Source organism: Vicugna pacos, chromosome 11, assembly GCF_048564905.1.
Source record: "Vicugna pacos chromosome 11, VicPac4, whole genome shotgun sequence".
NCBI classification, from domain to species: Eukaryota; Metazoa; Chordata; class Mammalia; order Artiodactyla; family Camelidae; genus Vicugna; species Vicugna pacos.
Window position 1 is genome coordinate 15,294,031 of NC_132997.1, and position 72,089 is coordinate 15,366,119.

The 72,089-nt window shown below is 42.2% G+C and overlaps 1 long non-coding RNA gene and 1 other non-coding gene across 4 annotated transcripts; one reads left to right on the top strand and one right to left on the bottom strand.

Moving 5' to 3' along the window:
* Positions 1-19,211: 19,211 nt before the first annotated feature.
* On the bottom strand, positions 19,212-19,339 carry LOC116280000 (small nucleolar RNA SNORA25). The gene has a single exon (XR_004189313.1). It is a non-coding gene; the product is annotated as a small nucleolar RNA SNORA25 (small nucleolar RNA).
* Positions 19,340-26,983: 7,644 nt separating this feature from the next.
* LOC140699676 (uncharacterized) lies at positions 26,984-46,844 on the top strand. Of its 3 annotated transcripts, XR_012077924.1 has the most exons (4): positions 32,416-32,463; positions 37,131-37,299; positions 44,796-45,050; positions 45,409-46,844. It is a non-coding gene; the product is annotated as an uncharacterized lncRNA (long non-coding RNA). The 3 variants fall into 3 exon arrangements; XR_012077926.1 differs by lacking the exons at positions 32,416-32,463; positions 37,131-37,299 and adding an exon at positions 26,984-27,041; XR_012077925.1 differs by lacking the exons at positions 32,416-32,463; positions 37,131-37,299 and adding an exon at positions 44,067-44,120.
* Positions 46,845-72,089: the final 25,245 nt, after the last annotated feature.

Below are 72,089 nucleotides of genomic sequence, written 5' to 3' on the forward strand. Positions count from 1 at the left end.
GGCCATTCTTCCTGATGTGAGGTGATACCTCATGTAGTTTCTATTTGCATTTCTGATCACTAGTAATGTTGAGCATCTTTTCATGTGCCTGTTGGCCATCTGTCTGTCTTCTTAGAGAAATGTCTCTTTAAGTCTTCTGCCCATTTTTTGATTGGGTTGGTTGTTTTCTTTTATATTAAGTTGTATGAGCTATTTGTATATTTTGGAACTTAATGCCTTGTCAGTATCATCATTTTCAAATGTTTTTTCCCATTCTGTAGATTGTCTTTTTATTTTGTTTATGGAATCCTTTGCTCTACAGAAGCTTTTAAACTTAATCAGGTCCCAGTTGCTTATTTTTGCTTTTATTTCCATTACACTATGGAGCTGTTGGAAAAAATGTTGACACAATCCATAAATTTCAGTGCCTTGGCTTTTGCCTCTGGATACAAAAAAAGAAAAGGTCCTGACTGAGGACCATCACCAGGACACAGCCAGAAAGAACCAAATGTACAGCTGAGAGAATAGAACCAAATCCCGGGAAGAAGTACAAACATTTGAGACCCAAGCTAGACTTGGATCCTGCCCCAAATGCCAGAAATATGATCTGTGGCACACTGTATAATGAATAACTTGCTCAGTTCCTTATATGACTCTTCCTTCATAATCTGAATTTTGTGTATGCACGAAAATGTTCTTCGGTGACCCCCACATCTCACTTCTACCTTCCACAGGAGAGCCAGGTGGCTTTATTCTCCCAGTTGTGTCCCAGGGAAAGATAGACACTCCCAGAAAACTCCCAAGGACTGAACCTGATTTTTAATCTGGACATGGCTAGGTCTGGAGGGAGCAGAAGCAGGAACTGACAAGCCTTCCAGAACTGCGACCTCCCAGACTGGTCACACATGCATCCATGTACATGCGACCTTCCTCACACTCAGAGGGGAGACATAGTGGCAGATGATGACCCTTCCCAGGAGCTACCCATTCTCAAGCTTCAATCAGTTCAAGTTGCACCACTGGTAGCCACATTAAAGACTTTATTAAGGTTTTTGTTTAGTTTAGTTTTGATTGTTTGTTTGTTTTTAGCTTTTCCTCTACTGTTTTCTATTAAATCTTCCAAAGCAGAAGGTTACTTCTGAAGAAAAATGAAGAAATTAGTTTTATATCAGCCGACTAAAGAGTGACTGAACTGTGCTGGCATATATGTCCACAAGCAGATTTGGAAAAAGTCATAGATTTATTTAAATAAAATGAAATATATTTTTAATTCTCATACAATTCTGTCATTCTTTCATTTGCATTTATACTGCGTCTATTATGTAATGATAATTATACTTGGGGTACAGCAATAACAAATTGATTAAAAAAATCATGGAACTTCCAATTCAGTTAAGAATTAAACAATTCACAAAAGACTGTACTTTACATAGGAAATGTAATAAAATCTTGAAGGGAATGAAATAGGGATGTGGAGCAGCAAGGAGGCCTGTAGGGCTGGAGTAGCGTGAGGCCCCGCCAGGCTGTAGAGTTAGATCAGAGAGGTAACCACCTAACAGATGATGTAGGACTCAAAATGCTGTGTGCATTTTGGCTTGATCTCTGAGAAGTGGAAAGCTATGGGCAGAGTGAGTTGAGGAGTGACCTGACTGGATCCCCTGGTGCTGGGTGGTAAACAGCCTGAAGGAGTGAGGGCAGGGGAAGGAGCATGGTTAGTGGCAACCACAGCCATCCTGTCAAGTGGTGGTGGTAACTCTGAGCAGGTAGAATGAAGGAGATGAATGAGGGACATCTTCTGAAACTGGGGATGGAGTTCAGTGATGGCAAGGAGATGAGGTGGAGATAGGGGAGAAGTCAAGAAAGACCATGAAACTGGGGCTTCAGCACCTGTCAGGATGGAGTTACTGTCACAAAAAGAAGGGGAGACAGAGGGAGAGCAGGTTCAGGGGAGAAGTTTAATCTGTTTTTGGCATGCTAGGTGTTCACATGGAGATATTGTGGTGACAGCTGGAATAGAATAAATCTGGACTGTATGGAAATGTTTGGAATGAAGAAATTAATTTCAAGTCATGACAGTCTAGATGTCATGGATGCCACAAGTCTGGATGAGGTCAGCAAGGAGATGAGTTGCTGAGAAAGAAAACTGGTCCAAGAACTACTTCCTGGGTAAAAACTAATCCTAAAGTGTATAAAGAAAAGTAGAAACCATCAGTAGAGTCACAGAATGAAAGGCCAGTGAGTTCTAAAAATACAGAAAACAGCCACAAAAACAATTATAATAATGGTAGAATGTATTGAACTGGAATCCACATGATGGAAGCATTTCAAAGAAAGAGAGAGATTGACTGTGTCAAATGAAGACAATAAAGAAAAGTGAAGATTGAGAAATCTTTATTTTTCTGTGATAGAATTTTCCTAAAATGGGATTGTGAGGGAGACACAGTTCAGCACATTTGCACACATAAGAACCAAAGGATTGTGTATTTAAATGCTTGAACTTCTGGCAAGTAAATTATACCTCAAGAAATCTTGCAAAATAAAGGAGCATTTAACACATATCTACCTAATATAGCTACTCCCAGGTATTCATCACACAGAGTAAATGAAAACAAATATTTAAAAACAGACACATGTATAATAATGAAAAAATATTTATTCATAACCACACTCGAACTAACCCAAATAACTATTATTAAGAGAATGGATAAATATTTTGTGATATATTCTTACAAGGACAATTTTTTTTAGCCCTACAAACAGAATGAATGGAATATTCAAATAAAAACAAGTAATTCTGAAAAACATTATCTAGATCCAAAGAGACAGACATCAATGTGTATATTGTGATTTCTTTCATTTTTATCAAGTTCAGCCACCATCCAACTGATGGATACATGTTGTGAGAGTGTTTGTGTTTCAATAGGAATGTGACAGAGAGGTATTTTCTGTGTTAACAGATATGATAAAAAACATATTGTTCATACACTGAATTTCAGATATTGTTGAGGGTTAAGTTAAAGATTTCTGAAGCCATACACTTAACATTCACATATTTCACTACATTTTAATTTTATATACATATAAACACATAAAGAGTTAAGAAGAATTACCAGTAGCCAGTAATAGAGAGAATCACATTTTAGTTACAACCCTCCCCTCTGACACAGCCCCTCCCCTACACACTGGGTAACTGACCAGTCCAGGATGTCAGTTGCTGGTTGGGTTCCAAGTGGAATGTTGGGGTGTCCCCTGGGGCTTGCTGTCAGTGGTGGATCCACGGTAATTGGGCAGAGCCCTGAGTACGTCGGTGCCATGGAGGGGCTGCTGTCCTCTGTGGAGCTTGGCTTTAGGCTGATCCTGAGAGAGATGAGTGCAGACCTGGTGTTGCTGCTGCCCATTGGTCTGTGTTCTCAGTTCACTTTCCAGAGCCTTCAGTGGGAAACAGTGTTGAGTCTGCCTGTCCTCAGCTCATTGCTTGGTGTCTTATTTACTTTCAGACTTGTTCAGTCTGTTAGAAGTCACCATAAAGGTCACCATAAAAGTCACCAGAAAGGAAGATATGAAAAGCAGCTGGCAGAAACACTGGCTGCACAGATTGAGGAGAAATGCTACCTCATTGACAAGCTTTGTGCTGCTAAAAAAGAGTGTGCCAGGATGGAGACATCTGTAGAGAATGCCAGGCTAGAGAAGGAGCCAATAAACATACCCAGCCTCGCTGACGCTTTCAGAACAGTGATGAGCATCAACCTGAGTTTGAGGAAGGAAATCAATTCTCTGCTTCAAGAACTGAAGAAAGAGACATTCCTGCAGTCTATACAAGAAGAGATGGCAGAGATGCTAAAAGTGTTCAAGTTCCTGGAAGAGGTCATGAGAATCAGCACATCACAAGGGGCTTTTATAAACAAGCCAGGAGACCAGGTACCAAGCCCTGCTGGTCTGTTTCCCAGGACTGGGCCCTCTTAGTAAAGCTGTGCTGTTCCCTCTCCTTCAGTTCAGGCCTCCCAAGCTGCCAGGCTGCATTCACTCAGTAAGTCCGATCTTCACCTGCGCTGCACGTAGGCCAGTGGATGGAGGGGAAATCCCTCCTTTGGACCAGAGTTCCTCCAACTTTACCAGTGAGCACAGCAGTGAACTTTTTCATGGTCAGCTTCATCTAAAATGTACTGGAATTCCCAGAAAACACCAAGTAATGTGGGACTTTCTCAATATTCACAGAATGCTTGGATTGTCTCTAATTAGCAGTGAAAGAAATGTATTTAAGAGACTAATCTTTTACTCAGTTTCAACCTTCATTAAACCATATTCCTCAAGACAGTTTTGGTAATTATTATACATCAATTGTATAAGAGAACTGTATATATAGTTTTCTCTGTACAAATATTGCATTATAATTTGATAATATATGTAGTTTATCAATATAAAACTTTAGTTGGCCATAGCATTTTTTCTAAAGTTAATTTCTTAAAAGTCATAAGTTGAAGTTAAACAAATGTTTATGCCTGAGTTTTGTAGTAAAAAAAGACAACATCTTTTCAGATGGTAATAGTTTATTCTTATAAGAATTTTTATTTAATATTTATATTGTGCTAAAACAATAGATATATTTCAAAATAAATTTGATAAATTTCATAGAAATTATTTCTTTTTCCTTCAATAATGCAGTAGTATGAGTTTTCTGACCAAGAAGAAATCCACCTGGACAATTTGTGGGAACCTCCACATACCTGCCCTTATCTCTCCCTTGCCATCTGGCATACAGTTTTCTTTTCATACATAATTAAGTCTTAGGTCCATAATAAGTATCATTATTCACAAATGATGTGCTCTCATTGCACAGTGGGCACAAAGTGGTTTTTATTATGGTAGAAGGGAAGGAGCTCATAACACTTTGGTAACTGGAGGGAATCACATGAATAAATGACGGACCATCATCATAAGATATATGGCATTTCCTAAAGAAAAATTGTGCTTGGGTTGGAGAAGATTAATTAAAACTAAAAAGAAAGTCCTGTCTTCCTGTTGGGGAGGAAAGGATGATTCCAAACACATTTCAAAATAAACAGAAGATGTGGCATTTCAGAGGTGATACACGTAAATATAAGGAGGGAAAGTGGAAGCAGTGGATCTGGATTGGCCTTGGCAGAAGTGGCCCTGAAAGACCTTTTCCAGGAAGGGACACCTGAGCATGAAGGACACCTGGGGAGAAGCTTTGTAGGTTGAGGGGACAGTATAGGTGACAGCTCTGAAGGAGTTGTCATGATCACAGTGTGTGTGAGGACCAGTCAAACGCAGAGTCTCCAGAATGCAGTGAAAGAATGGGAGAAGTGAGGGTATGGCTACCAGGGGTCAGAAGATGGAAGGAGCTGACACCACAAAACTTTGATTTCAATTTGAACAGTTATTAGCTACCACTTTGGAAAAAAAGATAAAAAGGGTAGGACAGCATGAATGTGATTTGAGGTTGATAATGGTGGTGACTGGAATAGGGAAGTGATGGAAGTGCAGGTGGAGCAGTGAAACTGGTTCCCCCTTGAGTCCTGCAGGCAGAGACCATGGGACATAAAGAGGTTTGTGGGTTGAGGAAAGTGAAGAGTCAGGATGAAGATAAGAAATCCAAGTGAAGCATCTGCATCAGAGGTGATGACTTCCAGTGAAATAGGGATGAAAACAGGAGTGCATTTAGAAGAGAAATTGGAAAGAGACTGTTTTGAAGAAGACTTTAGACAACGTCCCATGACACCACAGCAGAAATGCCCAGTGCTGAGGGGGTACCAAGATCTTGGGGTCAGGGAGTGATTAGAAGGGCAGCTACAAACTCAGGGAGGAATGTTACTCTAGCAGAGACATAGACCAAGGCTGGGTCAACTTCAGAGGGGAAACTCCATGGGTCTGTTTGTGCTCCCAGGTCAACTTGGGTTTCTCAGTATCAACAATAAAACAAAGGGCCACAATGGTGGTCTCCTTGAGTCTGTCCCCACGTGCTGGGGTTTGAGTTGTGCAGAATCCCCACCCTGGTCCCTTTTCACAACAAAGGAAGTGACACCTCAGGTAGTCACAAAGCCCTCAAGAGCAATAAGGAACGTGGTGTGACACATCACACAAGAGTCATGGCACAGGAAGTTCTCCTGTTGCCTTTGGCTCTTGTAAAATGATGGCATCCTGTGTTTGACACGGTGACTCAGCCTGAAGTTGGGGTTTGAACTCAGTTCTACCTCTAGGCACCCTGTTCCCCTATCAGGTGATATTGAGATGGAAAGACATCCTACTTTCCTTATGCTTCTGAGGGTGAATTCCACACTATCATCCTATGAAACTCTGAATCTATTACCTCCCACTTCCCAGGGCTGGGGTTGAGCGTCCTTTAGCCAGAACATTAGAGCCCATGCAAGCAATGTCACATGTGTCTTAACCCAGAGCAGGAGCCTCACTTTCCTTTGAAAATTAGAAATATGCTGTAATAAGGGACAGTAGGTGGATACCTGGATGCTTAAAGGAGAATATTAAAATTACTCTAAAAATGAGATACTTTCAGTTACATAAATAATGTAACTTATCTCACTAAGAAGGGAGAATTGACATTTGGGGGACATTTCTTTGAGTATGAAAAGTTCACTATCAATGCAGTCAGATCCTTTTATCTTTTTAATATTTTTTTCTTTTAATTTCTTTTCTTTTTTTTTTGTCCTGGGACCATCCAATTGAAGTCCATTAGATGGGAGTGTGGGGAGAGGGAGATGCACTTGCCCTCACTCTCCCTAACATAGTGCAAAGTAGGCATACCTCTGCTGGTCCAGGTAGGGGTGGGGAGGTGGGAGAGCTCACAGCCTCAGTCCTGGGGCAAGCTGAGAGAGAGGTGGTGGAGGTCTGTGTCTTCCTCATCACAGAGGCTCAAGACCCCTCCACCTTGGCCCCTCCCCTACAGGCAAAGGCAGATGGCAGTGGGATCCTGGCCTCAATTCCAACACACTCTGTCCTGACTTGGTCACCAGCAAAATGTGTTCTCCAAAGACCACCGACAGGAGCTTGAAGGGTATGTCCCTGCAGTGCTGTGGAAACCACAGGTGGTGCTGACCTGCTCAGAGATGGTGCTGGCCATCTGCTTGTCATTCTCTAGGTCCCCAGGTGTCACCAGCACTGCATCTTCACTCAGCACCAGGTAACAGAGCTGGTCTAGGATTTGCTCCAGCCCCCGGGGTCAGGGAAGAAGGCATCACAGCCTTAGGTGCTGGAGGGCGTTTTCTGCCATATGTGGCTTCTGGGTCCACTTCAACTGCAAAACTTACTGACTTATAATTAGAGAGAAAACCATACAGCCTGAGACAGCTCCCAGCCCCCACCTCTGACTGTCAATTACTAATCTGTTCTTTGTAACTAGGAGTCAGGTTTTGGTGTTTTGACAGTTTTGTTTGCTTGGGGTTTCTTTTTTGGTTCCACAATGTGAGATCATGTGATATCTGTCTTTCTCTGTCTGACTTATTTCAATTAACATAAGACTCTCAAAGGCCATCTGTGTTGTTGCAAATGGAAAGATATCTTTTCTTTTATGTCTGAAGAATATCCCATATATATTCAATCAGATATTTATTATATATATGCATCACGTTTTCATACACGTGGAATATTTGTATCATATGTATATATCACATTTTCTTTATCTGTTCATCTATTGATGGAAATTTAAGATTACTTCCATGTTTTGGCTGTAGTAAATAATGCTGCAGTAAGCATGGGAGTGCAGATAAGTTTTTCAGTTTATGTTTTTGCTTTCTTTGGATAAATACCTAGCGGGGATTGCTGGATCATATTGTAGTTCTATTTTTATTTTTTGAGGAACCTCTGTAGTGTATTCCATAGTGGCTGGATCAATTTACCTTTCCACCAACAGTGCAGGAGGTTTCCCTTTTTACCACATCCCTGATGGCACTTGTCATTTCTTGTCTTTTTGATAATAGCTGTTCCAATAGGTGTGAGGTGAAATCTCATTGTGGCTTTGATTTGCATTTCCTAGATGATCAGACATCTTGAAGATCCTTTCATGTGTCTGTTGACTCTCTGTGTGTCTTCTTTGAAAAATTTGCCTACATAGATCCTCTGCCCATTTTTAATCAGATTGTGTTTTCTTTCTCTTTTTTCTTTTTCTTTCTTCCCTTCTTTTGCTATTGAATTGTAGAAGATCTTTATATATTTTCAATATTAACTACATGAGTTTACAAATATATCCTCCCATTACATAGGTTGCCTTTCCAGTTTGTTGATGGTTTCCTTTGATGTGCAAAAGTTTTTTAGTTTGATGTAGTCCCATTTTTTTTTTCATTTTTGCTTTTGTTGCCTTTGCTTGTGGTGTCAAATTTTAAAACTCAGTATTAAGACCAATATCAAGGAGCTTAGCACCTATGTTTTCTTCTGTAAGTTTTACATCTACATTCAAGTTTTTAATCTACTTTAAGTTAGTTTTTGTGCGGTGTAAGCTAGTGGTAAAGCTTCATTCTTTTGCATGTGGCTCTTCTGTTTTTCAGGCACCATTTATTGAAGAGACTGCATTTTCTCCATTGTATATTCCTGGCTCCTTTGTAATAGTTTAATTAATTCATGGGTTTATTTCTGGGTTCTCAATTCTTTTCCACTGATGTATGTGTCTGTTTTTATGCCATTACCATATTATTTTGCCTCCTGTAGCTTTGTAATAAAGTTTGAAGTGAGGTAGTATGATTCATCCAGCTTTGTTCTTTCTTGAAATTTTTCTGACTATTCAGGGTCTTTTATTCTTCTATAAAAATTCTTGGATCAATTATTCTCTTTCTGTGTTCACACCTTATACGTTGTTTGGCCTGAGGTTTCCCTGCCCTTAAGCCTACAGGCTATTGGGTGGGGCTGGGTCTTGGTGCTAATGATCCCATCAGCCTCCAGGGAAGCTTATTTACATGAACATTCCTGGAATGTCAGTCATAAGCTTTTATGTCTCTAGGGTGAAGCACAGCCATCCCCTAACTCCCCAGGGGACCTTTTAAAACCAGCAGGCAGGTCTGGCCCAAGTTCCTATGATATCACTGCCTCTGCCCTTGGACCTGGCACATGTGAGATTCTGTACGTGTCCCAAGAGAACGAAGTCTGTTTCCCCTAGTCATGTGGGGCTCCTGGAGGTAAGCCCCCTGGCCTTCAAAACAGATGTTCTTGGGTCTCCTCCTCCCACTGCTGGAGCCCCAGGCTGGGGAGCCTGACATGGGGCTCAAAGTGCTTAGTCCTGTGGGAGGGCCTCTGTCACTTAATAATTCTTCAGCTTGTGGGTCACTCTGTGGAAATTTCTTTATATTTCCTGTTGAAGAAGATCTTTTTTGCTAGGTTCCAGTCTTTTTTTCAACGGTTGTTTAGCAATCAGTTGTGGTTTTGTTGTAGTCGTGAGAAGAGGTGAACTCGTGGTCCTACGACTCTGCCATCTTGACCCCCTGATACTCTATTTTCTTTTAACCAGACATAGAGCTGTGATGTAGGTCAGATACAACCAGTACTTTCCCACCCCACCCAGGCTGTGACTTTTTATCATGGGACCCAGTGCCTGATTCGGGTGCCCAGTTGTCCCTGATATACAGTGCTTGGGAAGAAGCCTGTTTTTCCATAGTGTGAAATAACAAGACAATTCCTTACCCTGCATATCTGTTTGGTAAAAATCTTACTCCAATGCATTTCCAAGGACTCCCAGATCCCTTTCTCTTCTTCAACCTAATGCAGGGTCCTTAGCTTGCAGCATATCTGACTAGCTAGTTCTCCAGCTTCAAGCTTCCCCTCTAAACCATCATTCACAAGTGCTTCATGATGGCCTTTCAAAAACACCTATCTGAGTGCACTGCGTTCTGGTGTTGACTGAAATAAACACGCAGCCTAGAAGTTAAGAGTTATGTTTTATTTGGTGGGAGGACTCGAGCTGGGATGACAGCCTCTCAGATCGCTCTGAGGGACTGCTCCAAAGAGGTAGGGGAGGAGCTAGGATATATAGGAGCTTTACAACAAAGACCAGGTAGTTGGAACAATAAAAGATTTCTTGTTATCTAAAGAAAACCAGGCATTTCAAGTTAAAGAATTTAGTGTTTTTCTATGTATGGGAGGAAACAAACATTTGGGCTCACTGAATTCATTCCTTTGACAAGCACCTAGCTATCTAGGGCCAGTATCCTGTCCTTTCTTATTCTGAGTCCACTCAGAGTGCACCATTGTGAGTGGCTGCAGAGGCTGGGCTGCAGGCCCGTCACCACTGGGGGGTGGTGGCAGCTGCTGATGACTTGGTTTACTGATATGATTGCAGTATTTTCACTCACATTGCTGTATTTTCATTCACAGTGGCATAAAAGCATTTCCATGGCTACGCAGTGACTACAGAATGGTGCCCAAACTCTTCAGCAGACCCTTAAGACACTTTTGCAAAGATGGCTTGCCATATTCTGATTCTTTGTCCCTGAGCACCTTATGTTCTAGCTATATCAGATTTTACTATCCATTTCTTGTCATTTTATTGGTTACTTTTCAAAATCCAATTTAAATACAATTCTACAAGTATGTTTAATCATTTCTCTCTTGTGTTTCTATTGAATCTTTTATATAACTAAAAAACCCCTTTATACTCGGTAGTGGTTACTCAGATATCTATCACTTCTCTACTAGTCTATGAGCTATGAAGGGAGGGTCTATGTTTTTATTTTTTATTTTCTATTAATTTAATAAAACAATTGTTGAATTATAGTTATTAGATTATAATATCTATGATTCCTTACTGATCTAAATATTATAAATTTTTATTATTCAGTTCTATTTTAGGAGACAAATCACCCTTTAAATTCATAACTTGCCTTTCTAGAAAGCATTTTGGTAATAAAAGTATGAAGAATCTTAAAAAATGTCCATTAACTCTGATCCAGTAATTATAATTCTAATAATCTATATTAAGGAAATAATCAGAAATGTAATTTAAAAAAGGCTATCAATAAGGATGTTCAACACAATATTTCTTAAGAGCAGGGAAAATTGGAGTCTAATTTCCTGCAAGAATCTAATGACTTACTAAACTACAGCACAATCATAAGATGGATTATTATGAAACCATCTTAAACAGTTCTAGAATTACAGTAAATGACATAGGAAATGCTCATGGTATAACTTTCAGTGGGAAAACATGTATAAAAGTGAATACACATGTCCAGTCAAATGGAATGATGAATTCATAATCCAAGTGCTTCTCAATTCTTTGTCTCCCAAGCCACAATCCTCAGATTGGCTCAAATAAATCTGTTCTCTGTTCCTACTGTAAATTGCTTATTGATTATTTCTATTGATAAAAATAAATATATTTTCTTCTCCACATTTTTCCATGTTGTCTGATGTTCCATACTAAAATGTTAGCACTTCTCCGTTACAGACTCGGCCAAATTCTAACCTATGTCCTCTATAAGTTACACATATTTTTGATGACAGGAATCTCTTTTTTTAAATTTTGTATTTCTCCAGTGCCTAAAGAGACCACTGAGACTCGGGATGTGATTATTTCCTTTAGAAAGCACCTCCGGCTTTGGGGGCACAGAGAGAAACGAGAAATCAGGTTGAACTATGTTAACACAATTCAGGCACAAAATAATGAGGGTGTAGAGTTAGGGTAATGGCAGAGGGGGTGAGGAAGGGGCTACCCGGGGCCTTTAAAAGTTTGAATTTCACTTTATTTTCTTGATCATAGTACATCTAATTAGGTGGAATCTGAAAAATTTGGAACTATGGAAAGCAAGTAAAAATCACCTGTAATGCCAACCATCAAATCCATATTTTTTGGTTTCATTCTTAATTTTTGAATGTATGTATTCTCACTCTTGTTTTCTCACTATATACATTTATTTTAAATGACAATTTAGTATATATCATATTTCTAAGTAAATTAACATTATACTGTTTTGAAGTTTTTCATTTTTACATATATTTAAGCATTTTACAGCATGTTGCTAAAGAATTTTCCACTATGTGATATTCAAAAATTCAGTTGGGGCAGTAATAGCTCAATGGTAGAGCACATGCTTAGCATGCACAAGGTCCTGGGTTCAATCCTCAGTACCTCCATTTAAAAACTAAATAAAATAATAATTCAGCTGATTAACTATTTTACAGCTTATTTAACCAGTTCCATTTGTTGGACTTTTGCTTCAAATCTTATTTCATCTACAAATGTGTACAGCTAAAAGGTAAGATTTTTAAAGGGTCTAAGAAAAAGACCTTGCTCACAGCTAAAAGTGTTAATTCATTTCTTGATATCAAATATTCAGTGTTTAAATTTCTCCAGATGTTCAATAAGTATGTTTTTCTGTTTCTTTTTGGCATTTCATTTGTTCAGATATTCAGTTATGTTCAAGCACCTTAGTAAAGTCTGTTCATTGCAATGATATGTGTAGTTTGCACATTGTGGTTAGTCCATCCCAAGCTTGTCTTGATATCTGCTGTGAGCCGTGAGGTGTAAATGAAAAAAAAATGTGTAAACATGTTTCAGACTGTGCTTAGCACGTGCTCAGTATCTGCTGTGAGTCTTGACTTTTCCCCTTGGTTTCATCAGGCAGTTGCTTGTTTTGTTTGTTTTTAAGGAACCAGCCCTTAGATTTCATTCTTTCTTAATTTCTCAGTTCTCTCATTCATTCATATCTGTTTCAATTTTTCCTACTTTTACATTCTTTTAGGATTTCTTGCTGAACTCATAGTGTCTTCATTTATTGAAAATTCAATTGCACACCTTCCACACACCAGGCTTTGTGCCAGGTGTTGGGGATGCAGTGGCCAGCAGATAAAGATGCCCTGTCCCCAGGAAGCTTATAGTTGAGCCCATACTTTAATTCTCTTTGTTTAATAATAAAAATATATCTATATACAGATACATAGGCAGATGTATGAGTGTAGATATGGCTGCTTTCTGTAACTTTTGTTATAGAGTCATATTCTTATCATTGTCTAAATCTCTACTGTATAATGTTGAATCATAGAAAATTGTTGATATTCAGGATCAACACAGGATCAACCCAAAGAGGAACACACCAAGGCACATGGTCATCATATTGACCAAAATAAAGAATAAGGAGAAAACATTAAAATTAGCAGTAGAAAAGCAACAAAAAACATACAAGGGAACTCCCATAAAATCATCAGCTGATTTTTCAGCACAAACTCTACAGGCCAGAGGGGAGTGGCATGATATATTTAAAGTGGTGAAAGGGGAAAACTTACATCCAAGAACACTCTTTCCATCAAAATCTTCACAGATAAATGAAAGTTAAAATATTTCAGCACCACCAAACCAGCTTTACAACAAATGTTAAAGTACCTTCTCTAGTCATCAAACCATAAGAAAAGAGAACAAAAAGAGAAAGTGGAGACAAAAAAAAAAGGACCTACAAAAGATTGCTTTGGCTGTTCGGGGTATTTTGTGGTTCCTTACAAATTTTGGAATTGTTTGTTCTAGTTCTGTGAGGAATGTTGTGAATATTTTGATGGGGTTGCATTGGATCTGTGGGTTGCTTTGGGCAGTGTGGCCATTTTGATAGTGTTCATTATTCAAATCCAAGAGCACAAGAAATCTTCCCATTTCTTTGTATCATTTCAGTTTTCAGGGTATAGGTAACCTCCTTGGTTAAGTTTATTTCTATGTATTTTGTTGCTTTCGATGTAGTAGAACTGTCTCTGCCAGTTAAAAATGTCTGGTTTTTGAAGTGGAAGAAAAAGTGAATGAAGGGCCACAAATGGCAAAATATCTTTCTTTTTTATTGGTGAGTTAATTCCATTATATACACATATACTGCATCTGCATTATCTATTCAACTATTGATGTGCACTTAGGATGCTTCCTTATCTTAGCAATTATAAATAATGTTGTGTTAATAGCAAGGCGTGTGTATCTTTTTAAATTAATTCTTATTTTGTGGTTGGCTTTATTCCTTTGATAATTATGTAAGTTTAAAAAGCTAAAGCTCTAAACATTCTTAGAAACAATAAACAGTACATATAGGTAAATTTTAAAAATATAGGTGCAGTAAAAAGAAAAGAAAAGAAAAAAGATAAAGCCATGAGAGACAGGGAAGTAACTTAAAAGACCTATTACTAAATGAAAAGAGCCAGTCTGAAAAGGCTAAAAACTGTATGATTCTAACCAAATGACAATCTGTAAAAGGCACAGCTACAGAAACAATAAAAAGATCCTGGGGAGAGGGAGGGAGAGATGAATAGATGGTGCACAAGGGATTTTTAGGGCAATGAAATTATTCTGTATGATACTATAGTGGCTACATGTCATTATGCATTTGTCAAAGCCCACAGAATATACAACATCAAGAGTGAACCCTAATGTAAACTATAGACTTTGGTTGATATTAATATTCCCATGTTGGATCATCGATCGTACCAAATATGCCACACTGATGCGGGATGTTGAGGCTAGGGGAGTATGTGTGTGGTGGTGATGAGGGCTATGTGTGAACACTCTGTATTGTCTGCTTATTTCTGCTGTGAACCTGAAACTGCTCTAAAAGAATAAAGTCTATTAACAAAAAAACAAGGATGGATCAATTTGTGATATAATCTTACAAGGATGAATTATTCAGGCCTACAAACAGAATGAATAGCATATTCAATTAAAAACATCTATCTTTAAAAATGTTAGTTAGAGCCAAAGAGACAGACATAACAGTGTACAGTGTGACTTATTTCATTTTTATGAAGTTCAGCCACCATCAAACTGATGGATGCATGTTGTCAGAGGGTGTGGTTCAGTTGAAATGTGACCGAAGTGTATATTCTGTGTTAATGGATATGATTCAAACATATGGTTCATACATTGACTTTTTGGATACTGTGGAAGGTTAGGAATTTGAAAAATTTGTGAAATCAATAACTTAACATCGATACATTTCACTCTATTTTTTACTGTATGTAGATATAAACACAAAAAGAAAGAGGTAAGGAAAGTTATCATTGGACAGTAATGGAGAGAATGACACTTTGGTTACAACCCTCCCCTCTGGCACAGCCCCTCCCCCACACACTGGTAACTGACCAATCTGGGAAGTCAGTTGCTGGTTGGGTTCCAGGTGGAATGTTGGGGTGTCCCCTGGGGCTTGTGGCTGGTGGCTCCACGGTAACCGGGCAGAGCCCTGGGTGGGTCAGTGTCACGGAAGGGCTGCTGTCCTCCATGGAGCTTGGCTTTGGGCTGATCCTGAGGGAGGTGTGTGAGGTCCTGGTGGTGCTGCTGCCCTATGGCCTGTGTTCTCAGTTCATGTTCCAGAGCTTCCAGTGGGAAGCAGTGTTGAGTCTCCCTGTCTTCACCTCATTGGTGAGTGTCTCATTTACCTGCAGACTTATTCAGTGTGATAGAAGTCACCTTTATCAAAGCTATGAAAAGCAGCGGGCTGAAACACTGGCTTCCCAGATCGAAGAGAAGTGCCACCTCATCGATCAGCTGTAAGTGGCTAAACAGGAGTGTGCTAGCATGGAGACGACTTTAAAGAACACCAGGCTAGAGAAGGAGCCAGTAAATACACCAGCCTCGCTAACGCTTACAGACAGTTGATGACGGTCAACCTGAGTTCAAGGAAGGAAATCAGTTTTGTCATTGAAGAACTGAGGAAAGAGAGATCCCTGCAGTCTGTTCAAGGAGAGGTGGTGGAGATGCTGAAAGTGCGCACGTTCCTGGAGGAGGTCACGAGAATCAGCACATCACAAGGGGCTGTTACAAACAAGCCAGGGAACCGAGCACCAAGTCCTGCTGTTCCCTTTCCCAGGAGTGTGCCCTCGTATTAAACCTGTGCTCTGCCCTCACTCTACTCAGACCTCCCAAGCTGTCTCTGCCCTTGGACCTGGCACATGCGAAATTCTGTGTATGTGTCTCAAGAGAATGAAATCTGTTTGCCCCGGTCACATGGGGCTCCTGGAGGTAAGCCCCCTGGCCTTCAAAACCACATGTCCTGGGCTCTCCTCTTCCCAACGCTGGACCCCAGGCTAGGGAGCCTGACATGGGGCTCAGCGCTCTCAGTCCTGTGGGGGGGGGGCCTCTGTGACTTAATTACACTTCAGCTTGTGGGTCCCCCACCCAGGCGCTATGGGGCCTGATTCTATTGTGAGCATGCCTTCCTACTGTCCCCTGCAGGTCTCTCTCTATATTTCCCATTGAAGAAGATCTTTCTTGCTAGGTTACAGTCTTTTTTTGTCAATAGTTGTTTAGCAGTCATTGTGGTTTTTGTTTTTAGTCATGAGAAGAGGTGAACTCATGGTCCTATGACTCTGCCATCTTGACCCCCCCGATACTCTATTTTCTTTTAACCAGACATACAGAGCTATAATGTAGGTCAGGTGTCCAGTACTTTCCCAGCCTATCCAGGCTTTGATTTTTTAATCATGGGACCCAGTGCCTGACTCGGGTGTCCAGTAGTCCCTGATATACTGCGCTTGGGGAAAAGTCTGTTTTTTCATAGTGTGAAATAACAAGACAATTCCTTACCCTGTATATGTGTTTGATTAGAATCTTGCTCCATTGCATCTCCAAGGACCCCCAGATCCCTTTCTCCTCTTCATCCTAACCCAGGGTCCTTAGCTTGCACCATAATATCTGACTAGCTAGTTCTCCAGCTTCAAGTCTCCCCTCTACACCATCATTCACAAGTGCTTCATGATGGCCTTTCAGAAAAGCCTATCTGAGTGCACTGCATCCTGGCCTAGAAGCATTCCCATGGCTAAGCAGTGACTGCCCAATGGAGTCCAAACTCTTCAGCAGGCCCTTAAGACCCTTTGCAAAGATGGCTTGCCATCTTCTGATTCCATCTCCCTCAGCACCTTATGTTCTAGCTGTATCAGATTTTACCATCCATTTCTTGTCACTTTATTGGTTACTTTTCAAAATCCAATTTAAATATTGTTGTACAAGTATATTTAATCATTCCTTTTCTGTGTTTCTATAGTATCTTATTTAAATAACTAAAAAAATGCCTTTATACTGGGTAGTGGTTACTCAGACATATATCGGTTCTCTACTAGTCTATGAGCTATGAAGGAATGGTCTATGTTTCTATTTTTTATTTTCTATTAATTTCATAGAAGCCTGATGAAGCCAAGTTAAGAGGTAAAAGACAATGCACAAAACACATTTATCCTCACATTATTCATGAGGTATGCACATAAGATACTGCATTTTCCAACTGGAAAGAGCCCACCCATAGCCTGGATGCAATCTACAGGTTGCTATGATATGGTCACTACTCAGGTTTGTCCAAGAAACCTGGCATTTTCTTTGTCTTTGGAGGACCAGTCATGCTTCTCCATTTTTTCCAGTTCATCTGACTATTCTCTGTGGAAAAACAAAAGCCAAGTGGTTGTTGGATAATCATGATCTTAAATACAGTAAAACTCCATGTATTTTGACATTTTTAGCATCTGTTTGAGGTAAAGCTTGACTTAATTCATGACACATTTTAAAATGTTTAAATATGTTTAATACAAACCAGCTCATCTCCAAATCTTCCAAATGCTATTGGCTATTAGTGATGTGCCAAAAAAAAATTTTTTTATTTATTCCAGCATGCTTTGAAACAGTACAGTTTTCCTCCCTTGTTTTTTTAGCTATTTATAATGCTGTCTGGAATGGAAGACTTTCATTTTAAAGTGGTATTTCTCTCAGAAAGTAATCAAGTTTAATTTGAAAGTAAATTAATCCTAAAGGTGTTATAACATTTTTAAAGAAAAGAAATATGTATTTAATTATTTCAATCATTGTTTTTGCCTACTTGTTTTCAGAAAACAAAGTACAATTTAATTATTAAGTCATGGAACAAAAAGAAAAGATTTTGATTCTTTCAAATTTTTTTTGACACAAAACTGGCTCTAGGCTTCTTTTCTTTCTCATTGTCCTCTTTCACCCTTTAAAACCCAAGCTAAAAATTTATTGCTCTCAGTTTGGTTATAGCAGAGGATCCTCTGCATTTTAACATAAGGCAGAATATTTTATAGGTTTCAAAACACAAAATTTATTCTTAATAGAGAATTTAGATGATTTTTATTTTCAGTCTTATCTCTGTAATTCACAAAGATATTTCAAGACAGTCAAAATCCTACATTTTCTAAGTGCATTAATAAGTCTGAGTCGACCACCATATCTTGGGTTTGAGTCTAGTCCTCAGAAGTTAAAATTCCTTCAACATTTTTTGTTGTTTAAACATAAAGGCTGCTCAGCCATAAACTGCTGTAAATGATAGAACCTGAGAGATTTCTAACAAAGCTATTTTGTGTTTTGTATTCACTGATTGATTTGAAATGCAGGCTTTTCTGTTAATGGGATTACTTAGCAAAGACTAGCTCCTCAAAGGAAGCTTCTTTCAGCAGGGAAAGATTTGATGACAGATCAATAGATCTTCTGAGGGCTTGATCCATTTGGCTATTGGAAGGTAATACAACAAAAAGATACAGAGAAATAAAGGAGATGGTTTGGCTTCAGTATAACCTTCACTAAAAAGCCTGCCTTACCCACCTTCATCCTCATTATAACAAGTCTCTGTCCACAATAACACAGAACCTTAAATTTGTTCTGTTCTGAGCTTACTACAATGTCTTACTGGTGCTACACATGTATGTCTACTTCTTCTACTGACTGGAGCTTATTGGAGAGAAGGGCTATGTCCTGTGTATCTCTGTGGTCTTAGTGACCAGTATGATTCACGGTGCAGTCAGCCCTCTGTATCTTCAGGGTCTGCATTTGTGGATTCAACCAAACACAGATCCAAAATTCTCAGGCATAAAATTTCATGAAGTTCCAAAAAGCAAACTTGAATTTGCTGTGCTCCAGCAACAACTTACATAGCATTTATGTTGTATTAGAAATTATAAGTAATCAAGAGGTGATTTCAAGTATACAGGAGGATGTGTGTGGGTTATATGCAAACTATGAACAATTTTATTTAAGGGATTGAGCATCTGGGGATTTAGGTAGCAATCCCCTGCAGATACCGAGGGATAACTGTATGTAGTTACAAGTCAGTAATTTTTTTAAAGACAGAAAAATTAAATCAGTAATTGAATAGGAAAAAAGAAGGCCTCCATGTCCTGGGAGAAGAGAGAGATAAAAGGAGGAAAGTTAATGACAAGACAATCAAAACAAGAAATATTGAACTCATAATGATATACACATACTGCCAACTGTTTACCATCATCCTAGAGTAAAATGAAGGTCTTTTATCTTTTTATCTTCTATCTCCATTAGGAAAACATAGCACTATTGAGTGACTATTACAACCAACAAAGAACTCAATCATTGATCGCAGTGTTAAGAGCTCCTGGGCTTTGGTCCCATCAGCCCTCTTTGAAATGACCTATAAAATGAGGGTCCTTATGAGGTAATTTGATATCCAAATAGATAACTATGCATGCTTGAGACAGAATCGGTCATGTCAAACACCAGGATACAACTAGATTAAGAAATAAGAAGGCTGCATCCAGCAAAGGTACATGTGAATTCACTCATCTATATATTCATTCAACACAACGCTCTCAAGTACATATCATTCATCTCTTATGCAGGAATACTTATGTGTAGAAAGTTACAAAAATAAAGCTAACTTAATGTTAAGCAAATCTGCAATATTCTGCTATTCATTGCTACATCAAGGCCAACTGTTTCTTCTTGCCTGACATCTTGGCTTTCTCCTTGCAAGTCATGTGGGATCAAGCAAAATTCAGTATTTTTCTACCTGTTAAAAACCCCAATTTCTCACTCTTATCAGCAACCATCAACTATGTAAAACTAGTGCTACCAATTCATACCAGAACTTAGAGGTCATCTGGATAATTTTGGCTTTGTTTGACCTCCAAAGTTAATATAGTCTCAAGTGTTCTCCTCTGGTTCTTCTTTAAAAAAATGAATTTGAGGGATTATTTATTCATCCACGCATTCAATCAAAAGCTGACTGTTTACCAGTTATTACACTAGGCACTGGAGATAACAAGATAAATGCCGGGCTTCTGACTGTAGCAAAATCCCACCTCACAAAATACCCAGTTACTCATAATATCACTCTTATTTGCTCAAACCTTCTATAGTGATCTCTTCCTCGGCTTTTTAAAACTGTATATAACCCTCTATGAAGAGAATGTTGGTGATCTCACTGCCATACCAGTGGTGATGAGAGTTACTTATTGAAACAGGTTCATTTTCCCTTATGGCCAAAGCTATGTGCAAAGTAGCTACACACTAACACATTGATTACCAACATAAAAGAACCTCCAAGTTCTAAACATTTAAATAACAAACTTTCACTCTCCAAATCCCAGGCACATACCTTCTAAGATTAAATCATTTCAGTCTCCAGGACAGGGGTTATCGTTTGGTTACTTCCTTTCTTTTACTGTTCACGTCTTCCCACCCTGACCTTGATTATCTGCAGAAGGTTTCTTCCAGAATATCATTTTCTCAGTTTCCTATTTGCCTATACATGAACTAGTCCCCTGCTGCTAAGTCGGAGGCTTTCACTGGTTACCAAAGATTCATCCCACCCAACACCCAGACACACTATTCACCCAACCACTGGCCAGAATGGATCCAGATTCCTGGCTGTCATCCTTGATTTCACCAAATATTTTGACCTCCACTGCCCTAAACACACAACACCCTGACACCGAACCCTGCTATTTCAACGCCTGAGAAAAACTGTATCTTTACCAGAGAGGAGGTTGGGGAGCAGGGGTGGAGAGGGAGGGGAGGATGTTGAGGGGGATGGATGCACAGTTCTGTGGCTGAGTCTGTTAATGACACCCAGCAGGTGTCCCTCCAGTGCTGTTCCAGAGAACACGGACTTGGATCCCTGAGAGTCGGTAAGTACTGTTGCATGGGCCATCCACCTTGAGACTCACGGTGCTAGACAAACACTCTTAGAAGTTATGTTACTGACAAACTGTTTCATCTTACGAGTGATCCCCATACTTACCCCATCATGAAACATGATTGTGCATGAGAGAGAGAAAAAGAGAAAGAAAGAGACAGAGAGACAGAGAGAGAACATGACAGTAACTCTCCCAAGGACCCAGTGCTCTAAGGGATATGGATGAAAACACTGTGCCAGGCCAGCCTTTTACTAGTTCCTTAATTCAGTTTCTAGAGTGTTCATACTATTTCTATTCTAAATCTAATCTTTAAATCTTTGCCTCTCTCCTCAGACACCGCCATGCCTCTCACTCTTAGGGTTGCCTCCTAATACTGTCCCCTTTGATGACAGTACTATGCCCTCTGTCCTGGAATTCCTCCCACCCCTCTGCAGACCTCCTCAGTCTTCACTGCCCAGGTGGAAGCCACTGTTTCCATTATAAGCCTTTGTTTTCCCTTCATATCCACACAGAAAACTACTTTTTCAACATTTCCAAGAAGCATCTTGGATCAAATAAATGTCTAAAAATAAACTCATGTTTTCTTCTCCCAAATATTCAGTGATCCTGATTACTGGAAACTGGAAACTAGTCACCCAGCCACAAAACTGAAAGTCATCTAAACATCCCTCTCTACTTTGCCTCCATGTCTGATGCATCACTAATCTCCAGTTCACTTACTTCCCTCCATTTCCACGGCCATAACCCTTGTCCAAACTACCTCCTCTCTCAATTTGCCTCCTTTAATACTGGGCTTAGTCTCCTCATAGCCATCCGTGTCTCTCTCTAATATAAGTCCTACAGGGCACACAGTGTCACTTTTAAAGATGTGGAAAAGAGCATGTACTCTATTACACTCTACTTATGAGTCTGTAACAGCTAACTGCCATGCTTAGAATAACACCCTAGCCCTTGGGTGCCTACGATGTCTGCACTGCTCACCTTCCTCCACCTCCCATCTCAGGTCTTGCTCCCACTTGCTGAACACATTGTTCTTGGTGGCTTTCATTCAGTTCCACATTTCATATTCCTCTTTCATGAATGCTGTGCCCTGTGTCTAGAACATTCCCCATGCTTCTCAGCTTCCACAGTACCCACTACCTCATTGCAGCTCCAATCTCTCTACCTTGGGGTGGCCTTCCTTACCCTCCACATCCATGCAGAATCCCCCTGGCAATATAACCCCACTGTACAAATTCCATTCCCCTCACAACACGTGTCACAGCTGTGCATGGATACATAAGACTTGACTCCCACATTCGAAGGAAAGCTCCATAAGCACAAGGATAATGTCTATTTTGTCATCATCATAACCAGAGCACATGCCTGGAATAAAGCAGATGCTTAGTAAATGTCTGATGGCATAATAATGAATGACTGAAGCTTATTATATAAAAATTCCTAATGTCCTAGCTCCTCATTCAGTCTCACCTTTCCTCTGTTTCTCTCCTTTCTACAACAGGAGCTGCAGACTACCAGGAGCTGAAGTGGTGGGTTACAGTTCCAGTGGGTGCCTGATTTGGAAGTGGTAAAGGTCAACATACTTGGTGACATCAGTGATGACAGCCAGGAACTGGGTTCTGTGCTGGATGGGGTTTACGGGAGAGTATGCCTGGTCTCAGGGAATAGTTTTCTTTCCTTTATACCGGGTGTTAAATCCAGTATCAGCAGCAACCTGGCTCTTTCTGTAATTTACCTCTTTATTTCTCCCTCTTCAGTCCTTTATTCTTTCCTATCTAAACTTCACATTCCTTTCTCCCCCAGTCACTTCCCTGAATTCCTTCACAACCCTCTCTCTACTTCTCCAGGAAAATATTTTGAAGGTACACTGACTTCTTTTCTCATCTTTTGCTTGGTTTTTGAATCCCTGTAATCTGGCTTTTGTTCTCATTAAGTCACTCTCACTAAGCCCAAAAATAATCTTCTTAGAGCCAAGAATCTCAACTACAGGTAAAGCAAGAGATCACTTTTACTGGGCCCTTAGTAACGGTCGGGTATCCTGCAACTTACTGTAAATGTATAATGTCACAGACAGAGGCATTATTAGCAGCAACAGCATCATCCCCATTTGAACTATGAGGAAGCTGAGTCTTAAGTCCCAACCAGTAAGCACAGGTGCCAAGGTTCTAACAAAGTTGGAGTGGCTCCCAAGCCCTCTTCCATCATCTCCTGCTGTCAATAGCCCTATGCTGAGTTGTCTTCACCAAGCTCTACTGAGTCTAGACTACTTCCTGAAGTGGCCCAGGTCCTTAAAAACCGACATGGGGCCAAGATGAAGTCACTCCATTGCTTGCCATTCATTCTTGTGACTAAATCTCCTGGTACTAAGACCACAAACAAACACAGGAAAGCTATGAAAAATGGAGGGAAGGCTGACTGGCCAGGAAGCTGACAACATGAGGAGTGGTGAAGCTACCTGGGTTTTCTTTCCCCTTCACCCCTGATGAGGTGCTGGAGAAGCCTGGACCTGGAACCACCAGAAGATAAGGGTTGTAAATAAAGCCTCTCCCTCCCTCTAGCCCAGGGACAGGGAAAGGGACGTCTGGCAGAAAAAACTTGTTCTTAAATACTGGCACTACTCCTGCCAAAACCAAAAGAAAACTGACCCCTTGTGGAATCAGTGTGGCCATGTGCAGAACTGGAGGTGCTGCCTGACCTGGCATCGCTGAGGTAAAGGTGGTGTGTGGGAGGAGTGCTACTCAGCAATATGCCTCCCCCATCCTCCACCCCACAGGGTCTAGGGGGCCAGCAGGTGCTTCCTCCCGACCCCTCCAGCAGCAATAAGGCATAATGAAGTGTCTCAGAGTACTGACATGGAGCCCTGTAATACAACTAGGACATGGGCAACGACATAGATATTTTTATCAGAGAGAATACACAGAAGACAAACACATGAAAAGATGGTCATTTGCCATTAGGAAACTTCAAATTAAAGTCACAATTAGATATTAGTCTATACCTACCTACTAGAACAGCTAAATTTTTTTAAAATGATGACAATACCAAGGATGTGGCAAAATTAGTTATCTCATATATTACTTCTGAGATTGTTGAAATGGTACAGTCATTATGGAAAATAGTTTGGCAGCTTCTTAAAAATATATTCTAAATATACATTTAATATACAACACAGAAGATGCAATGCTGGTCACTTCTCACAAAGATATGAAAATGTAACCACACACAAAAGTTAATACATATGAATATTCATAACAGTTTGATTTGTAATAGGCAAAATTTCAACACAACCCAAATGTCCCTCAATGTATGGAACAAATTTTGGTGCATTCATACCATGGAATACTACTACTCAACAATGGAAAGAAATGAACTTTCGATACACTCAACAATTGGATGGATCTCAAGGGAATTAATTGTACTGAGTTAAAAAAGCCAATATCAAAATATTACATACTGTATGACTCCATTTTTTTAACACTCTCAAAAATGACAAGAATTACAGAGATGGAAAACACATTCGTGACTGCAAGGAGTCAGGAAAAGGAAAAGGGAAAGAGTGTGAGAGATTTTGCAGAGGTGGAACAATTCTATATCTTGATTGTAGTGATGGTTACACAAATCAACATGTAATAAAACTGCACAGATACATACAGGCATACATGCACACACACATACACGGGTGCACGGGAAACTGGCGAAATCACAAAAAGTTCTATGGATCATACCAATGTCAATTTCCAGATTTTAACACTTTTGTTAGTGTTATCATTCAGGAAAACTGGGTGAAGGCTACCTAGGATCTCAGTGTACTAGTTATGCTATAATCATTTCAAAATAAAAACTTAAAAGAAAAGAAATCAATGTGACCAATTGATCATCTGTTCCTTTATGTCCACAGTGTCCATCCTCTGAATATCCAACGTTGGTTTATGGCCATCCAGTCCAAACACTCAAGCAAGAAGTCTTCTTCCAGTCTCTCCCCTCCACATCCAGTTAGGCAACACTTCCTATCTAGGTCAGCCCTGATAAAAAATCTCGGAAGCAGATTTCTCCCTCTCCAATCTCACTGCCACTCGATTGCTATGGCCACATCCATCTGTGTCAGTCTCAACCCCTACCCAAATCCCATTACAATTCCCCTATATATTACCTTCCTCCTACTCAGAACTCCTCACCCCAAATACATTTTATAAGAACAACCCCAAATATTGCCTCACCATGAAGATTACCCCAGGTCCCACAAGATCAAGAAATTGTGGCCTCTACAGCAACTATCCTGTTCTTTCCATAGAACTCTAGCCTAGCACTTACCACATTAGGCTGTAATTATTTAGTTGTGTCCCAGGGAAATACAAACACTCCCAGAAAATTCCCAAGGACTGAATCTGATTGTCAATGTACACAAGGCCAGGCCAAGAAAGAGCAGAAGCTGGTACTGACAAGCCTTCCAGACCTGTGACCTTCCAGACTGGTCACACATGCATCCATGCACATGGAAACTTCCTCACACTCAGAGGGGAGACACAGTGGCAGATGATGACCCTTCCCAGGAACTACCCATCCTCAAGCTTCAATTAGCTCAAGTTGCATCACTGGTAGCCACATTTAAGTCTTTATTAAGTAGTTATTTATTTATTTTAGCTTTTCCTCTATTACTTTCTATTAAATCTTCCAAAGCCAAAGGTTACTTTCCAAGAAAAATGACGAAATTAGTTTTATATCATCTGACTAAAGAATGACTGAACTATGGTGGCATATACATTCACATGCAGATTTGGAAAAAGCCATAGGTTTAATAAAATAAAGTGAAATATATTACTGTTTCTCATGCAATTCATTCATTCTTTCATTTGCATTCATACTGGATTACCTAAAGTGAATTACATTTGGGATAAAGTAGTAACAAACTGATTAAAAAAATCCTTTATGAAATTTCCAATTCAGTTAAGAATTAGACAATTCACAAAAGACTACTTTACATGGACATGGTAATAAAAGCTTGAAGGGAAATGAGGCAGGGAGGTGGGACGGACGGTGATGTATGGGGCTGTCATCATTGTTCTTACTGGGTGATCACTACAAGGGATCCTGGGAGATCTTACTGACAAGCAGGCATTTGAGCCAAGACCTGAAGGAAGGAGGGAGACCACCAAGTATGTGTCCAGGGAAGATTCAAGGCAGAGGGAAGCGCTAATGCCAGGCCCCGGGGCAGGACATTCTCGAGAAAGTAATGGACAATCCACAGAATGAGAGACTATTTTTTTCATATCATATTTCTGAAAAGGGCCTTTTATCTAGAATATATAATTGCTAATACATATTTCTCCAAAGAAGATATACAGATGGCCAAGAAGCATATGAAAGAAGCTCAGTATTAGGGAAGTGCAATCCAAAACCACAAGGAGATGCCACTTCAGAACCATGAGGATGACTATCATCAAAAAGACAGACGATGACAGGTGTTGGCTATAATGTAGATATAAATTGGAACCCTCATAGTCTGCTAGTGGAAATATGTAAAACGGTGCAGCCACTTTGGAAGCAGTGTGGAGTTTCTAAAAACGCCAACCATAGATTCCTTATAACCCAGCCATGACAGTCTCAGGTATGCAGCTGTGAGAAATAAAACAGATCCCCAAAAAACTGGTTTACAAATGTTCACAGCAAAATATTCCTAATAGAAAAAACAATACAAATTGTTTGGACACCAGTTCATGTATCCTGTCTCCAACCTGAGGAGCAGCCCCGCCCCCAGACCACAGGAGCCAATCCGCGCGCTCACTGCCAGGACAGCCCCTGCCCCAGAGCCTTCCTCAGCTGAGCCCCTCCCTCCGCCTACCGGCCCGCCCCTTGGTCAGGCAGGGAAGCGGCAGTTGGCAGTTGGTCTTAATAGCCAGCGGTTCCGACGCGCGGCAGCTCTCCCGAGGCGGCTGCTGCGGCGGCGGCGGCGGCGGCGGCGGCGGCGGCGGCGGCGGCGGCGGCGGCGGCGGCGGCGGCGGCGGCGGCGGCGGCGGCGGCGGCGGAGCGGTCCCTCCGGGAGGCGCGGCGTGAGCCTAGTGGCGGCTGCAGAGCGTTGAGCCCAGCGCGGTGGCGACGGCGGCGTCAGGCGCTGGCCCCGAGCTGGTCCGCGGGCAGGTGTTCGATGTGGGGCCGCGCTCCAGCAACCTCATCCTCGAGGGCTCCTACCGCGTGGTGTGGTGAGTGTCCGCGCCCCGCGTGCCAGCCGCGCCCCCTCGGCCTCCCGTTGGGCCTCGTTGGCTGCAGCAGTGGCGTCGGGCCGAACTCGAGACCCCGACCCTGGCCGGACCGCAGCCGGGCTACCCCGTCGTCCGCGCGCCGGGGGTCTCGATCGGGGCCGGGGCGTTACTCGCGGTGCTTCCCGGGCGGCCCTCGATGGCGCGCGGAGTAGGGGAGGGGCGCGGGGGGCGGAGGCAGGGACCCGGGGACTCCGGGACAGGAACGGCCCCCACCCCAGGGTGCTCGCCTAGCGGCTTTCCCTTGACCTCCCCATAGTGAAGCCGCGAAGTACTTCAGATGCTTGAGGAGGCGGCTGCGGTCTGGAAAGCGGTTCTCAGCGGCGCGTGTGCACAACCCCGAAGTCATTGTCTTGTTTTCTCCCCTCCCTTGCTTTTTCCGCGGTCGGCTTTGGTTCAGCACCTTCCGTGGTGCCGGGGTGCTCCCCTGAGCAAGCTCTCTATAAGGCATTTAATGGCACCAGTGTGGGTGTGGAATGTCTCCATCTTCAACTGTTTAAGTGGGTTTGGGCATGGTACTATTCGCGTTTCAGGAAGAGTAAGTCAGCATCACTGTTGTGATTTATTTAAGGAGTCTTTTGGAGTTGGCCCTAATTTGAATTTTCCCCCATTTTACCCGGCATAAGCTCTCTCACTAAAGGCTTCCAGAGGTTTTAGCACAATGACTGTGGACTTTCCCTGTTAATGCTTATGTGGCCAGTGTGTATGCGGCCCTGATAGAGTTCTTGCAGAACCACATGCAGGCTGCCCTTGTCTGGCTCCAGATCCCTCAGAAGTGTTCGTGGGATGGGGTTCATGGTGTTTTTTTGTTTTTGTTTTTGTTTTTTTGTTAGAACCAACTGCCTGTGGTATTTTGTGCTGATGCAGACTTGTGGAGGTGTAGGCTTCCTTACGCCTAAACCTTCATGTGTGTCTTTTGTGTTGAATGAAGGAAGCAGACTATTATATGATCACTTCATGTCAGGTACTGTGCTATGTACCTTATCTCATGTAACCTGAACAGCCACCTGCAAAGGGGGAAGGGCAGTGTTACCTCTATTTCAGGTGAGAAAGTGTTTTGAGGTGAAGCCAGTTCTGAGGGTCCCACAACTAAAGAGTCAGACTTGAGATTATAGACTGAGACCCAGTTTCAGTTGCCAGAGCTCTTTTCATTACTCCCTATTTCCTTAGTGTTATTAATAATTTTGAAATTTTAGCATATTTTACTCTTACAAGCAAATTTACTTCAGAAACATTCAAATTTGAACAGTAATAATTTTAGGAATACATACAGGGAATATTTTACCATGTATGTTAGCTAGGTACAAAGACTAGTTAAAATTCTTTTAAAAAAAACTTGAATATTTGCATTCTCTTCAGGAGCAGAGTGTTTCACAGTACACAGCTGTGAAGATTCACGTGAACTCAGTAGGCTAGGAGCCATAAGAGGAATTAAATTAGGTTAGGCCTAAAAGAAATAAGGTCTTAGAAGGTAACAGAAAGATGGTACTGCCCACAACATCACTTACCTGGAGTAGGTCTGATTGTTGTACACCTGCTGGTATGTGTGCTAGTTACCAGGTCTCATTGTGAGAGGCTTGGAATTGCCCGTCACATCATTGGGCCCTTAGAAAAAATTAACGCTTAAATGTGTACTGAAAAAGGCTAATTTTATGACATCTCAGTCAAAAATTTTTTTTTTAATCTGATGAGAATTTTTCCTAGCCTGAAGATGATTTAGATCAGGTAACTTTCTATCTTGGCTGTGGACTTAAGTGACTTAAGTCTCTATTAGGTGAAATGTCAAGTCCACTTACTAAATATATATTTTTCCTTTCTTAAGTAAGATCCAAGTACAAATAATATTGGAATTAGAATCCTGGGATCAGATTATACCTTTTTACCTTCAGGTTGATGATATTTCATATAAGAGTTTAATTTACATTGTTCATTATCAGTATTTAGTAAATGTTGGTTAACGATGCTGGATTTTTGAAGGATTTCTTGATCGAAATATTAATAATATTTGAAGAACTGATATTTTAAAAAGCTTAATATTTACAGAAGGACTTAAATTTTAAGGAAGAAAATTTTTTTTTAATTTTCTTAATCTGTTCATTAGGAATTTTGCCTTTTCCATGAAAAGTCCTTTCCTAAACATTATGTAGGGGATATAAAGAGTGGAGTTTGAATTGAGCCTTTCTGAGTGGCGTGATTTTAATTGAAAGATGATAGGTCCAAGTGACAATCTAAGCTATGGAATCCAATCCTGCAAAAGGTCTTAGGTGGCAAATTGTGGAGGACTCTGTAGGCAGAATAGAGTTTGATTTTATGTTTGTGCAATGGAGAAGCATCAGAGTTTTGAAAAGAGGCAGGCACATGATCAGTTTTGAAATTTTGGGAGATTCTAGACTGACACAGGTGGAAATGACAAGAGGAAACTGAGGTGGGGAGTCAGCTAGGCTAGTGACCTTCTAAAGGTGAAGTGAGGTAGCGGTGTGGAGGATGGAGATGTTAGAGTCAATAATGAGCTCTTGTCAGAGGAGTAGTGGACTTTTCATCATGGCAGGTATGGGATGCAAAGGATGATGAGGTCTTACATGGTAAGAGTTATGGTGGTGCCATTATTAGAGGAGGAATACTTTAGGAAGAGGAGGTTTGTTAAGGAGAAATAGTGAGTTCTGGTGTGGACTTGTTAAGTTTATGATGCAAGTAGGTCCTTTAGGTTGTATCCTCAAGGCATCCTGAAAATAAGAGGGACGTAGAATCTGGAGAAGGAAATTTGTGTAAGTGGTAGGTAGTCTGGGGCACAGGAACACAGATCCTTATTTGAGATCATTGGTTAGGTGAAATTGCATACATATATTCTGTGTGTTTATCTTTCTAGTAAACAGTCCATAACATTTGTAGATTTTCAAAGGGTTCATTATCCCAGAGAAGTTAAGAACCAGTGAGACAGAACAGAAAGACCAAAGAAGACACCTTGGCAAGCAAGTAGTTTTAAGAGATGGGAAAGGAAGAGGAAGCTTAGGACTGGTGAGATGTATAAGACTGGATAAAGGGGGAAAAAAATGGCATTAAAGAGAGAAGTTTTGAAATCCCAAAATTGTAGAATAGCTAAACAAGATTGCACTGTATAGCACAGGGAAATATACACAAAATGTTATGATAAATCAGAGAAAAAAATGTGACAATGAGTGTGTATATGTCCATGAATAACTGAAAAATTGTGCTGAACACTGGAATTTGACACAACATTGCAAAATGATTATAAATCAATAAACAATGTTTAAAAAAAAGAGAGAAGTTGAAGCTGTATGCTTCATCATCTAATTAAGGTAACCATCTATGTTGTATAAATCCAGCTTGAAATGTTTTCTGAATGTAACTGAGAGGTCGTGGGGTCATCTCCATAGAGATGATAATTGATGGCTTGAGAGGGGACAAGATGAGAAAAATGTGTGAGCTGAGCTCAAGGAATGCCTGACTTTAGGTGTCCTTAGTGGGCAAGCTACAGAAGAGGAGGAGGAGGTGTGGTCAGAGGCCAGAGACCTGGGAGTCCGCATTGTCGGAGGAGGCGGGGACATAGTGGTCACTAGGGATCGGTCCTGAGGACTGTAGAGAGCAGGGTGCAGCTGGAAGACAAGCTGTTGGATTTGTTGACTTTCAGCTCTCCTCAAAAAAACATAGTTTTAACAAAAATTTTGTCGTGCTCATATTCCTGATGGTGCAGTATCTGGTCCTGTTAATGTTTCTGTGATCACAGCAGGCTGGTAAGAACTACCATTTAGTCAATGTTTTCTGTTATTTTAAACATATATTCATTAGGCCTCTTAACCACACTGCAGGGGTGGTTCCTTTCAGTAAGCGGGAGTCTGAGACACAGTGAGGTTGCTTAATTTGCCCACAGATACTCAACTAGGAAGTGGTAGAGCATCTGTGTCTGCTTCCTAAGTGATACTCAGCCAAAGAGTAGAGTTGAGAAAATGCATGCTTTCAGTAGCAGAAAATATCTATTGTCTGCTTTTTGCATGGTTTGCTTTTTAGCCTTTTAAAAACCTTTCATGCAAGGTCATTCACTTAGAATTCATTCAGCACCAGTTCTCTGCAAGGACTCATGTGGCACCTGCCCTTCAGTAGCTCTTGTTCCAGACAATGGGGTGCAGTTGGGCAGGAACACAGAAGCCCCTGTAGAGTGCTGTGGGTGACAAAGTCCTGAGTGGCGTGTGGCTGTCTGTGTCTGGCTTCGCAAACCTTCGTGCTGGGTGTTGGTGTCTGACTGGGAGTTGGCCGTGAGACGTGCACTCCGGGTAGAGGAGAGTGCGCACGCTGAGGCACAGCAGTCTGAACACGGCACAGCCAGTCAGGAAAAGCAGGAGTTGTCTGAGAAGTGAGGCTGTGGGTGGGTCCCTTGGGGAGAAAGCTGGAGTAGAGGCAGCTGGGATGGCTGGGGCTGAGTTCTGAGGGGCTTTGTTTCCTAAGCAGTTGGGACTTGAAATGGTAGGGGAAGGTCCCTGAAGGATGCCCTTTTTCTGCTGGTTCCTCATCCAATTTTGTGTTTCCCTCTTTGTCTCTCTGACTTTCTACCCGCTGTACTTGTCTCTTCTTTCTGCTTATTTAGGGCTACTACTCAGTGGGTGTGATTTTTATCCAGTCTCCAGAGGCATTGAAATGCATGTGGGTTTTGTTTTGCTTTTTGTTGTTGCATTGATTGTAGGTGTTATTGGCCTCTGGTGTGTATGCAATGGAGGCCGATGTGCCAAATGACCTGCATGCAGGAGGTGTTACTGGGTGCCAGTCCTGAAGGTGTTCATTGCAGCTTGAGGAGTCTGAACTTTTTATCAGTCAGAGGAGCCAGTAAAGGATTCATTTAATTTAATTAATTGTAATTAATTTTTTATTGTGATAAAATACACATAACATAAAATTTGTCATTTTAACCATTTTAAAGTGAACGACTCAAAGGCCCTTAAGTATAGTCACACAGATATTCAACCATCCATCTCCAGAGCTGTAAAAGCAAGTTGCTATTTGACTCATTTGTGGTAAATGATGAAAGTTACTCAGCATGATTTTTGTATTGTTTATCAATCTTCCACTTTATTTAGTTACACATACTCTGCACCAGTTTCTGAGCGCATTTGGATATTTTGTATTACAAGTTATATGGTAGAATTTTGACTTTCAAGCTTCTTAGGAAATTACATAAAAGAAAAAGAACAGATCTTGAATCAACAGCTAATTTATCATTTTTGTCAATCTCTGAGGGGATTCCCGGGGAATATATAATGATGGACTAGACTAAGAACTTGCTATGTTTCTTATGAATACAGAGGGAGCTAACTACTCATGGAAAACATCTGGAAGGCCATCTATGCCCTGAAAGGTACAAAACTGGTAAAATTGATATTTATCTGGCATGTATAATTTTCATAGCTTGATTAATTAGTAATAAAATACACACTGGTTCAGTGAATAATGTTGCTGTCACTTTCAACCTTAGTTGTACAATTACTTAATCTAATAATACATAGTGTGTTCCCGTGTAGAGATAAAGCAAGGTGAGTGCAGTCCTTTTATCTGTATTCTAACTGGTATTCCAGGAGGCCATCAGCATGAGTTTTAATTCAAAACATCTGTGTTACCTAAACATAAAAGATACTGAAATACCATTTAGATGATTCTGTTAGATGTTTCATGTTTACACACATTAAACAGCATTTTATATAATTAAATATAAAAAGGTTAAGCAAAATTAATTTTTGAACAAATTTTGAATAGAACAGACATTACAGAATTATACATTGACCCAGAGCTTTTATAATCTCTCTTACCTGAAGCTCTGTACCCATTAAACCACTACACCCCATTTTCCCTCCCCTCCCAACCCTAGCTGTTTACAGCCTCCATTCTACCTTCCGTCCCTATGACTCTGACTACTCTAGGGACCGCATACGCATGGACTCATAGAGTGTTTATCATTTTGTGACCAATTTATCCTGGAAGCCTTTTGTCCTCAAGACTCATCCATGTTGTAGCAGATCAGAATTTCCTTCCATTATGAGGTCAGATTGTACATATATACCACATTCTGTTTGTCTGTTCATCTTATTAATGGATGTTTGGGTAGCTTCTGCCTTTTAGCTATTGTGAATGTTGTGAACATGGGTGTACTAATATTTGAGATCCTGCTTTCAATTATATTAGGTCTATGCCCAGAAGTGGAATTGCTAGATCATATGTAATTTTTAGTCTGTATATTGCTAGTTTTTTTTATTGTGATAGAATTGAAAATAGCATTATATTCGTTTCAGGTGTAAATCATCATGATTCTGTATCTGTATACATTGTGAGATGATCACAATAATAAGTCTAGTTAATATTCACCACCATAGGTAGTTACACAATTTATTCTTTTGGTAATACTATTTTTAGTTTCTTGAGGAAATGATATGCTGTTTTCCATAGTGTCTTTACTGTTGTGTATTCCTACCAACAGTACACAAAATTTCCAATTTTTTCACGTATTTGCCAACACTTGTGTTAAAAAATTTTTTTTAGATCCTAATAGGTGTGAGGTATCATCTCACATGATGGTTTTAATTTGCATTTCCCTAATAACTAAAGATGCTGAGCTTCTATTTATATCTTTTTTGGCTATTTTTGTATCTTTTTTGGAGAAATATCTTTTAAAATCCTTCACCCATTTGTCTTAATTGAAGATTAGTTAATTTTCAATGTTGTGTTCTTGTGTACAGCATGGTGATTCAATTATACATACATATAAATATATATTCTTTTTCATTATTGGTAGGTGTTTCAAGATACTGAATGCAGTTCCCTATGCTCTACAGTAGAAACTTGTTTATTTTATATATAGTTGTCTTTATCTATGAATCCCAAACTCCTAAATTATCCCTCTTCCCCTTCCCATTTGGTAACTCTACATTGGCTTTCCATGTCTATGAGTCTTTTCTTCCTTGTTTTAATTTTAAAGATCCCACATATAAGTGAAATCATGTATTTATCTTTCTCTGCTTGACTTACTGCACTTAGTATGATTACCTCTAGATCCATCCATGTTGCTGCAAATGCCAACATTTCATTCTCGTTTTATGGCTGAGTAGTATTCCATTGTATATACGTACCACACCTTTATTCATTCATCTTTTGATGGAAATTTGAGTTGCTTTCATGTCCTGGTTATTGTAAATAGTGCTACAGTGAACATTGGGGTGCCTGTGTCTTTTGGAGTTAGAGTTTTCTCTGGATGTATGCCCAGGAGTGGGATTGCTGGGTCGTATTCTTCATCCATTTTTAATTTACTTATTTTGTTGTTGTTGAGTTGTAGTAAAGACTTAAGCAGGATGTTCTCATTTCACCTATGGTTTGGAGAGGACTGAGCTTGAAACTTTTGCAGTAACCAGGGCAAGAGTAGAGGAGGACCAGAGCTGTCTGCAGCTGAGAGGATGCACCCTGCACATACAGGTGTTCTACACAAAGGCCCACCTGGCTGTCCTCTGGATCTTGGGTGGCCTTGGACAAGGAAGACCTAGGCCATTCCCTTAAAGTCAGGGCTCTGTCAAGATCCTTGCCTTGTTAACTCCCATGAAAGGCTCAAAGTAGTCCCAGGCCCATGTGAAATCCAGGGTTTTGGTCCTTCCAAGTGACCCAGGCAGAGAATGGTTCATATTCAGGGCTATAGGATGTCTGCTCTTCTGCAGCAGTGGCTGGGGGGTAAGGTGGGCTCTAGAAATCACAGAAACTGACACCACATGGGGACACATAAAAGCACTCTCCAAGTCCTGTTTTTGACAAGCAGATAGTTCAAAGGGTTGTAGAGCCTGGGGTCAAATTGTACTTGGTCACTTAGTAGATGGGCAACTTACATAACCTTCTAGTGCCTCAGTTTCCTCCTCTGTCTAATGAGAATAATTAGCATGCTTCCCTTATTAAGAATTAAGAGTAAATGAGTTAATAATGTATGTAAAGCATTACAGCCATGCCTAGTTCATAGAAAATTATGGCCAGTATTGTCATTTTCACTGAGATCAGGGCCTACCCAGCTTCTGATCTAACTACTGCCCAGATTCCCGCAGCAATCCCGCCCCAGGTCAAGGTGACTGTATCCTCCAACCAGGTCTGTCTCCTGGGGTTCTCATGGCCATCATAACCAGGTCTGATCCCAGGCTGCCAGCATAGGGTAGCATTGCACCATCCTGTCCCTGCTCACAACAGTAGGTCCAGCCTGGGAAGTCTACATCTGTGTCCCTGACAGGATCCCCTCTGGCCTGGCATGCTGGGCATGAGTGACTGGAGACTGTTTTCTCTGCCAGCACAGCTCCTGGCATCCTCCTTCAGGAGGCTCCCAACACCATGGGGCTCCTGTAGCTCTTTCTCTGCCCTTTGTGCAGCCTGGAGGCACTAGAAAATGGTCTTGACTTGGTGCACAATCTCCTCATCTGTAAAATGGGGACAACTGTGCTGTGTTGCAGGGCTTGTCTTAGGGTGTAGGGTGGGGGCAGGAGATGTTTTAACAACTTCCACCATGGCCTTCTTTAGGGAGAGGGCTGGGCTGGGAGGTGATGTCATCTGGTGGGGTTTTGGGGGGTGTTAGGGGAGTGGGGAAATGGAGGGGGGGTTGTGTTTCTGGACATGTAACCTGCTGAAGTAGAGTGTGGCCATGAGGATGTGCACAGGGGTCTCTGCTCCAGGCTGTGGCTGGCTGTGTGGTCCTGAAGAAAGGGCTGATCTGCACATGAGCACACCTCATTCTTGAAGAGGCTCAGTGCCTTTTCCTCTGTTTCCTGGAATGGCCCTCCCTTTCTCCTTCATCATCTTCTAACCCTGCTTGGGCTTCTCAGAAGTTCTTAACAGACTTCTAGGTAGCTCAGGGCCTGACATCAACTTCGCCTCGCCCATGCCAACCCCCAACAGCAGTCTTAGCCCCATCTGGGGCTACCCAAATTCCTGCCATCAGGGCCTGAACCTCACACCAGAACAAGTGTCTGTCCCACCATGGCCCTTAGCAAGGGACCAGGGATGTGGTCCAGCTTCCAGTAAAGAAGAGTCCCAGCTCAATGGTTCTAGTCCTGGAATCTCAGGGACTTCAGGGATCTAGCCCTTGACTTCCTCCCCTACAATTCCTTGAGGGCCTTGAACACTGGCCTGCCCCACTTTAGCCATCTGTGGTCACACACCTAAAATAGACCATGGCAGATGCAGGTTCCCGCCCCCTTAGAAGCTTAGGACCTGAAAAGCCCTGCCAAAGAGCCACAGACTGGCAAAAGAACACTCTGTGACTCCAGCGATCTGGAAATGCACATTAAAACAACTTTGAGACATAATTGTTCACTTACCAAAATGAAAAATTTTATTAATTAATAACACCTAATGTTGGAGATGCAGAGAAACAGTCATGATTTTCTCTTGGAAATGTAAATTGTTTCTAAAAACTGCTTTCAAAGACCATTTTGGAAATATGTATTAAAATATTTTAATCATGCATTCCTTTCTAATCATTTATCATAAAAATAATTGCATAAGACCCAAAATGCACATATGAGTGCTTTTATAGTGGCATAAAAAAGTCCATCAGCAAGTGACTGGTTAAATAACTAATGACATGTGCATGAGAGAAAACTGTCATCAGGGGAAAAAAATTAAGATAACAGAAAATAAATTCACATCCAGGGAAGGGCTCACATTGAAATGTTCATTTACTTGCTAATTAGTACATTGGTTTAACTTTAACTAACATTTATTGAACGTTGAGACATGTTAGACATTGTTCTGGATACAGGAAATAAAATCATAAATGAGATATACCCTATCTTTATTTTCATGAGTCTTACCCCTCTATGGGGAGACAGATAATAAAAAAATGAAAAATAAAATAATTTCATGTAGTATCATTTTGTCAACTTGTATGTAAAAATTATGAATGAACAGAGAAAATGACAGGAAGAGAAACATCATAAGATAAATAGTCGTTTCATGTTGGTGGTTAACAGTTAGCATTTGTGTTACTAATAACTGAAAAGTTTACTGAAGGAGCTGAACTAGTCAACGGTTGAACTGTATTGTGTGTCCTGTGTCCAGGGCTGAGAAAGCCGACCACTGTCATCTGGCAGCACTGTCATCTGGGGTGAGACTGTCAGTCTCTGCTTGGCTCCTCAAGGTCACATCACAGCCTCTTCTGGATCTGCTGTCCACATTCCAGGTCTGAAGGAAGAACAGGGAAGGCGGAAGGGAAAAGTCTTTCTCCTGGGGTCGTTATCTTTTTATCATCCAGGATCAGAGCTTCAGCCAATGTAGTTGTGCAGAGAGGGCCACGTGGCAGCTTTAAGCTGCAGGAGGGCAGGGGAGAACATGGAGGTGGTGTCAGAAGTGATCGTCATTGTCTTCTCCATGTTTTGTGGCATTTTCTAAATCAACCAAGGCATTAAACAGAGGTTTTGTGTAAAGGAAACCAAGAGATTTCTACATTTTAAGAATTAGGGGAGGGGTGGTATATTGCATTCTCTTAAGGCCTGGCAGGTTGACAGAATCTGGCAGTCAGAAGAAAAGTCACAGAGCCCTGGGTGACACTGATGTGCCTCTTTTGTGGAGAGCAGTACATAGGCTTCAGTAGCAGAGGTGGAAAGTGTCAGCCGAGCAGTATCCCAGCCTCTCTTAGGTTATGACCCTGAATCCTCTTCAAGTGGAGCTAAACCTCCTGAGATTTGCCCCTTTCATCATGAGACTATATCCTCTGTACAGGGGAGAAAATTCCCTTTGGCCTGCCTGAGAATAAAATATTTTCTTTACTGTCTGTACAGCATCGTTTCTCAGGTGGGCAGTAGACCAGCCTCTCAAAGATGATTTCCAATAATCCCGATCAGGTGGAGCCAAATCTCACAAGGTTTACCCCTTTTCTCCTGAGACTAAGTCCCCTGTACAGAGGAGAGTAACCCCTCTGGCACTCCTGAAGTTAAAACCTTTTCATTACTGCCTGTATTGCATCCCTCCTCAAGCAAAAAGCAGCCCAGCATCTCACAGGTGATCACCCCTAATCTTAATCAGATGGAGCAAACTTGCATGAGTTTTTCCACTTTTCTCTCAAGACTGAGTCTGCTGTTCAGAAGAGAGAAACCTTTTTGAGCCACTGAGAATAAGAGCTTTACTTCACTGTCTGTATGTCTTCTTTCTCAGGCCAGAATTAGCCTCTCAGATGATCACCGAGAATAACCTTTAGGTGGAGCCAAACCTTGTGAGATTTGCCCCTTGTTCTCCTGAGACCCATGTCCCCTGATCAGGGGAGAGAATCCCTTCTGCCCTTTTGAGAATAATAGCATTTCTTTACATTCTGTATGGCTGGCCCTCTCAGGCGAGCAGTAGCCCAGTCTGTGACAGGTGATCCCCAATAATCCTAATCATGTGGAGCCAGATCTTGAAAGAGGCCCCAGTTTTCTCAAGAGACTAAGTCTCCAGATCATGGGAGATAACTCCCATCGGCACTCCTTAGAATGAAAGCTTTTCTTTACTGTCTGTATGTCTTATCTACTCAGGTGAGGAGTAGCCCAGCCTCTCTCAGGTTATCACCAAGAATCCTCTTCATGTGGGGCCAAGTCTCATGAGTTGCCACTTTTCACATGGATTCTTGCTGCTCCTATATGGGAAAGTCATGTCCCTTATTGGAAATGAGGCCTGTCCTTTATTTGGAGGGAAGAATGGACTCCATCTTCAGATGGTGCCCTTTATCACTCCTGAGACCAAGTCCTATCCTCTACGACTTCTGCACTCAGAGGAGCGTGAATCCAGCTTCCCTTGGCTCAGTAAACACATATCATCTCAAAGAAGCCTCAGCAATTTCATGAGGTTTTCCCCTTTTCTCACTAGACCCAATCCCCTGTTCAGGGGGGAGTAATCTCTCAGCCCTCCAGAGAATAAAAGCTTTTCTTTACTGTCTGTGTATCTTCCCTTCTCAGGTGAGCTGTAGCCCAGCCTCTCTCAGGTGATAATCCTGAAACCTCTTAAGGTCTCATGAGATTTGCTCCTCTTCTTGCTGAATTCAGGCCTCTCCTCTGGTGTAAAATCATTCCCCTTATTGGAAATCAGGTCGGTTCTTTTTCTGATGGGATGAAAGGGCTCCAGCCCCAGATGGTGTTACTCATAGCTCCGGAGACAACACCTATCTTGTAAGGACGCATTTTCTTCTCATATGACCGTGAATCCAGTCTGACTCATCTCAGTGAGCACACATCCTCTCACAGAAGCCCCAGCTGTTTCAGGAGAGCTGCCCCTTTTCTCAAGAGCCTGAGCCCCCTGTTCAAGCAAGAGGAATCCCTTTGGCTCTCCTGAGTGTTAAAGCTTTTCTTTCCTGTCTGTGTGCCTTCATTTCTCAGGCCAGCTGTAGCCCAGTTTCTCTCAGGGCTCACCCTGAATCCTCTTTAGTTGGAGTCAAATCTTGCAAGATTTTCACCTTTTCTCACAAGACTTAAGTCCCTAGTTCAGGGGAGAAAAATTCCTATGGCATCCCTGAGAATAAAAGCTGTTCTTTACTGTCTGTGTGGCTTCCCTTCTCAGGCCAGCAGTAGTGCAGGCTCCCATAGGTGATCACCCCTCATCCTAATCAGGTGGTGTGAAATCACATGATTTGTCCCTCTTCTCACAAGTCTAATTCCTGTTCAGTGGAGAAGAGTCCCTTTGGCCCTCCTGAGAAACAAACATATGGATGAATGGAACAGAACAGAGAGCCCAGAAATGAACCCACAGACTTTTGGTCAATTAATCTTTGACAAAGGAGGCAATGGAATAAAGAAAGTCTCTTCAGCAAATGGTGTTGGGAAAACTGGGCAGCAGAATGTAAATCAATGAAGTTAGAATACTCCCTCACACTATACACAAAAATAAACTCAAAATGGGTTAAAGACTTAAAAATAAACAAGACACAATAAACCTCCTAGAAGAAAACATAGGCAAAACATTATCTCGCATATATCTCAGCAATGTTCTCCTAGGGCAGTCTACCCAAGCAATAGAAATCAAAGCAAAAATAAGCACATGGGACCTAATTAAACTTACAAGCTTTTGCACAGCAAAGGAAAACATAAGCAAAACAAAATGATAACCTTCAGAATGGGAGAAAATATTTGCAAAGTATTAAACTGACAAGGACTTGATCTCCAGAATATATAAAAAGTTCATATGACTTAAGAAAAAAAAAACCCAATCCAAAAATGGGCAGAAGACCTAGACAAGCAATTCTCCAATGAAGACATATGAATGATCAAGAAGCACATGAAAAAATGATCAATATCACTAATTATCAGAGAAATGCAAATCAAAACTACAATGAGATATCACCTCACACCAGTCAGGATGGCCGTCATTCAAAAGTCCGCAAATGATAAATGCTGGAGAATGTTTGAAGAAAAGAGTACCCTCCTACACTGCTGATGGGAATGCAGTTTGGTGCAGCCACTGTGGAAAACAGTATGGAGATTCCTCAAAAGACTAGGAATAGACTTACCATATGACCCAGCAAACCCACTTCTGGCAATATATCCAGATGGAACCCTAATTCAAAAAGACACCTGCACCCCCATGCTCACAGCAGCACTATTTACAATAGCCAAGACATGGAATCAGCCTAAATGTCCACTTACAGATGACTGGGTAAAGAAGATGTAGTATATTTATACAATGGAATACTATTCAGCCATAAAAATGACAACATAATACCATTTGCTGTAATATGGGTTTCCTGGAGAATGTCATTCTAAATGAAGTAAGCCAGATAGAAAAAGAAAAATATCATATGATATCACTCATATGTGGAATCTAAAATAAAAAAAAGAAGATGACAACAAGTAAACTTAAATACATAAACAGAAGCAGACTCACAGACAGAACACAAACTTGTGGTTGCCATGGGGGAGGGGTGTGGGAGGGATAGACTGGGAGTCTGAGATGTGTAGATACTGAGAGGTATATATAAAATAGATAAACAAGCTTATACTGTATAGTACCGGGAAATATATTCAAGATCTTCTAGTAGCTCTTGGTGAAAAAGAACAGGAAAATGGATATATGTATATTAATTTATGACTGAAAAATTGTGCTATACACCAGAAATTGACACAGCATTGTAAACTGACTATAACTCAATAAAAAAAAAATCAAAAAGCCTCTTTTTTTTCCCCTTTCAGGTTCTGCTAATTAAGCCAAGTGTGTAGTCTTCGGTGATGGGGGCTGTGTATAAATTTCTAGGACATGATAAGAGCTATAACTTCAATTTTTCTCCTAGGAATAGTTTTCTTCTCTCAGGGTCAGCATTTTGAAAAGATGTCTGACCAAGTCAGCTTTCTCTACAGTTTTGGGATGTCGAAAGAGGTCCATCCTGGCATTTCAATGTGGAGTTCTTGCCAGCATTGGCAAGAGAAGAAGCCAGAGATTCATCGAGTGGCTGCCTCTCTAGGAGCTGTTCAGATTTTGAGCTAAAGTTTCCCATCATTAACTTGCTGTCCTAAATCACCTATGATCTGAAAAACTTTCTGAGGGCCTAGTGATGGATCCAAAGTATGCAGCTTCTGAGTCTCGCTCCCTAAGGAGTTCTTCCTGGGTCTGCTGGATTCTGTCATCTGTCCCTCTCCAGCAGGAATGGCTGGGGGCATTTGGAGCACTAGGTGATCAGCCTTATGGTGCCCACTGTCCAGCAGAATTGACATAATTGCTATAGTGAGATCCCCTGCAGAAACACTAACCATCAAGAGGACAGATCCACAGACATTCCACTGGGCTCTCAGTGGCCAGAGAATGCCTTGTGGCCAGAAAAAGCAGATTCCTTTTCTTCAGAGATGAGCATACTCAGTCCTTCATGTCACCAGCAAAGAGTTTGTTCAGACCATATGTACATAATCTTCCCAGTTTAAGCCTAATATTGAAAAAGGACAGCCAACCCACTTCCTTCCAAATTTCCCCCTAGGTCCCTGCATAGGAAATGTACCAATACCCTCTCAGGACTCCAAGTCCCAACAAACACAGCTCCAGTACAATTCAGGACATTATTTAAAGCAATGACATCCTGATATCAGGAGACTCACCAAAGCACCTAGAAAGACAAAGAAGCAGGTGGGATTAGAAAGACCTGTGCTGGTACCACGCTGCAGTCTGGGGTAGGCTCCATCTGTCCCCTGGTGGTGTTTCTAGACTATCTGAAGAATAATACTTTTCTCTCTGAATAAGAACACAGAATTCTAGAAAACACACCATCTGCAATCAAAGAGAGGAATCATTTCTCCTGCAGTCATCTCCCCTGTACCCAGGACTGGGGAGACAGTGCTGGCCTTCCCAAGGCCAGGATGAGCTGGCTAACGCACCCTGTCTCTCTCCAGCTTCCTCTCACTGTCAGCCCTGGCAGTTTCCTTGCTGGTCTTTTTGTCTTGATCTCTGAGTCTCTCTTTGTCTCTTTTGCTCCCTGTCAGTCTCTGTCTTTGTCACAGTGTCTCTCTGTTTCTCTCACTCCCCTTTCTCTCACTTGCTCTTCTTGCCTCATCTTTGCTGTGGTCGATGCCTGATGAACATGCCTCTGCCTCTCCCAGGTCCCCACAGGCAGGGCTGTTTCATAAAACACAATCACTGGCAAATGCCTCTGTCAAAAATTCACTAAACCCAGATGACATTAATTAAAATCCCATGCTGCATGGGAAGGACTCATTGACTGGGAGTGACCTCTTGGTGGATACAGGCCACGGCCACTTCTAGGTCAGGAGACTCTTCTGTACTCCATCCCCATCTTTCAGTCACAGGTCGTTGTCTTCAACAGTGAGATGATGTGCTGGCTGCCTCACTACCAGAGACAAAGGGTAGTAGGTTGTTTGTTTGTTTATTTAAGTCATTTCTGAGTGTTTTGTGTAGAAAATTTGGTGCATCAAGAAAAAATTTTAATAGAGAAACACAATATCTTACAAAGCATTGTAAATTACAGTGATCCCTTGTTTTAACAATCTTCTATTATGATTTGAAGCCTGCTAACGAGGCATGTTTGTACCATTAAAAAAAAAAGCACATAAAAATCCAGAGGACAAACAACAAAGTATTCTAAAAGAGCATATGCATTTGCTGGAGCCAATCTGAGGTTCACCTGCAATTAGATATTCAAAATTGAAACAGTGCATAGCAGAATGTCATGAAATAAGCATTTCTCCTTCTTCCGTCGGCTTCCCTTCCTCGTGCAAAATTTATCACAGGACCCCCCAAAACAAAAAGCCACCAAGCCTTTTAATGATTAGAATTTTCAAATATTTGAGTGTCTATGGTAACTGCTCAAAATGAATTTTTAAATGCTCATTGAACTGAGAGTAAGCTTGTCTTTCCAAAAGACGGCCGGTTGCTGGAAAAGAGTACCACCAACAGGAAACAAAAACACACTGTTCAAAAGGCCCTGGAGATACAAAAATGTCAAAAGGTGGCCATGTCTTTCTAATTTTGAATAGATGTTAGTATGTCACAACTTGTCCTCCAGGGGGCGCTCTGAGAGTCAGTAATTGTCATTTCTATCAGTAAAGTGGGAAAACTCTCAAAGGTAACCTGGAGCCTTTTGGATCTGATCCTACCCATTGTCTTTTAAGAAGTGGTATCTGAATACGCTCTACAGGTGGCTGGTGGTCCAGGGACATCATGCGGTTTCCGCACACACCATCTATGCACAACCAGAGCCCAAAGGCAACATCACAGCTCTGGACACATCAATGGGAGACTTGAGCCCTGGGGCCCCGACTTTGTGGCTCCTCTCAGGCGGCCGCCTGGTCCAGAGCCCGCGAGCCTCAGGGCAAGTGGCCAAGTCCGGGGCCCGCAGCCCCAGGCCAGGGCCCGCCCCGCCCCCACCGCCACCGCAGGCGCCCGAGGGGACGGCCCCCGCTGCCCTGTGGGCCCGGGGCGCGAGCAGGAGGGACGCCCTCCATGCAACGCCCGCCTTCGTGGCCCGAGCCCAACGGCCTTACGCTGCCGACAGCGGAACGGCTGCTACTGGTAGCGGCAGCCCCGGAGCCGAGGACCCGGGTAGGATCGCGGCCTGGCAGCTGGAGAGTCGGGCCCCTTGCTGGTGCGCTGGCCCGCGGGGAGGAGCGACAGAGAGGGCTGCACTTACCAGCCTCTGTCCTTCTCCCCGGCCGCTGGGAGGGTCACATGGTCAGTGACCCACTCAGTCTTCAACTTCCTTGTCACGACCCAGGGCCTCCCAGGAACCCACCCAGTTCAGGGCTGAATCCCCTTCCCCGCAACCCTCACACCTGCCTCCGCTCACGCCTGCGCACTGGCTCCTGGGGGAGGGGGACTGGGGGCGGCTCCCAGCCTCAGGACTGCTGCAGGGATAGCCATGTTTATTTTTCATTTACTGAAAGTATTTCACTTGGGATCAAATGTAGAAGAAATACGTGGTAAGATTTCTTGTCCAAAACATAATTTAATGACTACAGAGTCTGCCTTTGTAAGATTTCCTTAGTGACCATTATTTGGATCCCATCAACTGACCTGAGTCAAACAGCAGGTACCAAAATTGTTCAGTAGTGTATTTTCCTTGCGTCATCAGTCAGTAATGCATTTGACCGTGTGGAGTTTTATTGGATGTGAACTATTTTTACTAATAATCACCCTGATGTCTTATGTACCTCTAGGCTGAAAGTGTGGGTGTCCAATAGGCCTAATTTTTGATGACACATTTTTTTTTTTTGGCAGATCTCAATTTTTGATCCAGCGATTTGGACATACTGCTTCCCCAAGTTCCCACCCTCCACCTCTGCCCACATCATTAGAGAACAGAGGAGGATCTTCTCTGAGCTGCTTCCAAGGAACAGGCAGATGAAGGCCCCATTGTGGTTCCAGCTGCCTGCCTGGGAAATGAAAGCATCTTTGCCTCTAGAAAATCCTGGTTAGAATCTGCATCTCTAATTCCCCTGGGAATGAAGAAACACCAAGCAGAGGGCCTCTATGGTGGGTAAACGAAACCCAACTCATCTGAAAATCACTCCATCTCCTCCCCTTCTTCTTGGTGTTTAGTGTAGGCAAACAGCCCAGGTCATCACCACATGGCTTTCATTTTTTGTTTTTTTTTGTTTTTTTTTTTACTTAAGGAGAGAAAAATGGTCTAAATGAGGACAGAAATTCTCCATATCAATGGTTGAGTTCCTAAGGTCTCTTGTCGCTGAAAGTGGCCAGATGAACTTCAGGCAGATTATAAGTGAGCAAAAGGATCGTGTAGACTGTGTGGGTTTGAGGGAGGCTGTTTAGATAGAGTAGATGCAGCTGAGTTGGCCCTTTGACTCTTCCTCTTTTCTCCTTCCTGCCTCAGAGGTGAACTCATGGAGGCAGATCAAGTCCCGTGCTCCAGCAGCCATTTTGGACCAAGAGACTGAATTGAGGATGGACACCAGCTGAAAATACTGAAGGGGCAGAAAGATGGATAATGGCTGACTACCGTGGTGTGCTGTTGACAGTATGAAATCTCTACACTCGTAATTATTTTCCATGAGAGAGGAAAAACCTTACCACTCTATGCCTGTGGTATTCTGGGTTTCTGCTCTATTAGGGAAATATCGGCATCCAAGGAGAGTGGTCCCCTCCTGCCAAGTCAGACAACCTGAACTGCCCTGACTTTGTGGACACCCTATCCCCTATCATTCTCTCTACTTATGAGCTACACATCTCAACCTTCTACAGGATCTAAGGTAGAAAAGGGATGTTTGAGGATCTGTACTGAATGTGTCTTCTGGGGGCAACTTTGGTTTTACATAGAGACCCTGCAATGATTATTCTTAGTAACATCCTACAAACCAACACTCAGCCTGTGCTCCTAAGCCTCAGGGTAGAGCCTCAGCCCAAGCAGGCCTTCCCCTGGGCCCTTGGATCTCTGCTTCATCTGATCCCAATTTAAACAGGGGCTTCTGTTTTTCCCTCTCCTGGGAGAGCTTCAGATTTCCTTTTTGTGAGGACCTATGTTCTCTGCATCGGGGGCTCCAACTCTGGGTGGAGAGGAGGGAGGTCACTGACCATCATCTCACTCACTAACTCAGACCTTGGGACCCCCTTGACCTTACTTTGATGGACATATTGGCCCTCCTTCCTCCCCATTTGTGGTTTTGGGCAAAAGGTAGAGTCCCTTCCCCTGCAGAAGCTGAATGACAGGATGTCAGCCATGGGGGGTCTTGACCAGGGACAAGGCAGGGAGACACTGCTGGGGGAGCCTGAGGGATGGAAGGGCCTGTGCTCATCTCTGAAGCTCCTGACCTGAAGCTCTGACCTTCCTGCAGTTTCCTTGAGCACCTGATATGTTTTGTTACAACTCTTTCTTCTCATATGATCTCAAGTGGGAGCCGCTGCTGCAGCCAGGAAATTCCGCTGGAGGGAACACATCCAAGGCCTTGCCTTTAATTTGGTGACATGGCATATTTTTAATATTTAAAATTTATATTTAAAGCAAAAAAACCCCATGATAATAATTCTCCTCATACATTACTCAGCCAGACACAACAAGCTACTGTAGTATGATGTCACCAATAAGAATACCCAGGGGTTGTAAATTCACAGACACATCAGGCACAGTGGGTGTCCCAGCACTGAAGGGGAGGGGAGGCAGCAGAGCCTGACTGGTGCGTACAGCCGGGTACTTTGATGAGAATGTTCTGGAATAGATGTTAAAAGGGGTTATTGTAACATTGTGAATGTACTTAATGCCAAGTACACGTACAATTTAAAATAATAAAAAAATTAAACTTTAAAGTAATTGTATATCATAGAATAAATAATTTAGTGCATGTAAGAGAACAAATTTATTTTTTTTTTAAATAAGGAATTACAGGGAAGGGGAAGGATGTCTCCAGTGCTGCTGCTGGCACCAGGGGCAGCTCAGCCCCCGGTTCTGAAGGCACTGCACGTGCTGGAGCTCCTTGCTTGTCGGGTAGCAGCTCTAGGCGTATCCGGGGAGGACCTGGCTCTAGCACCTGAGTAACTAGGAGAACTGGGCGTGTTGTGGTCTCTGATCTAGAACTGGATAACCCTGTGGGGTCACAGCTGGGCCAAAGCACTGTGGTGCCCCAGGGCCAGTGGGGGAGCTCTGGCTGAGGTTGGCTGAGACTCTGGATGTGAGGCCGGGCAGGCAGCTGGCTGAGGTGGTAGAGGAAGTGCTAGAGCAGCTGTTCCTGATGTTTCAGGCTCTGAGATGGAGGACAGCTGTTGCCTGAACCTCCTCTAGAATTGGAGTGTGTGCGGGTTCTTTTCCTGGCTTTGAACTTACATGAGAGCTGGGGCGGGAGCAGGCTCTGGCTCTGGTTTTGGAGTTGGTATATCCCTTCATCTGGCCCTTGAACTTGAGCAAGGGCTGTGGCTTGAGCTTGCTCTGGCTCTGGAGCTGTCCTGGGCAGGAGAGGTGCAGCAGGCTTTAGGTCTCCAGGAGCTTCCAGAGCTTGCTCTGAGCTGCTGCTGTAGCTCCAAGAAGGGAAACTCTCATCAATATGACTGCTTTTCCACATGTCTCCCCAAAATAGGAAAGTTCTCATAGCCAGTCAGTGAAGCATCAGTCCAAGATCCCATGCCCAAGAAGCTTTTCAGATGCAGTCCAGGGCAAATGATCTGAGGCTCCCCATTGCTCCTGGTCCAGTTCCAGCCTCAGGAGGCTCTCCTCTGTGTGGTCCATTGCTTTCCCCTCCTGACTCAGCCCATCACCCACCCTGCATCCTCCTCATCATCACCCTCTGCCTCTGGGAGCTCCAGCTCTGCCAAAAGATGGGCCTGGTGCTCCAGGTCTGAGCCAGGCATGCTCAGCTCTGCATAAGCCAGTACCATCTTCAGGCAGGGAAATTCTGGGGGCTGGTGGAAATCCTCTGGGTACGGGTGCAGCCAGGTGCCCAGGACGGAGGACATGGCCCTGGGGGTAGTAGTGGGGAAGCAGAGTGACAGACCTGGCCTTGCCTTCCACGCTGTGCTTTCATGGAAGCCCTGCAGGGACATGGGCCACTATGCCTTTGGCTTCTGCCCATCCAGAGGCCAGTTTTGCTCCATGTCCTATCTCACGTGGCAGTCTGTGCAGAGGAGGGCCTGGACTCAGAGGAGGGGCTGCTACAAGGCTTCTGAAGGGACTTCCTTTGTCTGCGGTTTGACCACTTCTCCCCTTTTCAGGGATGTCTGACACACTGCTGTCTCCCCAGCTCTTCCCCACTGGATGGCACCTCTGTGAGGACAGGCAGGCTGTCTGCTCTGGGCACTGCCCTTTTGGGGAAACAGGAGCTGCTCTATGAGTGTCTGACCCAGGAGGGAATAGAAGCTTGTGTCTGCCTCCCAGGCTTCCCACGGGCCTCCTCACACCTCAGACTTTAGCTCCTTTCCCTGCCTATTGCCTAATCCTCCAGGGAGCCTGCCTGGGTCTCCTCCTGTCCCTGCCACTCACCTCCCACAGGGTGGACTCAGCTGTCCCCTGAGGCTCACTGGGTCCCCTGAGCACCAGCTGAGTCCCCACCATTAAGGCTTCACCAGAGGGTGGGCAGGATGCCCTCCACCCATTGTGTTCTGGGCCCCAGGAAGGGGGTGGGGACAGGACTGAGATGGAGAGGGGATAGCTGTGGGTTCACTTAGGGGCTGATTCTGCCCTCTGACCTCCCAGATGCTTCTCACAGCACCACAGCCCCAACAACAGCTCTCTGGGTCTCCAGAGACCTTTCCCCTTTGCCAGAAGAAGCCCTAAGACTTCTACTCTCAAGCCAAAATCATAGGATGTGTGGGATTCAGGGTTTCCCCCCAAACTTATCAACACAGTCCACAGCTCCACACTTATTTAGGCAAGGGAGCCCCTCTCTTCAATCAAAGAAACTCCCCATTTCAGCTCATACATGGGTCCATCCTCATCAGTGTAAGGGAGGATGTAAGGGAGGATGAAAGCCAGGACTGTGTCACATGGACTGTCCTGAGAACACGACCTGGATGTGATGTCTAGTGTGACAGTGTGATTCCTGGGAGTATGGAAGCCCTGGAGGGCAGGGCTGTTGTCTGCTCAGTGCATTAAATGGTTGTTATTCCTATATGTGCCTGTTCCTGGTGGACCTTCCTATATACTTGAGGAATGAATGAGCCCAAACAACCCCACCACACAGAACTGAGTGAGACTAGGACCCCACTTCTCCCACCCAGGGATCCCTGCTCTAGCTGACCTAGGACAGGGGCAGTTAATGGAATCAAAAATTACACTTGAAATAGGAAAACATTTTAACCCAAGGCCACATTCAGTGATGCAGGAGGCAGAGGCCGCCTCAAGGGCAGGAGGAGATGACCAGTTAGCACAACCACAGCCCCTTCTGCTGACCTTTCCAGGGGCCAGGGCCCCAGAAAGCACTTTCCATGAAGGGCCCTCTCTGTTCTTAATATCATCCTAGGGCCCGATGCTCTCTCACCCGAGGGTGCAGAGCAGCAAACGAGGTTCACATTGGTGGAGTGACATTCCCACATCTCACCACTAGTATGTGGCTGCATAACTGATGTCCCATGAGGGCAGAGTGCTCACCTTTGGAATAGAAGGTTAAGCACCTTCTAGGCAGTGGTCAAAGCTCTATAGGTGCCCAGGAGTGTGTGCAGGTAGGAGGGGTTCCTTCCCAGGATGGCAGGCACCAGATTTGCCACAAGAATCTCCAGTCTGTCTCTCTGGATGCTCCATGCCATGCAGTCCTCATTCCTGCTCCCTGTTGACACATCCTCCCCCTGGGGTGGAACAGAGGAGAGACATGAATTAGATGCAACACCGTAGACCACCAGGGGATTTAGGGCTGAAGCTCAGATTGAATCCACAAGCCTCAGGGACTTGTGCCAAGAGATGGGACAAGAGAGCTCTCGGCAGAATAAAGGTTCTCAGTATCACCAGGAAAAGTGTCAGTGGGTGATGACTAAGTGCATCAGTTTCTCAGATCATTGTGTCAGCCCAGTATTGACAGCACCTCCCTCTATTAATTACATCATCCCCTTGACTGCTATCAAAGCATCTCATTTTAGAGATGAGAACCCAGAGGCTGATCCCGGAGTGTGTGGGATCAGGATTGTCAGGCCAACGTGGACACATGGGGATGGAAGGAAAACATGAAAATCTGTACAAAAATACAGAAACACCCTTGATGTAATATGAACTGAAATTCTATCAAAGGCTCTTTCAGAGATTCTGTCTCATATGTGGGCACTGACTTTGCATCTGGCTAAGGCAGGGCCTGGGCTGCAATGGCGGGTGGGAGAGATGGGGAATCAGATTCTTTGCCAGCAGGTCTCAAGAGGGAGACCAGGAGAAGTGGAGGGCAGCTCTGGGACCCAAGGCTTCCAGGGTGTGGATTCTCCTTGTTTGCACTCACCCTGAGCCCGTCCTGGGTTCTGTTGGTGTCTTGGGACCGCTGCCACTCTTACAAGGAGATGGAGCAGGGGACTCCATGAACAAGGTCCTGTGTGATCTCCTGTGTGGAGTCCTGCAAACACAGTCCCCAGCAGCCAGGCAGAAACCTCAGAGCCCTTTCTGAATGTCTCGGCTGGTTCTCAGATCCACAGGACATCTCCACCCCAGACTCACACATACCACTCTGCGCAGATCTACATTAGTGACAAAAAAGCTGACAACCTGAAGCCCTTGGATTCCCACTGGCACATGTAAGATGTCCCTCAGGAGTCCTATTTCTCCCCGGCCAGACCTGTCCTTGGGTGTGGCCATGACAGGACCACCAGGTTACCACGTGTTCAATGACTGGTTCCTGCCCAGAGGGGACACCTCCCCTGAAGTCCCTCTTCCCCCACACGGAGACGAGGTGAAGTGGGCCTGCCCAGGGAGTGCTCCCAGAGGAGGCTGGGCCCAGATTGGCCTGCTCCAGGCCACATTTTTTTACCTTAGGTGACCTCCTGGTTAAAGTCCAGAGTTGGACTGGTTGCTGGCAGAACCCAAACCTAAACCTTGAGACACCTCTCATGCCAGGTTTTCCTGAAGGTGAATCCCAGGAGTTCAGGATGCAGAAGGAGAACATGTTTCTCTGTGAACTGTCTCCAGCCAAGTGAGCTGGCACAGGGGCCATCACTAGAATGTGGGTGCCTGGTTACTGGGTTCCAATTCTGTTGGGGTCTGTTGTCAAGGAAGTGATGTCACTTCCTGTGGTCCACTTCCTGGAATCCCCTCCTCAGACAACACCTCCACACACAGCCCTGTGGGCTGCTGCCTGCTCACCCCCTTCTCCACGTAGACCCATCTCTTCCAATTACAGCAGCCATGCCCTCTCCACGGCTCCTGGGGAGGCTCTGCATGCAGCTGTGAGGGGACGCCCTGTCTTCCAGACACAGTTCCTCCTTCTTACCTGTTCTTCATCCTGGATAAGTCCTGGTGTCTGTCCAGGCCTGTGTGTCTCCCCACCCGCACAGTGGGGGTGATTCTACACGGTACTTCTAGGGACGTCCTCAAGCACTTGTCAAATAAGACCTGAGAAGTGTAGGAGTGGTCTCACATTTAGATGATGACTCCAGTACCATTTCTTCCTCTTATTTCCTCCTCTGTGTCTGTTTTTCTCTTGATCCCACCCCATGGACCATATTTAATGTCAATCTTCGTGTCTGTGTGTCTGTGTGTCTGTGTGTCTTTGTGTCTGTGTGTCTGCGTGTTGTGTTTTCAGGCTTATAAGCCAGTGCTCACTCTCTGTGTGGCCAGCAGAAAACTGCCCACACATGGGAGGGTTGGGCAAGAGCATCCTGAGGCCTGAGGGTTTCTAATTTCCAAAGAAAAGGTGATGAAAGGGGTTGAGGTTTTGGATAGCAGGTCAGAGCACCATGACTCAGGCCATACAGGTAGCAGGGGCTGGAGATGGGATCACAGACTCATAGACAGTCTGGCTCAACTGCCCACACTCAGTACCACAGTGCTGGGGGCAGGAGACTGTCCCTTCATGAGGCACCCAGAATGGCAGGCTGGGCTTCGCTGGCTGGATGCACAGTGGCTCAGGGACAAACAGACAGATGATGGGTGCCATCACCAGACAGGCTTGTCAATCTCATTTGCTGCTTCCTTTATGTTCCTGTCCTTAAGTCACTCTCCCCAAGCGTCAGGCTGGCTGTCAGCTTTTATCCAAACCCAGTATTAAAGGAGTCCAGGTCAACAGGCAGAGTCTTTCTTTGTCACCAGTAGTACTGCATCTTGCTTGAAATCCCCACGATGCAGTTTCTCCCAGTGACTTCATTATAAAATGGAATCACTTTTACCTTTGTTTAGATTCCTCATCTTAATTATATCATATAATATTTCTCTTTGTCTGACTTACTTCATGTAGTATAATAATCTCTAGACTTCCCAGACATACAGCTCAATATTCACATCAGCTCTGTTTACGACAGCCAAGAGGTGGAAGCGCAGTCAGTGTCTATCTGCAGTGAGTGGGTAACGAAGACGTGGTATAAGCACACCTCGGAATACTAGGTAGTCACTAAAGTGGGTGAAAGAATGTTGTTTCCAGCTAAATGGAATGGACACAGAGATTAGCATACTAAGTGAAGTAAGTCAGACAGAGAAACATAAATCTATAACTTATACATGTTATCTAAAAAAAAAAGATACAAGTAACATTATTGACAAAACAGCATCAGACTCACAGACATAGATAACAATCTGTGGTTACCAGGGGGAAAGTGGTGGTGGGCAGGGAGAAATCAGGAGTGTGGGATTACAGATACACAGCAGTATAGACAAAATTGATTAAAAAAAAAAAGGACCTGCTGCAGAGCACAGGAAACTATATCCAGTAACTTGTAATAACCTATAATGGAAAAGAATGTGAGAAAGAACATATATACACGTATAACTGAATCAATATGTTGTACACCACGAACTTATACAACACTGTAAATCAAATATGCCTCAATGTAAAAATAAAGTGTATCAGAATTGATCTAATCTCATAAGTGTCCAAGATTATGTGCCTTTTGGAAATCTCTTCCCACCCTTCCCCCATCCATGCAGTAGCTCCATCTCCCCACCTGCTCAAACCAGACCCTGGGGCCCTGTCTGCTCCCTCTGTCCTCCTCACCCTCACATGCAGCCATCTCCTCCCCTGTCCCTGGGTCCCAACTCCAAGTGCATTCATCACCCCTCTGTATCTCCCTCCCCTCTCTGTCCAGGCCACCAGTGACACTGTCCTGGATTCATGCTCTTTGCTTCCCTTTCTCACTCCCTCTGACCCAAGGGAAAGAAGGTTAAAAGACAAATCTGTTCCTGTCACTCTGCTAACACACAGGGAACCTCTCAGAGGCACTTTGGGGAAAAGCCCCAGTCCTCAGCCAGACCTGAAAGCCCTCCTCCTGCCAGCAGCCCACCTGGCCTTGCTGCCCTCAGTCCAGCCACTCTGGCCTCTTGTCTGTTCTTCCAAGAACCACTCCCTCCCCTACCTTCAAAAGCCCTAAGCTGGGAGCCCATTGAGCTCTTTACCTGGGTGACTCCTCCTTCAGGTTTACCTGAAATGCTGGAGGTTGCTCTGCCCCAGGCCCTCGGTTCCTCCCCCAGGGCTCTTTCCATAGTCCTGGGAGATGTCAGTCTGGTTTTATGGGTCCCAGGGCTTGCCTGGGAAGTGGCAGGAAGCTGGGGCTCTAGAAAACCTCAGGTCCCCAGTCCCATGACTCATCCTGCATCTGCCTAGCAGGTAGCCCAGTGGGCTCTACAGACCTGGGCGACCCCAGGATAAAAGGCCCTGCAGTGCTTAGGAGCCCTGGCCCCTGCTGGTTTTCCACATGTAATTTAGAGAAGGAGAAAGCAAGCCACAAGTTTAGTGACATGAACAGTATGGTACCAGCATAAAAACAGGCACTTAGACTAATGGAATAGACTACAGAGCCCAGAAGTAAATCCACACATGTGTGGTCAAGAAATTTACAGCAATGTAGCCTCAAATGCAGAGTCGGAGAAAGGACAGTCTCTGCAATAAACAGTGTGGGGACCACTGGGCGGTCACTGGCAGGAGACGCCCACTGGGCTGCTCTCTCACATCATCCACAGAACGGGAGTCAGAATGGATTAAAGCCTTGAACAGAAGGCCTGAAACCATGAAACAGCAAGAAAGACTAGGTAGTGAGCTCCTTAACATCAGATTTGGTTTTTAATTGTTGGCTCTGACTACAAAAAGTAGAAGAAATAAAAGTAAAAATTAACAACTGAGGCTACATCTAATTGAAAAGCTTCTGCACAGCCAAGGAAACCATGCACACACTGAAAAGCTGAGGTATGAAATGGGAGAAAATATCTGCAGTTCAGATCTGATTAGGGGTAATATCCAAAATATATACAAACTGACACAACTCAATAGCACACAAAGTCTCATTTAAAAATGGGTACAAATACTAAGTAGTCATTTTTCCAAAGATGACATACAGATAGTCCACAGGCACATGAAAGATGCTCAACATCATTAATCATCTGAGAAATGCACATCAAAACCTCAATAAGATATCATCTCACACTTGCCAGAATGGCCGTCATCAAAAAGTTCACAAGTAACAGATGTTCATGAGGAAGTGGAGAAAAGGGAGACCTTGTACAGCATTGGTGGGAATGTAAATTTTGCAGCCATTTTGGAAAAAACATGGAGCTTCCTCAAAGCCTAAATATAAAACTCATATGATCCAGAAATTCCACACCTGGATATATATTTGAAGAAAAGAAAAACTCCAATTCAAAACCTCAATATACATAATGGAATTATTTACAATAGCCAAAAAAATGGAAGTAATCTAAGTGTCCAACAATAGATGGAATGAATGAATAAATAAATAAATAATATAATTTATTTTCTTTGCATTTACACATATAGGATGGACTACTACTCAGTTATAAAAAAGAATGACATTTTTCCCATTTGAAATGACATGGAATTATCTGGAGGATATTGTGCTTAGAGGAATAGGTCAGACAGAGAAGACAAATACTGGATGTTATCACTTATATGTGGAATCTGAAATATGAAACAAGTGAACATATATAATAAAACCCAAACAGTCTCACAGGTATACAGAAAAAACTAGTTATTACAGGTGGTGAGAGGGAAGGAAGAAGGGACAAGAAGTGGTAAAGGATTAAGAGAAACAAAGTACTACATATAAAACAAATAATCTCTGTGTCTATAGGAATGTTTACTTGTGTGTTTTAAACTTAAACAAGCCCCAGTTTCATCCTGGGGAAGCTGGTGGATACTGGGGTGGGGAGAAGCTACCTTTGTAAAATAGTTGCTAAGTTTTCCAACAGCTCAAAGGCATCAGCTCCTCAGGCCACCCGAGGTGGATGTGACCAGCTTCTCCATTTCTTTTAAGAAAGTGGTCTGTCCGAAGTTTCTGTCCTTTTGAGATTCAATTTTGGATCCATGAATTTTTTTATGCGGGGGAGATAATTAGGTTTATTCACTTCATTTTATTTTTAGAAGAGGTACTGGGGATTGGACCCAGGACCTCGTGCATCCTAAACATGCATTCTATCACTTGAGCTATCCCCTCCCCTCGAGACTCAATTTTGTAACTTTTGTTTCCAGAAAATTATTTATGTAGCCTAACATGGCCAGTATATAGGTATGTAGTTGTTCCTTATCTTTTTATAATACATTTTTGTAAAGTATTTCTTTGTCTTATTCATAATTGACTTATTTTTTATTGGCTTGACAGCATTCACCTATTTCCAAATAGAAAACAATACTTTCCTTTTGCAAAAACCAACATTTATTTGTATCCATCAAGCAGAGTGGTTGGTTTATAACTGGTTATTTTAGATTTTTGATATTAATTTCTCCTCCTTTTTCACTGAAAAATACTGTATGATATCTCTAATAAATGAAATCTAAAAAAAAAGAAGACAAATGAACTTATATATAAAACAGAAACAGACACACAGACCTAGAATACAGACTTGTGGTTGCCGGGGGGAGTGGGGTGGGAAGGGATAAACTGGGAGGTGGAGATTTGCAGATATTGACAGGTATATATAAAATAGATAAACAAGTTTATACTGCAAAGCACAGGGAAACATAGTCAATATCTCATAGTAGCTCACAGTTAAAAAGAATATGAAAATGAATATATGTATATTCATGTATGACAAAAATTGTGCTTTATGCCAGAAATTGGCACAACATTAAAACTGACTATAACTCAATAAACAAGAATGAAGGCAAAAAAATAAAATAAAAATGGGAAAAAATATTTTTTTAGGAACAGGTCTTACCAATTGGAGTCCCATGAATTATGTCATGAGAGCCATTTCTCAGATAATTGATAAATGATTATAAAATTGACAAATTCTCATAAGGGAAAGAAAGGTGGAATGATGAGTGAGATGGCCCAAGGGTATGGTTTGGGGACGGCCAGCCCAAAGGTGCAGTGCTGCTCGGAACTGAGCGATTTTGAATTTTGAATTTCAGATTCTTGGCTGCAAATGCTTCACTTTAGAGCTCCTCAGATTCAAACCTGACCTAAGACACAGGCTCTATTTCTATGATTACTGAACTCTTCAAAGTTGGTGCTCAAATATCATTTGCTGAATGAATCCTCACAGATACTTCAACATCACACATTTTTCTGAAGCTGAACCTGAATAAAGAGATCTCCATGTCAGGATAGGGTCCCTGCTCTGTTTTCAAAGGGGACAAATGATGAATTTCTCTGTCAAAGTAGTTATCTAGTTTTTGAATGCTAGCTTCTTTCCCCATGTTTTTGATAAAGCTGAATTGATTGCAAAGGTAGAATAATAACTTCTTCCCCCAGGACTATATTCATTCTTCCAAACTGAGCTGGAAAACACTGTTGTTAGTTTTAGTAACATTTTAAAGTACTTCTTCCCCATATATTGCTTCTAGAGGACATTCTTAAGCCTGGATAACCAGTATGAAAGATGTGGAAAGAGTCAGGTACAATGAGAAAGTCTGAAAGCATTTCTCTTGAGCAAACTAGCCTATTTCCAATAATGCCATTATTGTTATTAACATTATTTTTGATTTATAAAATAAATTTGTACAATAGCAATCTCCTCTCCCTGGGGTCTTAGAAATAATATCCACCATCTGTGTAGAATTTATTACATTCTGGTCATTCAGCACATACTAATTTGATCCTCACAATAATCCTATGAGGAAGGCCATACGATCAGAGAAATTCAATACTTTCATCACACCTACCAGGGTCTGGAGCAGGGTTTGAACTCAGGGCAGAAGGAGGCTAAAGCTGATTTTCCCACCTTACTGTGCTGCTTCCCTAGGACACCAGGAAGCTGCTTTGTATACAACATGAAGCTGAACTCTGTTAAAAACAAGCACATGGGCCAAAGACCTACCTCCCACAGGGAAGATGGCTTGGTGCCGCTCAGAAAATGTCAGCTTAACACCCTGAGATTAGTTAGCCTTGCATCTCTCATCCACGAAGTTCTGTTTAATTCAAGTCACATGTGGGCATTTTCACTCCAAGTACAACATCAGTTCTAAACCTGGTGGTATGTCACAGAGGCACACGTCAAAACCCAGGAAGGAAACTGAGCTGTTACTGTTCCCAAGCAGAAACTTCTTGGACGTTTACCTGAACAAAAGGCCTATCTGAAACCCTGGAGGTTTGCCCAGCCTTGGTTTCCTGTCTAACTGAAAGCAGAGAGACCCAGAAATGGAGCCAAGGGGTTTGTGCCTGTGGGATCAGCAGCCTCAGTTTGAGGATTTGGACCAGCAAGGCCGCATGCAGCCTGCAGCCAGGGCCCTGCCAGCACCACCAGTCTGGGGGCCCAGCAGCACAGTGAGAGACCTGAGGAAGAAGGTGAGCATTACCAGTGTAATGGTGCAACGGGGCAAACTGACTTCCCACCTGGCGGAGAAGGGGAGACAGATCCCCCGGGGATATTTTTATAGATTATCAGGGAGGGATCTTTTTCTGTCTGCAATACTGCTGGTAGCTAATGTGTGCTGAGCACTTGCCCTGCTCCTGATACTATACTTAGCACCTTACGCATAGTGTGTCGTGGTAAGTAATTATAATGAGTAGCTGAAAAGACAAGTGTACGGCTTTAAGGGTTTCTACAGAGGCTGTCATTTTGGCATAGTCTTTGCTAGAAAGAGCTGCCTCCGTTTCTAGAGCTGCACCACCTCCCCTGCCTGCACTGTTTCCTACACCCCAGCGCAAGGTCACCTTGAGTCAAGTTGCTGTGTTGTTGCTGTGCGGTGGCCAGGACTGTAACAACCCCATCGCCTGCTTTGGGAAGCAGGGCCTCAGATGCACCCACAGCCCTCCAGCAGTTATTTCCCACCATCTCCCCATCTCCCCGTGATGCTTCGTGCTCTGGTTAAACTTAACCCCAGGCAAACCGTATCTCTTCCCTCCTGAAAACCCTCCCTTTGCTTAGAGAATACAGGGCAACATATGTGGGGGAAAGGGGAAACTCTCTTCAAGGGTTGTTTTCTTAGGAAGGAGAAAGATTTCTATTATTCCACAGCAAACCAGCTGTCTCACTGGCCGGAATATTTTGGTCAAGTACCCATTTCTAAATCTAACTTTTGCAGAAATGAGGCTGCTGTGATTATCTTACACTCACCGGGATTGTCCCCTAGAGCTGGGGGTGGGGTTGACATCCCCAGAATTATGTGAGCAGAGGTAGACACCCGCATAGATGGAGGTTAGGAAGGGAGAGCCGGGGGAGTGGACACTGGGTAGCAGCCCTCAGTGTCCTCTGCAGGCTGGGAAAGTCCTTCCTGCCTCTGACCCAGACAAAGTCTTACTTTCCCACAAACATCACCGCTCCAGGGCTGGGTCCTGCTATTAAGGAAAAGAAATTCTTTCCTCTTTATGTCCCCATGCCACTCTATACCAGCCTCTGTTATAGCTCCTACATCTTCTTTTTTCAAACAGACATCTTCTTTTTATGCATATCTCTTCCAGGTGGGTTAGGAGCTCTCTGATCAAAAAGGCCATGTATTACTCAATGTTGTATTTTTAGCACCCAGCTGAAATATAGGTGCTCTGTAAATGTTGAAATGATTTCTGAATTTCTTTTATGAAGGTCTATTTCATCATTACCTAGAATGGAGGGTGGGGTGCATGTTTGGTTTAAAATGTGGGAGAGACCATAGGATGATTCTGTTGTTTGTTGGTTCGTTGGTTGGTTGGTTGGAATTAATTTTTATCCTGCCTAATTTAAAAAGAAAGGATGTCAGGGAGCAGGGGCACCAGGTGTGATGTACTATGCTGAGCGTCGCTCTTCCTGTAATCCCCACCGCACACAAGACAGAGGGATGCAGCGATTCAGACCTCATCCACCTATGCTTCAGCTCAAAGACTGACATATTTCCCGACTTGCCCAAGGCTCTGGCAAGGAAAACTCAGGTCCCCAAACCCAGGTCATTCTGGTGCAGCAGTAACCAGCTGGGTTTTCAGCAACTTGGATGAAGCCATCTGTTTTTCCAGCCCACATAAAAATATGCACAACAAAGGTGCAAGTCAGCAAATCTACAGCTCCCAGGGAACCCAGCTGGGCTGTGCCCTCACTTAGGGGACCACTGATAGGTAAATCCAGCCCTGGAAGACAGAGGGCCAGCAGCAAGGCTAAGGGACTAAGCAAACCCAGACTCTCTCATCCCTTTCCTGCCTTTGCCAAGAACAGAGTCCACCTGGCTCCCTGGCCACATGGCCATTGTGCCTGTGCCAGGGGCACCACAGGGCATGCTGAGTGCCCAGAAAATTACCAGCAGCCTCATGTAGTTTGCACCGGGCCACCAGGAACGGCCACATAGGAACTCCCTTCTCTTACACTCCTGGGTCCTCAGACTGTCTGGTCAACACCCACATTCTCACAGAATAAGCATGGTGAGCCCAGGTAGTCAGGAACAGAGGGGGTTTTTGTGTCCTGGTCCTAGAGAAGAGAACCCCTTAGCTTTTCCCACATACCCACATTCTGCGGCCGCAGCTTCTCCTTCCCTACCACACCACATCACAGAAGGGAATTTAGCCATCTTGGCCCTCCAGCAAAGACAGAGGACAATGGATTCCACATGAAAAATGGAATAAAATGGGGGTGCTGTTAGCCAGCCACCTAGGTGCAGGTGGCATTTGGCAACCCAGGATGGGGTGGTGATTTAGAGGGGCATTTCTCAAAGTCATTACAGTTAATTATCACAGAGTTACAGACTCATCAGCAGGCAAAGAGCCAGCTCCAGATCCCCAGGGAATTTCAGATGGCTTAATAAGCAAAGTGGCATGCATGTAAGGAAGCTGATTCTCTATAAAGAAATGATTTCATTATTTCTTTATTCCTCACTCCTGGATCCCATGCCTATTATATACTCACCACATCTTGGAAGGCGTCTGTTCAACAGGGCTCTGGGTCGGGGAAATTACTGTGTTCCTTGTTTTTAATTTAGCAGCACACTTTCACCATGGGACCAGTGCATTTTTTCACAACTCCTGATTCATCCCAAAAAGGTGCATTTCAACCTGGTCATCTTCTAGACTCCATGGTAGTCACAATTGAACCAAAATTCTGCAGACACTGATGCAGTCTTAACAATTATAGCATGAATGGCATCACCACCATTTATGTATAGAAGGCCCTTGCACGTTTGGGAGCCAGAGCAGCAGCTTAATGGACATCATGCACAGAAACAGGGGATCTGTTCATTAGAGCTGGTGCTGAACACAAAAGGAATGTTCTGGGTTTTGAACATTTCTTCCTCTTCCAGTTTCTTTTTCTTTGATTGTTGTGCTAAGGTCTCTATCATTACTCCTGAGAAGCAGGAATCATCTCAGATAGTATCCTGCTCTTTGGCAGAAACCCCTGCTGACTCTTCCTGCCCCACAAACCCTGCTAGTCCAGCGTAGAGGAAGAGGGCTGTGTGTCTGCTCAAAGCCACTCTCTCACAAATATGGGTACCTGGATTCCCCTTTATTTGCTGCTTGTGAATTTCCATTTCCTCTAAGCCTTCTCTCCTCATGTAGCCCCAAGAAGCAGAGGTTAATGAAAAAATGAAGATCATGACCTTATAAAGAGAGTGGAAAATACATTCTCTAAAAAAGAAAAAACTAAGTGAACTAAATGCAGTGCAGGATAAAGAAAAGATTTTTTTAAGCTAAATAAGAGTGAAGATTTAATTAACATGTTGCTACTTGAAGACATTCTTATTGTGTGCATTACTGCTGTTTCCTATTTAAATTTTTCAATGTGACTGAAGGGTCTATCACATCAAGCCTAAGCTTCTATTATTTAAAATTACATGAAAATATTTCAGGAAACAATTGACTTGCTCCCAGCTCATCCACTTGTCAGGCAAAAGCTGGGTGGAATAATACTTCACATCAGGGGACTGCAAACTTCTTCTGTAAGGAGCCAGAGAGTGAATATCATATGTTGTGTGGTCCATGTTGGTTCTGCTGAAACTGTTCAATTCTGTCCTTATTAACACAGAAGAAGCCATACCCAATACATAAATGAATGTGTGTCTTTGTTGCAATAAAATTTTATTTATAAAAACAAGCCACAGACCAGCTTTGGCTCTTAGGTAATGGTTTGCTCACCTCTGCTTCCTGGCAAAGCCCTAATAAATTTTCTTCTTTGGCTAAATAGTGAATGGGAGCTTGTAAAACCAAAGCCATCCTGAGGGGATGACACAGCCCCATATGAGGTGGTAGCTAGCACACAATAACTGGGTTTCTTTCTTCTACTTTCTAACAATAATAATAACTGATAATTTAACAGCTATTTTCAGCTTAGAAAGTACATATTATCTACTTGTACTGCAAATTCTGTGAGCTAACATCATCACAGTGCAGATTATTTATTATCTCGGGCTTCTGGTTTCTGGGGATAGTGGGTGGTTATCCATACCAAGCATCCTACTGAAAACAACTGAAAAAGCTGAATATAATACAAAAAGCATCTACCTAAAAGCACCTGAGAGCTAGCAAGGTAGGAAGAAGCTACCAGACCTGAAAGGAGAGAAAATATTAAGACGCTCAGAAGCAACTTCTGCCCTGACACTATTTGCTGATCCTGGCAAAACTGAACTTTGCTTTTGGTAATTCATGGGGTGATCAGGGCTGAAATCAAAGCCTAGGGCCTGTACAAACTAGAAAATCTTTAAGAAATCACCAGTACTATATACTTGAAACTCAAAGGGAATAAGCCCGGGGGTAAAAGAGAGCCAGCAATGAAGCTGACTTCCTGCAAATAAGCGGGTAGATTTCACACCCCCACGTGGATCAAAGACCCTCTAGCCTTGAACTTGGCTGAAGGTGATAGTTCCTCCAGACATCTTTCAGAAGCAAAGATATGTCACATCTAGATGAAGGCACATATACTTTATTCTGGGCCTCAGATTACTCCTATAAATGATTTCCCAAGCAGGAGGACCTAGCACGTCAGCAAGAAAATAAGCTACACAATTAACCAGAGCACCTGATGTCAACAAGAACAGATCTGCCAACACTTTAGCTGTTAGAAGTATCAGAGACAGCTTAGAGAGCAAGTGTCTACTATTCTTAAAGGAAAAGAGCCAGCAGGATTGATAGCAGGAAACCATAAAAATGACGGTGTAAATTTTTCTTTAAAGAAATAATAGAACATCTAAAAAAGGAAAATCAAACAACCAAAAATTAAAAACTTAATAGAAAATTTTAATAGCAGATTAGACACACAATAAGAGAGAATTAGATATTGGTAGCCCCATATTTGGAGAAGAGGTGCCCAATAGCCCACAAGTAGCAAGGGCCCCAAAATGCTAAGTTTATTTCTTTGGATTTGAACATCCCACTAACTTTTCAATATGTGGCCAACTTTGTGATTATATGTGTTTATATTGCTAAGGGAGAGAGGAAAACTTACCATCTTCTCCTGCCCACCTTAAACTGATGATTTTCGATACAGTTTTGGAGCTTCATTCTGCCTCCTGATGACAAACTCCCCATCAGGCCACCAGGACATTGATCCTTCTGTCCTATCTAGGAGTTTCGGTCTTGTGATCAAATTCACTTGATCTGCCAGAATGGCATTCAAGTTCTTAAACTTCAGTTTCAGTTTTTTTTCTAGATAACAAAATGAAAATAGAAGAGCCTGCTATTCATCAAATGACTCTTGTGTATAATAACCAAACATAAATCGAGTTGGGATTTGAGGGGGAAAACAATGAAAGAGTATTAATAAAAATATTTCTTCACGTAAGTGTATTTAAAAGTCTACACATGAGAGTGTTGGTTGCACGGGTAGTCCTGCTGCTCAGAGAGGGCCGTGTAATCCTGTTATCCCTCAGCACTGGACACTGCCCTTAGCCTGATGCTCCCAAGGTCCCCTGGCCCCTTTTGTACCTAACTTCACTGGGACTGAACTCTGCCCAGATACCTTCAGAGGGATCACAAAGCCTTGACCAATTCAATGTGATTGAGATTTTTTGTCTTCCAATAATAAATGATAGTCTAAATGACACCCCGCCCTAATTTTGTGTTACGTTTTACATAAACTGTAATTCTCTGTATATTTTAAGCCCTGCAAAACTATCGATAGCATTGAATTTACCACCTACTCCTTCTCTTGTTCTTTATTCCTTTTTGGATTTCTGGGGTAACTTTCCTCCTGTCCAAAGGATTCCCTTTAGCATGTATCTTAGTGTGGGTCTCCTGGTGATGAATTTCTCTGTTTTTGTTTGTCTAGAAAACTGTTTATTTCATCTTCACATTTGAAAAATATTGTCACTAGATAATCAATTTCAGGTTGATATTTTTGTTTTTTTCTCTTGCATTTTGGAGACATCATCACATTGTATTCTGGTTCTTAGTTCTCTTTTGAGAAAACAGCTATCAGTCTGATTGATGCTCCTTTAAATGTGTAAGTTTTCTCCGGATGCTCTTAAGATTTTGGCTTGCAGAAATGTACAACCATGAGCCTAATTGTGGCTTCTTTTGTACTTATCCAGCTTGGAGTTTGTAGTACTTCTTTGATATCTTTCATCAGTTTGGTGGTGGGCGGAGCTCAGCTATTGTTTTTTCAAATACTGTTTCTGCACTATTATCTCCCTCCATTTGTTCTCTAATTCCAACTGTGTATATGTTGGATCTTTTCTCCATGTGCATGTATCCCTTATGTGACTTTCCTGCATTCTTCAACTTTCTGCTCTCTGTCCTTCAATTTGAATATTTTAACTGACTTAATCAGTTAACAAATCCTCCTTTTTGTTATGTCCAATACGTGATTAAACCTTCTATTTAGATCCTAATTTCAGTTGTTACATTCTTCAGTTGTAGAAATTCCACTTGATGCTTTTATAGACTTTACTTCTCTGGTGAAATTCCCTTCTTGACATCGATTTTTCTTGAATGTATTAATCAGGATTGTTAAAAATCCACGTCTCTTAATCCTAGCATCTAGCTTAACTGTGGATCTGTTTCTATTGTCAGTTTTTGTTTAGAATGCTGTTTCCTGGCATGTCTTGTACTATTTTACTGAATGTGTAATGTTATTTATGAAAATGTAGATGTTCAGGATTATGTTATCTTTCTTCCAAGGAAATTTATCCCATCCTCTGACAAACAGGCACAGTAAACAAGAGACTGGGCTGATTCCAGCAACTTGTAATCTCTGAAAGGCTTTAATACCTCTGGCAGATCAACTGAGTGCCTAGGGTACTTACTAGTGAAACTGAGTACAGTCATCGGTTAGGTTCATTAAACTATAACCTGCTTAAGAAACAGTAAACTGTAACCTGCCTTCAATAATCAAGCTCACTTTGTCTTTACAGAGACTCACATATCCTTAAAGCAACATGCAGCCTAAACAATGTTTGCCCAAGTTGTTTTTCAGGAAATTGGAGTCAGCTGTTTTCAAGTTTGAGCCCCAGCTAGTTAAGATTAATTGGGACCACTGACCCACCAACTGGGTTATGCAGCAAGTGTCCAATCCATGATCTATTGGCATCCAAGGGCCAAAAATTCCACCCTCAGAACATGCTAACACCACCATTTCCTGAACACGCATCCCATGAAGAAGCATGTACCTTAGGTGCCCCTGCACGGAATAAGGATGACATCACCTTTTTCTTACCTCCAGTCACCTTTCCCCACCATGCCTCAGACCATCCTTCCTCTTTATCCCATAAATATCCCAAGGCCCTCACCTTTGGGGAGGCAGATTTGAGACTGGTTCTTCCATCTCATCTTCTCACTTGGCTGCCTCATGAATAAACCTTTTTTAAATTATATATTTTGTTGCAGTTTAGTCAGTTTATAATGTGTCAGTTTCTGGTGTACAACATAATGCTTCCGTCATACAAGAATATACACATATTCATGTTCATATTGTTTTTCACCATAAGTTACTGCAAGATACTGAATATAGTTCCCTGTGCTATGCAGTATAAACTTGTTGTTTATCATATATATATATAAAATTAATATCTGCAAATCTCAAACTCCCAATTTATCCCTTCCTCCCTTCCCACACACTTCCCCCAGTCATAACCATAAGTTTGTTTTCTGTCTGTGGGTCTGTTTTTGTTTTGTAAATAAAGTCATTTGCCTTTTTTTTTTTTTTTTTTAGATTCTACATTTAAGTGATATCATATGGTATCTTCTCTTTCTGGCTTACTTCACTTAGAATGACAATCTTCAGGTCCATCCATGTTGCTTCTCTGCAGCAAACATCAACATCTCAGCATTTCACTTGCTGCACATCAGGGAAATGAGCTAGATTCCGAACTCCTTCTGAGCAGACCCTGAGCTCCATTTTTTACCACATCACCCTTCTGAGACTGCCCTAAACTCTTTTTTTTTCTTTTTTTTGCTTTCACCCTACTTTCTGCTTGACTTTTTAGCTTCTTGCCTGTACACCTTAAGAATTTAGAAAGTGCCTTTAGGTGAAACCCAGAGTATCCTCCACATGTCTCATCTCAGAGGTCTTAGCCGCACGTCCTGTCTTCCCAGGCAGTCCTGAACTCCAATTTCTGTCTCCCTAAATGTGTGAGATACTGAAAGCTCTGATGGATTCTTGCCTCTTAGAATCCACTTTCTGCCCAATCCCCAGCCTTTCCTCCTATGCCAAAATTTGGCAGGTACCCTGAATGTGGCACAGAGAATATTCAACTTACATGAGTTTCTATTCTCCTGTGATCTTAACCATTCAAGTCCTGGGTATCTTGGCTGCTCTTTAATAGCTTAGCAAAATGTGTGTTTCGTGTTTTATGTGGATTCTCTAGGGGTTTCAGCAGGAGGCTTGATCTGCTGTGAGAGACTCCGTTATTGCTGGAAGTAGGATAAGCTTCCTACAGCAGAAACACGCACTTGTCTCTCTGCTTTCATCACTTGTCAGGCACAAGGAAATTAGACTCTAGATATCTTCTTGGATACATTAGAATCTTCTTCCAATACCAGTTAGATGTCTTATAGTTTAATTACTTTAGGGCTAAGTCTACCTAGTTTCTATGTATGGATATGTCCAAGCCTTCAAGTAAAAGAATGTGTCTGTCACATGCTGCCTGAAGTGTGGTCTTCTGGTCCAATGTCTGGGAAGACATACTTCCCTAATTTGAGTTTTTAGGCTTCTGGTTAATCTCTACTAATTTCTGAATGTCTCTAATTCAGTGAAATTCTCCTGTTGTTTAGAGATGGAGTTTCCTTATTTCTCTTGCAAATATTTATTTAGCCCCAATAATTTCCTGGTCTTTTGCTTTCTGAGCCTACACTTTTGTTACAAAATGCTTCAAAATAAGGAAAATAGGAGACATTCCTATGTAGATCTGTTCATGTGAACATTGCTATTCTTCTCTTTTGTGATTCTTTAAAAAAATTTTTTAACTGCATTTAGACTCCATCCATTGAGGCCCAATTATTACAAACCAATTAGACATTATTAAATCAATTAAAATATATCATTTAGTTGACAGTGTATTGAGCCTAATTTGAAATGCATATGTTGGAACGATAATGGATGACTGTGTTGTCAGATATGGTGGTTCTTCATCTGTTGCTGATAAAGATGAAACTGTGTTTTGAAAAGTAAAAGCCGTCTGCATCTGCTTGGAAAGTCAATTGACATTTTGTTAATTAGCATTTATTTACAGTAGTTGAATAACAATATCAAACTACAAAAAGGAATGAGCAGTTAACATTTTAAAAAGCTGCTAACATTAAGTTTAATCATTTGGCGTCAAGTGAAAAGCATAAATTCTTTCACAGTCTAAAATGGGATTCACTGAAGTCTGCTTAAATCAGAAATAAACTAGAAAAGGGAATGAGAGTTCACAGAGAGGTGGGGTTAAGGGGTGGCCTTGGGTCTTAGAATGTCACAGATGAGAAAACCACTAGTTGAGTAGCAAACTAAGCAAAATGGGAGGGTAAGAAGTAGGTGAAATTATTTCCTTTTCTAGTGGCTTTTTAACATATGTCAAATTATCACTGGAATTTTAGCAGTTAGGTAATACCAAATGACTTGATGATCAAATTAAGATGTCACATTCAACTCAGGTCCTGAACTGTTACCATCGATCTCTGTGCATGAAGCAGTCAGGGAGCAAGGGGGAAAGAGAGGAGCTTATTTTATCACGAACATTTTGACATATTAAAATTTGATGTCAGTAAAAACATATTGAGTGTTTTGACCTCTTGCTTGCTTTCTTCCCTCCCCATGACTCCTAAGAAATAAGAAGCCAAAACTGAAAGGTACTAAGATATTTTTATAAAAAATAGGTGGTCCTGTCACCAAATTTCCAGTTGATCTTAAGTGATGGTATCAATAAACAAATGAGCCACAATTTCACCATCATACATGGTGAAGCACATTTGCACCTCTGTATTCATCCTCTATAACTGGCATATAAGATCGCTCATATATGGAATCTAAAAAAAAAGCCAACAAAATAAAACATAGCTACATGTTCTTTGACGGAGAAAAAATAAATTATTCTGCTCTTGTGTCTTTTAAGAATGTTAATGCACACTATCTAACACAGGAGGTCAGCTGTGTCATAAACTTTCATAAGAAACTTTTCCTTTCTTAAAAATGCTGGCAAGCTGGCTTTGCCTTGCAATTACAATACTCTGTAGCAACAAAGGCAAAACATATTTCCAGTAAACAGCTAATGATTTCCATGATTGTAAGTATGTGAACAGCTATGCATCTATGAAACTAGAAATCCATTCTCTCATGTCTCTGCAGGCTTGGTATGATTCTCCTACCCAGGCATAATTCCCACTTCAAGAAGTAGGATGGATAATTAGTGATCTGGGAGATGGCCTGTCAGTATTGGATGAAATCTGCAATTCCACCGATCTTAATGGCTATGGACAAATTAGGAATATGGATACAGAACATTTTAACAGGAAAAAAAATACATCAAATTTTTCATTCTCCAGTTCACTCCAGCCAAGTGACACCAATGGACCATCTCTGACCAGGGGTTCAAAACTAGTTTTTTAAAACATTCTCATTTAATAAAAAGCAATGAGTAAGAGACTGTAAAGGCCAGTTACTCAAAGAATTTTCACTCCACTGAAGCCAATAATTGTAGCTTAAAAATGGTGGCTTTACATTTTAATGATTAATCTCACTTTCAGCAGATGTGTTCCGAATCTGCCCAGCTACCCTTTGGCTTCAGTTAAATGAAATATTTCTTTTGTTATACATGCAAGATGCTAGTAAAAGAAAAATTGCCTCTGTAAAGTATTTCTTATATAAATATGATTAGCTAAGACCCATCAGTTTTCCTGACGATTAAAGATAGGGAGTTTTTTTGTTTGCTTGCTTTGTTGTGTTTTTTAACACTCAGCCTAAATTGTGATATGACAGCAGGGCACCATGTTATTTTGTTCATTGGATCTCCACTTGGTCTTCTTTTTTTAAAAATTGAAGTACAGTCAGGTACAATGTGTCAATCTCTGGTCTACAGCACAATGTCCCAGTCATGCACATATATACATATATTCATTTCCATATTTTTTTTACTAAAGGTTATTATAAGATATTGAACAAATTTCCCTGTGCTATACAGAAGAAAAAAAAATTTTAATCTATTTATATAAAGTGGCTAACATTTGTGAATCTCAAACTCCCAAATTTATCCTTTCCCACCCTTTCCATGGTAACCATAAGATTGTTTACTATGTCTGCAAGCCTGTTTCTGTTTTGTAAATGTCCTTTTTTTCTTTTTCTTTTTTTAAGATTTCACATATGAATGATATCATATGGTATTTTTTCTTTCTTTTTCTGATTTACTTAACTTAGAATGATGATCTCTAGGTCCATCCATGTTGCTGCAAATGGAATTATTTTATTCTTTTTATGGCTGAGTAGTATTCCATTGTATAAATATACCACGACTTCTTTATCCAGTCATCTGTCAATAGACATTTAGATTGCTTCCATGTCTTGGCTATTGTATGTAGTGCTACTATGAACACTGGGGTTCATGTATCTTTTTGAATTAGAGTTCCCTCTGGTTATACATCCAGGAGATGGATTGCTGGATCATATGGTTCCATTTGGTCTTAATATGTATGATTCCAATTACCTTCTCTATCAAAGCATAGAAAGGTTTAATTTTTTTTTATTAAGCATTCCCTTTCCTTACCAGTAACTGTATTTGAGATCTAGATACGTCTGAACTTACCTTGTTCTCACACAGGAGATCAGTTCTTAAAAAAATAAAACAAAAAATCTTTTTTTCATGGTGAAATAGGAACCATTTCATATTAAATCAAACTGGGTTCCAGCCACTCTAATGTCTATCCAGCTGTGTTAGGAATAATGTGATTCACCTGTTCAGTAACCATGTAAGTTAAGCATTATTATCCCTATATATATGTTAGGAAAATGAGGCTCATGGAGGTTAAGAGAGGAGTTCAAAGTGACACAGTGGAAATCAGCTAATGACGGATCGAGCCTCCTTCTATGATCCCCGTGCCGGTGCTCTTTCTACAACAAAACATTTTGCTCACTGCGTGAAGACAATCAGAAAGGGAGCTGGTAGTGTTCAGATGATGCCCTTACCCCTAAGGTTTTAATTCAGTTCTGAGCTGTGCTGCCTTTGATTTGGATTGGTCCTCTTTTCTCTTAAAAATTAAAACGAATGCCAAACTCTCCATTCCAATTAAAACAACCAGAAAAGGCTGGCTTAGTCTCTTGTTGCAGCTTTTCTAGTTTAGAAATAAAGTAGGCATATCTATTATTGAGCTTTCAAGTTCAGAAGTCAAAGGAGGCAAGAAAGCCAAAATGATCTCTGGAAGATAATGGGAACTTTCTTATTCTGCCACAGAGTCTCCATTTCTCTTGTTTAGTTAGAGACCATTTCTTCCTGCTTTCTCTTCTCACAACCGAGCAATGTTTGCATTTTCTTATATGTTCCTAAGTATGGAGTTATCTTCAGTATTTCAAACTCATTGAAAACTAGCCCTTTAAAGAAAGTTCAACATAGGAGAGAATGTGCGCTTTGTCACAGACAGACGTGGCATCAAATTCCTTACCTGAGCCACTCCCACACTGTAAGAAGAGGCAAGCTCGTAACCTCTTAGCCTTGGTTTCCTGATGATAGTCACACTACAGTGTTTTTGCTGAATAAGATAACATTAACATCATGTCTGAGACAGCAGGAAACTTCTGTGGTAAAAATTACCCCCTTTCTCTCCATTCCCCTGTGTTAGTTCATCAAGAGGCAGCTCATTTTCTATAAAGCAGCTTTCTCCATCGCTGCTCTTTCTGTCCTGCACAGTAATTTATTAATTATTATTATTGTTGTTGTTGTTGTTGTTGTTGTCGTCGTGGTGGTGGTGGTGATGGTAAAACACACATAACATAAAATTTACTACTTTTACAACTTTTAAGGGTACAGTTCACATTGTTCTGCAACCATTACCAACATCCACCTCCAGAACTGCTTCATCTTCCCAGACTGAACCTCTGTACCCAGCAAACATTAACTCCCCATTGCTTCCTCCCACCAGCCACTGGCAAACACCATTCTACTTTCCCTCTAACAATTTGACTACTCTAGGCACCTCATGTAGGTGGAATCCCACAATATTTGTCCTTATATCCCACAATGTAATGTCCTCAAGGTTCATCGCTGTTATAGCACGGGTCAGAGTTTCCTTCCTTCCTGAGGATGGATAGTAATCCGTTGCAAGTCTATGCCATGCTCTGCTTGTACTTCCTTCTGGATGGTGATTTTGACCATAGGGATGCTTGGGCAAGAACCTGAGACTGATTTCCTTCAGAAAGGACCTCTGTAGCTCATTCTGGGAGCTGAGTAGGTTAAGTAACCAAGGAGCCCCCAGAGAAACTAGCGCTGGTGGGTTGTCCTCGGCAGCCCTCTCCCCGCTTTCTCCTCTCTGTGATCCAGTGCTGTTTGCTTGTTGTCCTTTCCTTCCTCTGTATGGGGTGTATGATTTAAATGGCAACAGCCTAACCCTCACCCTAACCCCAAGTTTTCATTCCGACAGTAAACTAGGCAGCTACCCAGTGTGAGGACAGGTACAGAACAGTTACTGTGAGTTTTCAAATCTTCCTGAAATGGAGCTTGGATTGATGACTCAGGATTTTTATCCCTGTGAGATTAGGAGAGAGTCTGTTTTCACTCACCTGTTTCTCTCCTCCCTCTCTACCTGTGTCTCCCTGCCCCTCTTTCATTTCTTATGCTTGAGATAATTCTTTTGCTGTCATGATACATTTGAGTCTATATTCCTTCCCTGAAGTGGGGGCAAAGAAGTATAGTATTAACTCAGATCAATAATTTCCTAATTCAAAAATATTCCTAGGAAATTCTCCCCTTTTGGCTCATTTCATTTTGTATCTCTAGGTCTCCATATCTTAGGAGGAAGAGAAGAGTGTAAAGCTAAATGTCACAGCACATTATTGTGTAGTTTACTGGGAATTTGAAATAATGGAAAATCTGTTACAAATACACCAAACTTCCAGGTTAGTCCTCAAGACATCTATCTTTTTACTGTAAGTAAAATAGAATATGAGACATTCATATTTCTCTTTAGAAGATGAATATATGTTAATCTTAGTTT